We start from the raw sequence: 71,481 nt of genomic DNA on the forward strand, positions 1-71,481 counted from the left end.
AAACTCTGAGGGGATTAGGAGACACTGGAAGAGATCTCGGAGGTTGGCCGGGACTAATTTGTGGGATGTTAGGGTAGCTTGCAACATTCCCTTAAAGATCCCACTACCTCTGCCAAACTCCATTTGAGTCTTACAAATTTCCTTTTTGTTTTGGTAGGAGAAAGGCTGATAGGTTCTAATTCCATTTCTCTTACCAGTATATATGACAGGGGCAGCTGAGGGTATGGCTTCCTCTACCTGGCTTTGATTTCCAGGATACCACCCCCCGGAGTCCCTCCCCTGCCCCCACCACTGTTGGGACCAGGAAGGGGCCTACCCACCTCCCTGCCGGAATGGGGAGGTGGCTCCGCCCCCACCCCGTGGGAAAAGGGAGGCACCCAGCCTCCCCATGCCCCGTGGGAACCGGGAAGTGGGGCACTGCATTCCCCGCCCTTGCCCCTGCGGCAACTGGGATGTGGCTCACCTCCTCCTGCACTGGGATTGGGAAAGGGTCCACCCCACTGTCCACTGGGACAGATGGCACACCACCTCCCTCCTGCACGGGAGACGGGAGGCAGACCCCCCACCCCCTCGCCATGGGGACCAAGAGGTAAAGCATCTCTTCCCCCCTCCCGCTCTCCCACCCCCCATGGGAACCGGGAGGGGTCCCCCCCCCATCCTGGTGGCAATCGGGAGGAAGACCACTCCTCCCTCCACTCCGTGTGGGAACCAGTAAGTGGAGTGCCGCACCCCCGGCCCTCACTTCTGTGGCAACCAGGAGGCGGGGCATGGGAAACTAGAACATGAGAGGGGGTGGAGCCACCCGGGAGGGAGGGGCAACCATGGGAACCAGGATTACAAGACATGAGGGCAGGGTTGCAGGATGACGTCATGCAGGGCGGGAACATGGAGGAGGCTGAAACTTTCTCGTGGGGCCTCTAACCGTATGGGAAGCCCCACGTTTGGAGTTCCAGCTGAGGCAAATCCCTTTTTCCTCTCCGGTCCTCTGGCTAGCTCTGGACTAGAGAGGGGTGGGAAATCCTCATAGACAAAGGCAAAAAAAAACCAAAGAAGGCTTGTTTCTCCCATGGGAAGGTGATCCACAGTTTATTCTGTCCACATGGCAAAAGGAGAAAGAGTGAGGGAAGATGGCAGGCACTTTTTAACTCAGGGAAAGAGAAGGGGAGGAACAGATCCGTGACCAATGGAACACCGCCGACTGGGAGGAGCTAAGGAAGGACTGAACCAACTTCACAAGCCTCAGGGAGATACAAGGCAAACCATTTTCTCAGTGCAATTTATAAACATAACAGTGCAATATAAAACCATGAACAGTGCAACTTGTAAAACAAACAGTGCAATACAACATACCATGGCAGCATAGCACAACAAGCACAGTGCACCTGCAAACATTCACTTGGCAAGCATCCTCCTCGACCAGGCCAGAACTCCTCTCTGTCAAATCTAGTGGGGTCCTCGGGGTTGCAGTCTCTGTTCTTGTTACGGTCATGAGACAAATAAGGGAAACTCTGGGCCATCTCTTACAACAGTGACCACACAGGACAAGGTGATCGATTCAATGACCCTGTCAGCAGATGTGTCATCACAGAAGGCTGACCTGGTTGCACTGACAGGAGCCCTAGACTTGAGAGAGGGAAAAAAGGTAAATATATGGACTAACTCAAAACATGCATTTAGTGTTGTCCACGCGCATGGAGCCATCTGGAAGGAGACAGAATGCTCAAGGTAATCAGATCAAGCATGCTGAGCAAATACTCGCCCTCTTAGAGACCATTAAAAAGCCCGCAGAAGTAGCTATCATCCATTGTAGAGGTCAACAAAAGGGAAAATCCACTCCAGAACTGGGAAATTGCTTTGCTGATTATACAGCAAGAAGGATTGTGTGGAGGGAGTAGAAACCATTTCTGAAGCAGAAACCCTCTCTAAGTCCCTGGAAGGGGCCCCAAGGAAGACAATACCTTAAAGATAAGAAATTGCTTGCTTAGAGTGACTAATACCAAGAAGTATTTTGCCCCCCCCTTGTAGACCCCTGTGTTATCTTTCTGTAATATTAGTGGTTTATTTTCCTCTTAGATTATTGGTTAATTTCTCCCCTAAAGCCATTTGTAGATTGGTTAGTTATAGAATTCCCTTGGTAGATGGTGCAAAATGTAAAACCCTTAAACCCCATAAAGACCCCTTAGAAACCCCTCCCAGTGGATTTGCTAGACTGGACTCCCTTCATAGAAGAAATAAACTCTATGGAACTTTCCTCTCGTCACTTCTTGGTCTCTTATCTCTGCTGGCTCAAGAGGCACTTTGTGAACCCTAATTCTATCCAGTCAAGGCTTGCAAACGTGCCTTGTTGCTGAGAACTGCCTGAGCAGTTTCGGGGCCTCACGGAGGCTCTCCTCACCAGTAACAGGATTGCAGAAAAAGGTATTCTCACAGTGATTCTGCAGAAAGAGATTGATTTGTCTGCTTACACCCCAAGATATGACCAAGCGGACCACAAACTAATTAAATTCCTTAAAGCTGAAATCATGGAAAGTGGATGGGCTGTTACACCAGCAAACCAGGTGGTAGTCCCACCCCTGATCCTTCGGAAGTTAGTTCAAAGAGAACATGAAACCACACATTTCCAGGCTGAAAAACTTTTGAAACATCTAAAAAAAGTAGTAATAGGAAAGGGAATGACTAATATTATGCAATCAGTAATAAGTAAATGTGAAATTTGCTGTAAAAACAACTCTGACACAAGAGAGTTGTATTAGGAGTAACAAATGCAGGGGATCTTCCTGGGGATTACTGGCAAATTGTACTGGTTTGAAAGCAAAACCAGTGAGACACTCCAAGTCAGAAATACAATTTAATAGGAAAAAAGAGAAAAAATATAATACATGCAATAGTACAAAAGAAAACCACTGACAGAGTCAGAATACAACCTGACACCCTGTCAGACAGGGTGTTGGTAGCAGTCCGATTAAATGGTGGCTGCAGTCTTCCTGGAGTGACAGATGCTTCAGTTGAAGCAGTGGTCCTGTAGAAGGGTGCAGTTTTCCTCCGAAGGTCCAGTGATGATGTGGAAAGGTCATCTTTTCCTCTGGGATCCAGTGGAAAAAGGCTGCTTTGGTGTTCCAAATCTCAGTTTTTATCTACATAGGAAAGGCTTGGTTCTTCCCCCTGGCTGGAGCATCTCCCAATGGGATGATGGAATTTTATCAGTCATGCAGTGAGACTCAGTGGCCCATTAACAGAAGATATCCTCCTGGAGGAAGGATGGGTTGTGGAACAGATAAAGATGACCACTCCACCTGGTTTTTAACAGATGGCCCATCAGCAGAGGATATCTCCCACAGCTATAAGGATCACTGCCCCACCTGGTTTTAACAGATGGTAATAGAATATATACTTTTGGGCAGATCTTTACATTGTAACCTACGACACAGATTTTGCGGAGTTACCACACAAAGAAGGATCCGGTACATACTGGTATTAGTTGACACCTTCAGTGGATGGCTGGAAGCTTACCCCTGTGGCACTAACACAGCCAAGGAAGTGGTGAAAGTTTTGTTTAATCATATAATTCCAAGGTTCGGGGTTCCCTTGGGAATGTCATCAGATAGGGGACCACTCTTTGTTGCTACAGTGGTTAAAGAAGTTAGTCGGATTTTGGGAATTATTTGGGATCTGCATATCCCTTATAGACCCCAGGTGAGTGGTTAAGTTGAACGTATGAATGGGACTCTCAAAAGACAAATTAGTAAAATTTTTCAGGAAACATCCATGACATGGGTTCAGACCTTATCTAATAGCTTTGCTGAGAATTCATATGCAACTCAGATGGAGGGATAACATTAGTCCCTATGAAATATTATATGGTAGACCATATGAAATCCCACATATTCCAGGTGAAATTCATATGAAGGGGAAACATGATTTACAGTGTTACTTAATGGCTTTAAGTTCCACTTTGCAGAAGCTCCAGAGTTACATTGTGCTATGGAGACCCATAGGACTGGACACACTTGCACATCCGTTCCAGCCTGGAGACTGTGTCTATGTGAAGTGGTGGGACAGTGATCCTCTGCAAACCAAGTGGAAAGGACCATTTAAAGTCCTGCTAACCACCTTCACTGCAGTCAAAGTTGCTGGCAGAGGACCCTGGATTCACTACTCCAGAATTAAGAAAGCTTCTGCTCCTGAACAATTGTAACAACAAAGACTGATGAAAATGAGAATATATTTTAAGTGGTTCCTCTTCTGTGTCCAATGTGTCCAATTACTATTCTTTTTATATATATAATATTTGATTGCATAATATATTATTCTTATTAGATATTTTTTGTTATTAGCTTTATGTTTAAGTATGTATTTACTATTATATATTTATCTAATGTTAGATATTTATTATTATTAGACACATCTGTCATTAAATACTTGTCAGTAATATTTAAAATAGACACTCGACAAAGTAGAGGCCTTGTCGAGCCTCTAAAGGGGGGAAATTGATGCCTTAAGTTTTACATTTTTCTGTTCTGCTTGGGTGTGCTTTTCTGTTGTGCTTGGGTGGTGAAGACAAAACAGTCCTATTCCAGCTAAGGACTCAAGGACAATTTCTTCAAACTTCAGGCCCTAAGCATAAACAACGTGAAAAGTGGAGGGCAGGCAAGCAAGCAAGCAAGGAGGACGAAATTTCACAATTTGAGACTATTAATTAGGCAGTTGACTCCTGCATGCAAATGAACTAAAACCTATAAAGATGTAAGATCCCATGACGAAGCCCTCTTTTGCTTCCATTTCGGAGCCATCCAGGTAGGGGCCATGACTGTGGCACTGGTACTGCCAGGGTGTGGCCTTTGAAGGTTTCTCAATAAATTTCCATTTTATTCCCCTTAACTCTGTGTAGGCTCTGTTCCAGCTCCTCTAGGCATCATGGGAGGGGGGAGGAGGGAGTGGTCTGAAGATCTTATTCTGAATTTATTATTTCTTTATGTTGTTGATAAAGTTTTTTTTGTACCCTTTTAAGTTTTAGGCCTGCCTTGCTTTTGCTTCTAATTCTATCTCACAACAGAAAATGAGTACATTGAAATTAGCAAACCTAAACTATAACACAAGGTCAAGGACGAAGGAGGGGGAGGACGTGCTCCAGGCAATGGAGCTGAGATTCCCCTGCAGCTCATGGTGCAGACCATGGTGAAGCAGCTGTGCCCCTGCAGCCCCTGAAGGACAATGAGGATGCAGAGAACTACCTGCGGCCCATAGAGGAGACCCATGCTGGAGCAGGTAGATGCCTGAGAGGAGGCTGTGACCCTGTGGGAAGCTCATGCTGGACCAGGCTCCTGGGATGGACCTGCTGACTCATGGAGAGAGGAGCCCACACTGGAGCAGGCTTCCTGGTAGGACTTGTGATCCTGTGAGGGACTGTCCTGGTTTGAAAAGACCGGTGTGTGCTAGGGAAGAGCAGGGCCTTCCGTCGAAATGAAGCCAATAAATACCTCCCTCTGAATTAGTATAATTTTGGAATTAAGGGGCTCTCGGGTAAAGATATGGGGGTAGGAATAACAGGTCTTTACTAGTATATATATATATATATATATATATATATATAACAAAGCAAACTAAACAACTATGAAATTAACAACAAACAGAACAGGAACCCAGCAACAGTTCTTTTGGTTGTGGACACCTTTCCCCTCTGGAGCAGTTACTGTCCCAGTTGGCAGAGTGCCAGCTGGCTCCCAGTGGACAGGGGCAGATGCGGTGATCCTGCATGGCTGCAGGAGTGCTTGGGGGTGATGGCAGCTGTGTCCCAGATGGGAAGGGTGGAGGAGACACTCGGCTCATGGATCCTTGGAGTGTCGGTCCTGGTGCTCCAACAGGATGCTTGAAGATGGCAGGCTGAAGCAGGAGAGCATCCTAGCAGGGGTGTGGTGTGCAACACCAGAAGAGGCAGCCCCACGACGTTGGGATGACGGGGGTGGGGGTAGCAGCAGAGGCAAGTGCCTCTGCCCTCCTTTACCTGCTCCTGATCTCACGGTCTTCCCCCCCTTTCCCCCCCCCTCTCCTAAGAGAGAAACTCGGAAAAAAAAAAAAAAGAAAGTCTCCCCCTATCACTAGCCATCAGTTCTAGGGCCTAGCCATCAATACTTCTTAGCATGTCAATGGGAAAAAATTCCACAGAGAGGAAAGGAAAAAACCAACCCCCAACAGGAACCCAAGCTGGAGCACACTGTGACTGAAGGACTGCACCCTGTAGAAAGGGACCCACATTGCAGCAATTAATGGAGAATTGTTGCTCATGGGATGGACTCATGTTGGAGAAGTTCATGGAGGACTGTCTCCCATGGGCAGGACCCCATGCTGAAGCAGAGGAAGCACTCCCCTCCCTGACCAGCGGCAGAAACGTGTGATAAACTGACCGTGATCCCCATTCTCCATCTCCCTATGCCACTTGGGGGAAGGAGGTAAAGCCTGGGAAAGAGGGAGAGGTCAGGGGAAGGTGTTAAGAACTGTTTTAACTTCTCATTATCCTGCTCTGATTTTGTTGGCAATAAATTCAATTAATATCCCCAAATTCAGTCTGTTTTGCCTGTGATGGTATTCAGTGAGTGATCTCTCCCAGTCCTTAACTTATGAACCCTTAATTATTTTTTCTCTCCCCTGTCTACTTCTGGAGGGGAGTAATAGAGCGACTCTGTTAGGTGCCTGGCATCCAGCCAGGGTCAAACCACTACAACAGCTTTTGGGGACCAAGAGTATTTTTAACAGGGGACCAGACCTTAACAATGAACCATATTCTATCATATGCCAAATAGCTTATTGAGCAGGGAGCATAAATCCTCAAGAATGAAAAGAACCCACTGCTATCCCTATGCAATTATTAAATGAACTTTTTACTGCTGTTACAAAGGCAGCCTGCATTCAGGCTATAAACAATAAGGGTGAACATGGCAGCTACCCTGTCTCAGCTCCTGTAGAACCACAGTCCATGAAGCCACGAATATGGGGAGCCCTCACTGTTTTGAAACCATATCTCATTACAAAAAAGTTTATATAAGACAAAATACAGACCAAAATGTGCAGGTTGGATAACAACATATTTGACCTATTCCAACCTTTAGTAAGGTTCTAGTAAGGCCTTCTGATTTTTGCCCATTATTGGTTCTTCAAGTCAGTAATAAGAGAACAAATAGAAGTCCAAGGGCAATCAAAATAGATGTCAGGGCTTCGGGATGATTGGTTGAAGAATCAGGAGCACAGGGAGTATTCTTCTCAATCCTTTCAGTAGTAAGGAATAATATTGAAGGGAACAGGCAGATCCATCACATCAACGGGTGGCTCTGAGGCTGGTGTCATTGGAAAAACTTTGAGTTTTATTGATGCCAAAATGATTTTTGCTTAATATATTCTTCAAATATATTCATAGCTCCTTTGACTACTATTATATAGTTATATAGTTATATAGTTATATAGTTATATAGTTATATAGTTATATAGTTATATAGTTATATAGTTATATAGTTATATAGTTATATAGTTATATAGTTCCTAGCTAACTCCAGTACTTTTCCTATTAGACAAACAAATTCCTGAAGGCTTGTTCTAATCTTGCTTCTTCTGAGAACCAAGGCCAAGTCACCTTCCCAAGACACTTTGCCACGCATTAGACATAAGCAAGGTAGAGCAAGGAGGGGGCATTCAGAGGGGGTTGAACCAAGAGAGGGAATTACTTCATTAACTCTACTTCTTATTGGGGATTCTTGTCAATTATGCTAATTTGCCAAATTATAAGAGTGTAAAAGCCCTGTATCATATGTGTATTTGTGACACATTTTCGGCATGCATGTTGTGCACTTGGAGGGACCTTCATTAAATGGTAACTGCTTTTTATCACCTACCCTTGTTTGGCTTTTGATTTTAGGGACTCAAAGGCAACAGCTTTGTGCCGAGTCCTCCAGGACAGAGGGGACTTCTGAACAAAGCTTCTTGGACCAAAACATATCCAGCTACCCCCTCTCCTGCCACATTTTGAAGGGGGCTTTTCTTGGCCATCCAAGAAATGCCAGAGGTTCCAGAATTCAGAGCAAAAGCAAAGGTAACTCATAGGCAATAAAAGTGGTATTTTGTTGCTAGCATTTGTGGTCTTTGTATTTGGAGATCTCCTGTAGGTTTCTTTTTGTTGTGTTTAGTGCAGGGTAGGGGCCGGGGGGCCCAGGGCAAGGGGACTTTGATTAGTTTTCTTCATTCCTTCTCCCTCGCTTCCAGCAGGCAGTGGTTCTGTCTGTCTGTGACCAAAGTTGCCATCATTGTGGTTTCGGGAACAGGTACTGCCTTAAGAATGTAATTGCATAGCTTTACCTGTGGCCAGGTGATGCTGGTGCTGTTGGCATTTGGATCTCAGGTACCATATGTGCTCTTATGGGCCCTGTCTCGGTTTGAAAGACAGGTATGGTCTAAGGAAAGGCAGGAGCCCCTTTTCTGCGATGCAGAGTGCAATCCCCCTCCCTTTTAATTATTTTAGGTCCAATTCAGACACCTTCAGGCAGGAGATATGGGGATGAGAATAACAGTTCTTTACTGGTATTTAACAAAAGCAGAAAAAAACAACAACAGCTATAAAAATTGGCAACAGAAACAGTCTAGCTCCGCTCCAGTCCCTTCTGGCCGCAGGCCGTCTCCCTGTGCTGTTACCGGTGCTGTGGGGGCAGGGCAGGTCCCGCGCAGTTGAAGAGGGCTGGGTGATGGCGGCCGCGGCCCAGGGGAGAGAGAGGATGGGGAAAGTTACTCCCCCCTCACGGTGTCGGTCGTGGTGCTCAGCAGAGTGTCCGGAGGTAGTAGGGTGAGCTGGGAGAGCCGCGGAGCGATGTCCAAAGGCAGGGAGCGTGGATCTCAGCGCTGGGATGACAGGGGAAGATGCCAGAGCAGAGCCCAGGTTGTCTTCCCACTCCACGAGCCAAGCGAGAGCCAGTCCCCCCGCTCCAGACCCCCCTATCCCACCTTTCCTTTTCCGGTTCCCCCCCCACCTCCCCCTCCAGCCACCCCCCTACGAGAGAACATTATCTGTCGTTTTAAGGTGTAGCCACAATTACTTAGCATAACAATGGGAGAAATTCCACAGAAAGAAAAGCGAAGCATTCAACCCCCAACATTATCCACCCCTGAATTTCTCCCATACTAATATGCTATATCAAATTAAACTGTTACATTATATATACATACATGCAGTTAGAGACATAGGCACAGTACTATAGGTATTTCACCCTAAAACAAGGTCTCCTTGGGGTATGCATCTGGTCTCTCCATTCTTTTGCATCACCCACCAGGTGCAACCTGGTCCTTGAGCGAATACAACTCCATGGATGGGATTGTCTTTGCTGGAGGCAGGATTCACCCAAACAGTTTTTCCTAGCATACCTCTCATGTGTACCACTGGAACCTTATCTCCATTCGATATTCCCAAGGGCTCAGATTGGGCAGGGCCTGCTCGGTTAGTGGAACCTCGGGTGTTCACTAACCAGGTGGCCTTTGGTAGATTAATCTCCCAGTTCTTGTAAGTTCCCCCACCCAGTGCCTTCAAGGTGGTTTTAAGCAGGCCATTGCACCGTTCAACTTTCCCTGCAGCTGGTGCATGGTAGGGGATATGGTACACCCACTCAATGCCGTGTTCTCTAGCCCAGGTGTTTATAAGGCTGTTCTTGAAATGAGTCCCATTGTCTGACTCAATTCTCTCAGGGGTACCATGCCTCCAAAGAACTTGTTTTTCCAGGCCCAGGATGGTGTTCCGAGCAGTGGCATGAGGCACAGGGTAGGTCTCCAACCATCCAGTGGTGGCTTCCACCATGGTCAGTACATAGCGCTTGCCCTGGCGGGTTTGAGGCAGTGTGATGTAGTCAATCTGCCAGGCCTCTCCATACTTATATTTGGACCATCGCCCCCCATACCAGAGGGGCTTCACCCGCTTGGCTTGCTTGATGGCAGCGCATGTCTCACAGTCATGGATAACTTGGGAAATACTGTCCATGGTTAGATCCACCCCTCGGTCTCGTGCCCACTTATATGTGGCATCTCTGCCCTGATGACCTGAGGCATCATGGGCCCATCGAGCCAGGAACAACTCTCCCTTGTGCTGCCAGTCTAAATCTATCTGCGACACCTCTATCTGTGCAGCCTGATCTACCTGCTCATTGTGTCGGTGTTCCTCATTAGCCCGACTCTTGGGGACATGGGCATCTACGTGACGGACTTTCACAGGCAACTTCTCTACCCGGGTGGCAATGTCTTTCCATTCATTGGCAGCCCAGATTGGTTTTCCCCTACGTTGCCAGTTAGCCTTTTTCCACCTTTCCAGCCATCCCCACAGAGCATTGGCTACCATCCATGAATCAGTGTAAAGGTAGAGTTTTGGCCACTTCTCTCTTTCAGCAATGTCCAGGGCCAGCTGAACAGCTTTGAGTTCAGCAAGTTGACTCGATCCACCTTCTCCTTCGGTAGCTTGTGCAACCTGTCGTGTGGGGCTCCATACGGCTGCTTTCCACTTCCGGTTCATCCCCACGATGCGGCAGGAACCATCAGTGAAAAGAGCATAGCATGTTTCATCTGCTGGCAGTTGGTTATACGGTGGGGCTTCTTCGGCCCGGGTCACCTGTTCCTGTTCCTCTTCGTCGGCAAGGCCAAAGTCTTCCCCTTCCGGCCAGTTGGTAATAATCTCCAAAATCCCAGGGCGATTCGGGTTTCCAATACGGGCACGTTGTGTGATGAGGGCAATCCATTTACTCCATGTGGCGTCAGTGGCATGGTGGGTTGAGGGAACCTTTCCTTTAAACATCCAGCTCAGCACTGGCAGTCGGGGTGCCAGGAGGAGTTGTGTTTCTGTGCCAACCACCTCTGAGGCTGCTTGGACCCCTTCATAGGCGGCCAAGATCTCCCTCTCCGTTGGAGTGTAGTTGGCCTCGGACCCTCTGTAGCTTCGGCTCCAGAACCCCAGTGGTCGGCCTCGCGTCTCACCAGGCACCTTCTGCCAAAGGCTCCAGGACAGACCATGGTTCCCGGCTGCAGAGTAGAGCACGTTCTTCACATCTGGTCCCGTCCTGACTGGGCCAAGGGCTACAGCATGAGCAATCTCCTGCTTGATCTGGGCAAAGGCTTGCTGCTGCTCAGGGCCCCAGTGGAAATCGTTCTTCTTGCGGGTGACCAGGTAAAGAGGGCTCACAATCTGGCTGTACTCAGGAATGTGCATTCTCCAAAAGCCTATGGCACCTAGGAAGGCTTGTGTTTCCTTCTTGCTGGTTGGTGGAGACATTGCAGTGATCTTATTGATGACCTCACTGGGGATCTGGCGCCGTCCATCTTGCCACTTTACTCCCAGGAACTGGATCTCTTGGGCAGGCCCTTTGACTTTGCTCTTTTTAATGGCGAAGCCGGCTCCCAGCAGAATCTCAATGATCTTTTCTCCTTTCTGAAATACTTCCATTGCCGTATCCCCCCACACAATGATGTCATCAATGTACTGCAGATGTTCTGGAGCTCCACCCTTCTCCAGTGTAGCCTGGATCAGCCCATGACAGATGGTGGGGCTGTGTTTCCACCCCTGGGGCAGTCGGTTCCACGTGTATTGCACACCCCTCCAGGTGAAAGCGAACTGAGGCCTGCACTCTGCTGCCAGAGGAATGGAGAAGAATGCATTGGCGATGTCAATGGTGGCGTACCACTTTGCTGCCTTGGACTCCAGCTCGTACTGCAGTTCCAGCATGTCCGGCACGGCAGCGCTCAGCGGTGGAGTCACCTCATTCAGTGCACGATAGTCCACTGTCAATCTCCATTCTCCTTCCGATTTACGCACAGGCCAGATGGGGCTGTTGAAGGGTGAGTGGGTTTTGCTGACCACCCCTTGGCTCTCCAGCTCACGGATCATCTTGTGGATGGGGATCACGGCATCTCGATTCGTCCGGTACTGCCGGCGGTGCACTGTTGAGGTAGCAATTGGCACCTGTTGCTCTTTCACCCTGAGGAGTCCCACTGCAGATGGGTTTTCTGATAGCCCAGGCAGGGTGTTCAACTGCTTAATGCCCTCTGCTGCCACAGCAGCTATTCCAAAAGCCCACCTGAGTCCCTTTGGGTCTTTGTAATAGCCATTCCTGAGGAAGTCTATGCCTAGGATACATGGTGCCTCTGGGCCAGTCACAATTGGATGTTTCTGCCACTCTTTCCCAGTCAGGCTCACCTCAGCCTCCAGCAGAGTCAATTCCTGAGATCCCCCTGTAACCCCAGCAATTGAAACAGGTTCCTTTCCGACATGTCCTGATGGTATTAATGTACATTGTGAACCAGTGTCAACCAATGCTCTGTGTTCCTGTGGCTCTGATGTGCCAGGCCATCGGATCCACACCGTCCAAAAGATCCGGTTTTCCCGTGCCTCTCCCTGGCTAGAGGCAGGGCCCCTCTAGCCCTGGTTATTATTTCTCTCCTGGGCATACATACTGGAGGTTCCTTCAAGGGGATCTGACAGATCATCCTCCCTTCTGTAATACCCTGCACCTCCATGGGAGGCTGAGGCTACCCTCACTTTAGTGGAGTTCCCTCTGTTGGTGTTCCCCTCCCTGATTTGGCGCACCCGTGCTGCCAGGACGGAAGTGGGTTTCCCATCCCACCTTCTCATGTCTTCCCCGTGGTCACGTAGAAAAAACCACAGGTCAGCACGTGGGGTGTACCCTCTCTCCCTAGCTGGGGGGCGTTGGGCTCTACTTTTGGGGTCCATGACTCTCACTGGTGCTGCACTGATCTTCCTCACCTCTTCCCTTATCTCCTTCATCTCCTCCTTAAACTCCTCTCTGAGGTCCTTAGCCACAGCAGAGACATGAGCCTGCACTGGGCCAGCCATCATACTCTGATAATTCCTGAGCCTGTTGGCAACAGAACCCACTGTCACTTGGTTGGTATCAGCATCAATCATTGCAATAAAGGGGGTATATTGAGATGGGCCCAGGTTTGCCAGATTCCACAACATCTGCCCTGTGCACCTGACCTTGTCAGGGTCATTGTCATGCTGTCCATCCCTCCCAAAGAGCACCTCCAGTACTGCCACTTCTCTCAGCTTTTGGATCCCTTCCTCAAGGGTATTCCAACGTGTTCTCTGGTGGTACTCCTGCATTCTTTCCCTGTGGACAAATCTCTCTCTCACACTCATTAAAAGTCGCTCCCAGAGGGAAAGGAGACCTGTCTCCCTTACAAATACCTGGTCCACACCTGAGTCCTGGGTCAAGGCTCCCAAATTCCTTGCCTCAGTACCATCCAGTTGCACACCTGTACCCATAAGGTCCCAGACCCGCAGTAACCAGGTTGTAAAAGCCTCACGGCCCCGCCGTACAATGTCTTTTCGCAGGTTACGGAGACTCTCGTATGACAGGGACTCGGTGATGATCTCAACTTCTGGCTCCCCTGCTGGTTGTGAGGGGCCCCCTTCCTGACCCTTATTATCTAGGTGCCTTGTTTTCATCTTAGACTTCCTAGTTTCCACAGGGGCAACTGCTGCTGGCTGTGAGTGCCCTTGCAGTTCAGCTGGAACCTGGACAGATGTAACATCTGTGGGTCCCACTGCTGCACCACCAGAGTCTCCCTCTTTAAGGCAGGGGGAGGGTTTCTCACCAGCTGGGGAGAGGTACTCCTTCAGCATCTGGCCCATCTCACGTATCTCCTTTGCTAGCACCCCCACCCATTCTGGGTGGTTCCTTTCCGAGGTGGGCTGTGGAGCAGGGTCAAACTCTGGGGTAATATCCCTAGTCTCTGGGATAGGATCAGGCTCTGGGGTAACATCACTATTTCCTCGGGTAGGTATCAGGGTTGTTATCCAAGTCAATCTCCCCTTATCTCTGAATGTTAGATAGAACAGGTTTAACAGGGATATAAGCAACACTAGCCACAATATAATGTCATTAGCATTTAAAGTGGATTGGAACCCCTTGAAGACTGGTGGGGTGAACTTCAAAAACCCTGTGATGGGTTGAGAAAAAATTTCACCTGCTGCCACTTCCTCACAGTAAGTACCATTATTGAAGTAGCCCCAGAAACACACACTTAGAGTGTGATAGCTCTGAATCCATGTGGCCATCTTCCAGAGAAAATTAAAAATCCATGAATTCCTCAACTGATCAACCCACATAATAAACTGGATAATAGCCACAGTAACCTTGGTTATGAAACTCATGTTTAAAAAAGGGCTTGCAAATGGGAGAGATATAGCAGTGACCACATGGAGGCCAATCCAGGGTAAGCTGGACAGCATGGTGTCACCTACCACAAGCTTGGGTAATTTAAGAACTGTTATCCCCTTTTCTACCCCTCTCTCAATGCCCTCAGGCAATGCCCCACGTTCCGGGCGCCAAAATCTGTCTCGGTTTGAAAGACAGGTATGGTCTAAGGAAAGGCAGGAGCCCCTTTTCTGCGATGCAGAGTGCAATCCCCCTCCCTTTTAATTATTTTAGGTCCAATTCAGACACCTTCAGGCAGGAGATATGGGGATGAGAATAACAGTTCTTTACTGGTATTTAACAAAAGCAGAAAAAAACAACAACAGCTATAAAAATTGGCAACAGAAACAGTCTAGCTCCGCTCCAGTCCCTTCTGGCCGCAGGCCGTCTCCCTGTGCTGTTACCGGTGCTGTGGGGGCAGGGCAGGTCCCGCGCAGTTGAAGAGGGCTGGGTGATGGCGGCCGCGGCCCAGGGGAGAGAGAGGATGGGGAAAGTTACTCCCCCCTCACGGTGTCGGTCGTGGTGCTCAGCAGAGTGTCCGGAGGTAGTAGGGTGAGCTGGGAGAGCCGCGGAGCGATGTCCAAAGGCAGGGAGCGTGGATCTCAGCGCTGGGATGACAGGGGAAGATGCCAGAGCAGAGCCCAGGTTGTCTTCCCACTCCACGAGCCAAGCGAGAGCCAGTCCCCCCGCTCCAGACCCCCCTATCCCACCTTTCCTTTTCCGGTTCCCCCCCCCCCCTCCCCCTCCAGCCACCCCCCTACGAGAGAACATTATCTGTCGTTTTAAGGTGTAGCCACAATTACTTAGCATAACAATGGGAGAAATTCCACAGAAAGAAAAGCGAAGCATTCAACCCCCAACAGGCCCAAAAACATCTCTCTTGAGAGTTGAGAATTAGTCCATTTATGTATGCAAATGTGGCCTATAATGGTTTAGGGGGAAGACGGACATGACCTCCATTTGGAAGTCTAGAAATCGATGTAACATAAAAATTATCATGTCATCTCTGTGCAGAACAACGATGGCAAGAGATTTTATACGCGGAGTTGTTCTTACTCCTTGTATACCGACCGAATTTACAAAAGAGTCGTAAATCTAAAGAGCAGTTTGTCATGGTTTTAAAGGAAAAGACAGGAAAAGAGAGAGAAAACCTTCCTGTTAGCCCAATCTATGTTACAGATGTAAGTACAGTAGAGGTAGACATGGTGGCCCCAGCTATAATGGGGAGTCGGCAATGGGTGCACGGGGGCTTTCCCCTGAAGCCACCACCTGCATCTCCTCTACCATTGCTGCCACCTTCCCCGTCCCTGGGACTGGGGGGGAGAGGGGGATGTGCAGCCCCTGCGGCCAGAGCTGGGGGGTGGGGAGACACTACCCGGAGGGGGCAGAAAGCAGAAAGGTTATTTCCTAATGTGCTGCCCCCGGAGAGCAGTGGCCTTCTATGATGGAGTGACTATATCAGTGGACAAGGGAAAGGTTACAGATGTCATTTATCTGGACTTCTTTAAGGCTTTTGACATGGTCCCCAACAACATCCTTCTCTTTAAACTGGAGAGATGGATTTGGTGGTGGATAAAGAATTGGCTGGATGGTCACATCCAGAGAGTAGTAGTTAATGGCTTAATGTCTGAATGGAGATCGGTGACAAGTGGTGTCCCTCAGGGGTCTGTATTGGGACCAGTATTGTTTAATATCTTCATTAATGACAGTGGTATCAAGTACACCCTCAGCAACTTTGCAGAGGACACCAAGCTGAGTGGTGTGGATGCATAGCCTGGGAAAGCATCTGCTTTATCAGAGATTAGCCTGGAGGCAAAGGCTTTCCCAGGAAGAAATAATATGCACCTGCTATTGTTTACAGAATGTGTATCTTGAGAACTGTTGCTTACAGTAAAAACATCTGTGCAAGAGGTGTTGCTCGCTCTAACCAATGAGCTGTATTCTCTTCTTGGTTCAGTGATCTAGTGTTTATAAGGAATGCAGTGTTACAATAAAGTTGTCCCTTTCATATCTTGAAGGGAGACCGTGTAGCTTTGTTTCACTCTCGCCTTCCATTGCTAATCATATAGCTAACAGTGACAGAGTGGTACAGTTGACACACTTTAGGGACTGGGTGCCATCCAGAGGGACCTGGACAAGCTCAGGAAGTGGATCCATTAGGTTCAACAAAGCACCTAGGTCAGGGCAACACCTGGTATCAATACAGGCTGGGGGATGAATGGATCAAGAGCAGCACTGAGGAGAAGGACTTGGAGTACTGGTTGATGACAGTCTAGATGAGCCAGCAATGTGTGCTCACAGCTCAGAAAGCCAATTGTATCCAAGGCTGTATCAAAAGCAGCATGGCAAGCAGATTGAGAGAGGTGATTCTGTATCTACTCCACTCTCATGAGACCCACCTGGAGTGCTACATCCAGCTTTGAGGTCCTCAGCACAGAAAAGACATGGATATATTGGAGTGGATTCAGTGGAGGGTCACAAAAATAATCAGAGGGATGGAACACTTGTTCTATAAAGAAAGGCTAAGAGAGTTGGGGTTGTTTAGCCTCTAGAGAAGGATCCAGGGAGAACTTATTGTGTCCTCTCAATATTTGAATGGAACTTATAAGAAATATGGGGACACTTTTTAGCAGGGTCTGTAGTGCTAGGACAAGGGGAAATGATTTTAAAACTAGAAAAGCATAGATTCAGACTGGACATAAGGAATAATTTTTTATGATGGTGGTAAAACACTGGCACAAATTGCCCAGAGAGTTAAATGCCCCATCGCAGGCAACATTCAAGATCAGGTTGGACAGGGCTCTGAGCAACTTGATCTAGTTGATGTCCCTGCCCATTGCAGGGGGATTGAAATAGATGACCTTTAAAGGTCCCTTACAACCCAAACAATTTTATGATTCTGATATCTCTGCATTGTGGCTGTCAGGGCCAGAAAAACCTCTTGTGAGGATTTTTCCAGTCCAACTTTCTCAGGTTCATCTAGGGTTTTTTCCCAAGCTAGCCACTTTTCTCTAATGTGAACATAAGAGAAGAATTGAAAACAAAGATAAACACCTGCTGGATACATGACAAAACCTGGGAAAGAGATGTTACTTTGTCTGGACCAATAAGCTAGTGCTTTGTCTCTGTCCTACGAAGTCTATTATAAAAAGTAGGACCAGATTTGAAATAAAGGGCTATCTTCCTTCTCTTCTCCTGCATGGAGGAAGTATGTTACTGTGTTCTTCCCGCCACTCCTAAGCCCCGCACTGTAACACTGCATGATGTTAATTTTTCTTTATACTACTACTAGATGTATTTTAATAAGAATACTTTTACAAACAATTCTGACTTACTCGAGTGACTGGATTGTTGTGTTGTTTAATGTTAATTTTCCTTCTGTGTTGATGGTTCATCCCAGTTTCTTTCCCCTAAGTTAAATACATAATGGTTTTTCCCTTTCCCGCCTTTGTCCTAGTCAGTCATCCTAAACCCCTCCCCTTTATCTGGAACCTTCCCTGTCCCTCACCCTAAACCCTGCCCCACTGGATGTCAATCCTTTGTAGCCCCTCCCTTTGTTCTAGAAGTTTCCGTGTCAAGCATTCCCTTTTGTATTCATGACTGGTTATATTGTATGTATCCCCACCCTCGGTTTGCCTTATTGGCTCAATGTACCCCTTTCCCCGCCTTCTGTACCTCCCCCCGTTAACCGTTATTGGCCAGAGTTTTGTGCCTTCCCCTTGCTCCTCCCCCGTACTTAAGCCTGTGTAGAACCCCCTCAAACTGCCTTTTGCGGTTCCCTCTCCCAACCTCCGGACCTGTTACCTCTTCCTTCAATAAATCCCTTCCCCCAGAACCGTAAAAGGTCTCTCCTGCGCCTCTTTGTCCCTCCCTGACGACTCGCCCAGGCGTAGCTGTTGCTACACCCCTTCTGCGGCTCCCAGAGTGGTGCCGGGGAGGGGCCACTCACCGACGCAGGCTTCCCGGAGCTAGCTGTTAGCCCAGGTGAGGTGGGCAGTGGGTGGAAGAAACGTCACTGGGTGATGTGATGTTTTCAACAATGACTGAGCTCATAGTTGGAGCAACTCCCATCATCACTAAACTATGACAAATTCTGGCTTTTTGTTCTGTATCAAAACACTTCAGGCTTGGGGAGGGGCAGCTGGGAAGCTGTCCAGTGGAAAAGGACCCAGAGGTAGGGATCAACAACTGTCTGAACATGAGACAGCAGTGTGCCCAGGTGGCCAAGAAGGCCAATGGCATCCTGGCTTGTATCAGAAATAGTGTGGCCAGCAGGACCAGGGCAGTGATTGCCTCCCTGTACTCAGCACTGATGAGGCCACACCTTGAGTACTGTGTCCAGTTCTAGGCCCCTCACTACAAGAAAGGCATTGAGGTATTAGAGCATGTTCAGAGAAGGGCAACAAAGCTGGTGAAGGGTCTAGAGCATAAGTCCTATGAGGAGTGGCTGAGGGAGCTGGGGTTTTTTAGCCTGGAGAAAATGAGGCTCAGGGGAGACCGTATCACTCTCTACAACTACCTGAAAGGAGGTTGTAGTCAGGTGGGGATCAGCCTCTTCTCCCAGGCAACTAGGGGACAAGGGGAAGTTCGGGTTGGATATTAGGTAACATTTCTTCAGTGAAAGAGTAATTAAGCATTGGAATGAGCTCCCCAGGGAAGAGCCTCCATCCCTGGAAGTGTTCAAAAAACAAGTTGTCTATTTTTTGTGGGAAAGGTTGGACTTGATGATCTTAGAGGTCTTGTCCAATCTTAATGATTCTGTTTCTATGATTTGTACAAGAAATATAAGAAGGTGTAAGAAGAAAAATGTAACTGTGTTTAAAAAAAAAGCTTGTGAAGTATTTAAAATGTGAATAGTGAGTAAATTGACAAATGAGACATTTGCAGTATTGTGAAAAAGAATGGGAAGATAAATTGTATGTGAAAGAAATTATATAGACAAAATGAACATGAACTGAATTGAAGGGAATAAAAGTGTTTATATGTGGAGGGAGCAGAAAGCATTCATAAAGAAGAAAGTTTCTCTGTGTCCCCAGAACAGGCCCCTTGGAAAACCATAGCTTAAAAGATAAGAAACTGCTTGCTAAATGACGAATACTAAAAAGAATTCAAACCCCATTAGTGGACCCCCTGTTATCTATCTATAATATTAGTGGTTCATTTTCCTTTACTATCTATAGGCTAGCTTTTAATGTAAAATCCTTCGGGGATCGGTTAGAATGTAGAATTCCCTTGGTAATTGGTGCAAAATGTAAAACCCTCAAAATATATAAAAAACCCTGAAAAACCCCAACCGCTGAATATGCAAGACTGGATGCCTTCATAGAATAGTCTATGGATTTGTGCCTTTCTTGATATTCCAATCTCTTCACCCTGCTGGCTGAGAGCACGCCGCAAGCCACATCTTATCCGGGCAAGGCTTGAGAACGTGCTCTGTCGTCGAGGATTGCTGAGGCAGTCCTAAAGGGACCCCAAAAACCACCGGCGACAAGTGGCGCTCGAACTCTGTGGACACTGGCTGCATTTGATAAACGGCGTCTCTAGTACTGAATCCGTTTTCAAGTGTCACAGAAATTCGGCAATTAAGTCTTTGTTTTAAAAGACTTAACTTTGCTGGATCAGCTTCAACACCCCTGAGACCCCCCCCCCCCCCCCTCGGGACTGGAGTTGCCAGCACTGAATGAACTGCAAATGACCCAAACCAGCTGACGATTGTAAGTATTGTCAAGCTTCTCCCCCTCTCTACTGGGTCCTGGGTTGTTTTTTTCTGTTTTTCTGTTTTGTTTTCTCTTTTTTCTGCTCGTTTGGCAAAGGGTCTGTTATGGGAAATCCTTTCTCTAAAATTATTCTTTCCCATAACGAAAGGAATCTATATAATATAATAAAACAAATTTTATCCGCTAACAACTTCTCTTTTTCAAAACAGTTTCATTCTAAGACTGTTTTAAAAAGTTTTATAAAATGGATTTCTACTCACTTTTCCAACTTTAATAACCAAATTAGCCTTTTAGATTCCTTTAAGGACAATGTAGGCACAAAAATTTATGAATGCCAAGCAAATGCTTATTTTTCCTTAACCTCCTGTATTCCTCTATTTCAATATATCATAAGAGCGAGACAAAAACTCCAAAAAACGGTTTCCCCTGTCTCCTCCCCACACCACTCGCCCCATATCGCTTTACACAATACACAAACCCTTCCCCCTCCCCCGCTTCCTGCCACCACAAGCGCTGTCTCCATAGACACTGACATTCCTACCCATTCCCCAGCCCAAACACACATAGCCACCCCAGGTTCCCACTCTGATCTACTCCAAAATAGCGCCCTGCCTTCCCAAAGCACGCTTACCGTCCTAACCACCTCCTGCCCTCCCCAGCCTACAGCTCCCCCCAATTCCAACCCCATAAAACATTCAGTGCCCCCCCACACCGAGTCTCCTACACCCTCACAAGCCAGGCACCCCTTTGTTAACACAACCCCGAATTCCCCTGAACTTGAAAATTCTTCCCCTCTCCATCTCGGCATTCCACCTCCCCACGGGCCTCGTGCTATCTCTGTCTCCCCACCACCAGCCCTTCCCCCTCCCACTGATAACGTTCCCATAGAAACCAACTTCGCTACAGTTTGCAAACTCCACCCTTTACATAGTAGAGTTCTCCACACCCCCAAGCTGTCACTCACCCGTCCGCCACCATAGCCCAGCCCCGCTCAGCCCACACAGCTCGAAACCCCCCTCCCACCTCGATTTTACCTGCCCCACAACCCGTTCCCTTGGTAACCGCCTCTCACCCCTCTCTACCCCATTCCCCATGCAATGCAGGGTCTCCTTTCTTCGGCTCCGGTACTCCCCAAGTTACACAAACAAGTCTCAACACCTCCTCACATAACCCTGCGTTTTCCCATACCGGATTGCCCCTTAACGCTGCCCCAGGATGCTCTCTCCAACCCCCAGCCCCCAGGGTGTCCCCTGTCCCCGTTTCTGTCCCCGAAAATGTTTTATCGCCTTCCCTTCACGCTTCCTCGGTCCCCGCGGGTCCCTCTGTTCATTCTCCTGTCCCAGTACCATACACGAATCCAGTTGTGCCCCCAACAAACATCCTCGCTGTCCCCAAAACCTCTCTCCCGCCCGATGGCGCTGTTCAAATGTATGCTCATCCCCCGCAACCCATCTCGCGCCCTCCTAACTACTCACCCTGCTCGGCAGCCCCACACCCACCCATTTCGGAGCACGTCTCGAGTTTCAAAGGCCTGCGCCTGTGCGGCGGCCTTGGTGCAGCAAAGGCTTGCACAACTGCGATCGCTGCTGCGCCAGCGCCACCCTGTGGCCAAACCATACAGTGTACCCACGCACACCCTTCTGCACTTTCAGACCCCTTCCCCCCCAAGCCCCCCTCTTCCAACTTCCCCCCTCGTGTTCTAAAAAGCGTCGCGCCCTAAGAAGACGCCACTCTTCCTCTGAATACAGTGGCAGTGATTCACATGCCTCTGATTCAGAAGAACCAGCTCTATGGGCCAATGCAAAATTACAAGCAACTCCAGATGGTAACTGGCAATTAGCCCAAAAAATCTCTGCCTTTCCTGTGATTTATAAACGAGGCTGCAGAGGAGGATCCACAAACAGATCAGAATGGCAATCAATTGACACGAAACAAGTAACAGAATTGGCAAAAATTGCAAAAGAATACGGCAGATCAGCACACATTTTTAGAAATTTTTTAGAGGCTCTTTTTGCTGCTTTTGTGATGGTTCCACATGATCTCAGAAATTTGGCCAATTGCCTTCTATCAATGGCCGAATATATGTTATGGGAAAGGCATTGGAAAAAACAATTAAAAATACTCTGAGAAATATTTTAAAGATCCTAATCGACAGAATTTTACTGTTGAACAATTAGCTGGAGAAGGTATTTTCTAAACCTTCAGAACAAGCTAAATCTATACCTGAAGAAACACTGCAAGACATTGCTAATGCAGCCAAAACCTCATTCCTTCTTACCCCTGATGACTCTATTTCTAGCTTGCATATCTCTAATATCAATCAAGGGATAGATGAGACTTTTATAAAATTTGTAGACAGGCTCAAGGATACCCTTGAAAAACAAATTGAGAGCACAGAAGTGCAAAAGGAACTTTTAAGAAAACTTGCTTTAAGCAATGCAAATGAACAATGCAAAACCGTTTTAAGAGCTTTACCTATAGACACTGATTCCACCACTGAGCAGATGGTGGAAAGCTGCACACGCCACATGTCCACTGAAAACACAGTGGCCAAAGCAGTTGCCAAGGGCATTGCTGATGGAGTTTCTGGAGCCTTTGCAGTGATGGTCTCCAAAGACAATGCTTGTTGTTTTTATTGTCGGGAACTTGGACATTTTATAAAAAACTGCCCTGACAAACCACCCACCCAAAACCCCCACAACAACCACCACAAACCCCAAAAACAGCAAAAACAACAACGGCAGCCAAAAAACTGCCAACCCAGCCTGGTTTCAGCTCCGAGCGCAGACAACAAACCAAAAGCTGCCTTCCACCCCGCCCCAATGACAACAAACTAGGAACATCAAACCCCATCGTCCTAGAAAATTCCAGACTACATCAGGCAGACCCAACATTTGGCGAGATTTCGATGGGAACCAGGAGCCAATTGGTGACTGTTTTGTCCTTAAATATTACAGATGAAAAATTTTATCGTATCCCCACAGGAAAGTATGGACCACAAGATGGTCCTTGGGACATTTTAATCCTCAGTGACAGTTTCCATGGTCCACCACAAATTTCCGTTTTACCTGAAATACAAACTGTAACACCTGGAAAAGAAATCTTTGTCCAATTGTGTTGCATGGACGCTCCCTTTTTTCTTCCACAGAAAACACCTATTGCACAAGCCTTCCTGCTTCCAAAAAATCACATGAAACGGATCCCTCTCAACCCTACAATAATGTGGACACAAATTATGGGTCCAAACAAACCCATCCTCGAGTGCAACCTTTTCTGCAACGGGGAAAAAATTCAGAAACCAGGAATGATAGACACTGGCGCTGACGGCACCATCATTGCCCGCTCGGAATGGCCACCACACTGGGAACTTCAACCTGTAGCAGGCATGCTGGCTGGAATTGGGGGAGTTGCCCTTTCCATGAGGAGCCGAAGCAATGTCATCATTGAAGGGCCTGAAGGACAACTGGCAACCATCTGACCATTCGTGGTAAGAGTCCCCATCACCCTATGGGGCAGAGTTGCCCTGACCCAATGGGGGCTTCTCTCCGAGTTCAAAGTCGGGATTTCTGATGGGGGCCATTGAAGCACGCACTGTCCCACCCACACCTCGACTCACCTAGAAGAGTGATGACCCTTTATGGCAGGACCAATGGCCCCTTTCAAAGGTCAAACTGCGCATTGCAAGCCCTTGTTGAAGAACAGCTAGCAAACGGCCACATTGTTGAATCCAATACCCCGTGGAATTTTCCAGTTTTCCTCCTGAAAAGACCTGGAACAGACAGGTGGAGAGTTCTCCACGACCTTCGCAAAATCAGTGACATCACTGAAGACATCCTCCCTTTCCAGCCTGGCCTGCCCTCCCCATCCATGCTGCCTCGAGACTGGACACTTGTGGTCATTGACATCAAAGATTGCTTTTTCAGCATTCCATTGCATCCCCAAGATGCACCACGGTTCGCCTTCTCCATCCCCTCTTTCAACAGAGAAGCTCCTCTCAAAAGATATCATTGGCTCTTCCTTCCCCAAGGACTAAAAAAGTCTCCAACCATTTGCCAATGGTCCACATCCTTTCTCCTGATTGAGAAGAATTCCCAGAAGCAATCATTCATCACTACATGGACGACATCCTAGTTTGTGCATCAGAAAAGACCTACTTAGAAAAAGCTGTCAAAACAACCATTCAGACCATAGAAAAAGCAGGATTTGATATTCATGAAGACAAAGTACAGTACACAAGCCCCTGGAAGTATCTAGGACTTCTAATCTGAGAAAGGACCATTGTACCCCAGCCGCTCTCCATCTGAGACGACCCAAAAACTCTAAGACACCTACACAGCCTGTGTGGATCCATCAACTGGATTCGCCCCCTACTGGGGCTCACAACAGAGGACCTCACCCCTCTGTTCAACCTCCTCCATGGCAACGAAGACCTGGACTCCCCACGCACACTCACCCCAGAAGCCCGACAATCCATCATCAAAGTTCAGGAAGCCCTGTCTGCACGTCGAGCACACAGATTTGAGCCGAATTTGCCTTCCAGTTTGTCATTTTAGGAAAGGCCCCTCGCTTCTATGGACTGATTTTTCAATGGGACCCTCAACTCACAGATCCCTTGTGTCTTGGGGTGACTATATGATGCCTATATCCCCAAATCGTCTGTTCTGTTGGTGTTGAATATTAAATTCTGCAACTTTAAGACTGGTTCCAGGAGTGAAAGGGCGGGGGGGAAGAAGAAGTGCAGAGTTTGTTATCAGAGACTGCACGGGCTCCCCTGCATTCCTGCTCTCGGACTGTGTTGTCTGTGGTGGACAGCGAGAGAGAGCTCTCCTTTGCTCTTGGTTAGTTTTTTGGCTAGCTGAGGCAGAGAAGCCCCCTGGATTGTTTTTTTCCCATTTTTTTTTCTGTTTTCCTGGAACTGTTTGAACCTGCTTTGGACTGAAAACCCAGAAGAGCACCGGGAGCTCACACCTGTGGCCCACCAGGCCTGGCCTGGGCTGCGGCATTTCCCAGCACCAGAGGGACTGAGAGCAGACTGAGTGAGCCGGGCAGCCACGGAAAGAACTCTTCTAAATCTGCCATCTCCTTGGAACAGCGAGAGGTTTTGCTGTTTGATATTGTTCATTGTTGCGCTGGGAGGTGTGTTGCCTGTTGAATAAACAGTTGGTTTTTTTTTCCACTTCTCTCCAATTTTTTTTCCCCCTTTTTCCCGAGGGACCTCATTCAGAGGTTTCCTCCCAAATTTGCCCTAAACCAGGACAAATACTTTTGGCGCCCAACGTGGGGCTCAAGAAAGTGGAAAAAAAACTGTTCTGATTGCATTTTGATTATATTTACTCTGTATTGGGGTAAAGCAGTCAGTAACCATGTTGTTTGAAGTCATAATGTCTGCTGTGTCTGTCGGGGTAGAGGCCTTTATGGGTCTCGGGTCCCTAGGCTTTTTTGAGGTTTTAATACCTTTCTGGTCTCTAGGCTTATTTTCTTATCCAGAGATAGCTCCATTAGTGTCCCTAACATGCAGTTTTTTCAGTAGAGGAGCACAAATTAGAATAGCTATTGTGCTGGGCTCAGTGATAATGATTTCTAGAAAGTTCATAAAGCTACTGGAGTTTGTTCTAGGTATCTATGGTTTATGGTTTCTTCATCCTACCCTGCATCCCAGTTCTAATAGCATGTTTTGGGGGTTCATTAGTAATTGCACCCAGTTTGTTAGAGGAGGAGCAGGGGATGAGGCTTTTCAGCCTTTGCTTTCTTTTTTCTCCCTTGAATCTGTTAAGTCAATTTTTGAGGATGTTCAGTTTCCCCTGAATGTCAAGGAAACTGCCGTCCTGGTATTTAGTCTAGTAAGCTTCCTCTACACAGTCTGCAGCCTCTCTAGAGTGAGGGCTGAGGTGTCCAGAGGAGTTGATGGGACCCCTGACCCAGGAGTAGGCCCAGGTGTGGAAAATTCTGAGTGGTGTGGGGAATGGGAGAGAATGGGCAGAACCCTGAAGAAATTTTCTGATCCCCCAGCCTGGGAATTTTCACATGAACAAATTCAGAACCCAGACACGGTGGGGAAATACCTGGAAGAGAAGTGTCATGATGATTCTAATGAGAAAAGGATCATTGCAATAAGCTGGGCCCTAGCATATGCTTATCGCACACTGCTAAATACTGTAGGGCAGCAGAGAGAGGCAGGGGGGCAGGGAGATAAACCAGCCAATACCCCAGTCACTCAGGCTGTAGCTAAACCAGATAGTAAACCTAAGCCACTGGCAGTTGCTGCAGGAAGAAAATGCACCAGCAAAACTGATCGGCCAGTGGACGATGATGATGAGGGGGAAGGACCCTCAAGGCAGGCTTCCGATACAAAATCAGAAGTCAGGACAACTGGCACAGGATCAGAAGCCAATATTGAGTCCCTATCTCTGAAAGACCTTCGTGGCCTGAGAAAGGATTACACCCGACGACCTGATGAATCTATAATTAGTTGGCTAGTCCGTCTCTGGGATGCTGCAGGCGAGGCTACAATTCTGGATGGCACTGAAGCCAGGCATTTGGGATCTGTGTCACATGATCCAGTTCTTGACCAAGGAATGATGAGGGGGACTAGTCCTCAGAGTCTCTGGGCACGGGTCCTGGACAGTGTAGCACAAAGATACCTGTGTGCAGACGATCTCTATATGCAGCAAACCCAATGGAAGACCATAGAGCAAGGGATTCAACGCTTGAGAGAAATGGCAGTGGCAGAGATTGTCTTTTCAGATGACCTAACAACTAGGAATCCAGACTTGGTACCATGTACACCTGTGATGTGGCAAAAACTTGTACGGCTTGGGCCACAAGAATACTCTTCTGCTTTAGCAATAATGAAGGGGGATGACAGGGAGGAGACCGTGCTTGATATGGCGAAGAAGCTCGGAGCATATGCAGATGATGTGCATGGCCCAACACATGCCAGAATTGCAGCTGTGGAAACACATCTGCAGAAATTAGAAGATAGGATGGAGGAGAATCATAAGAGACTCAGGGAGGAGATTAAAGAGGACATTCTCCAAATCTCGGCTATACGGATCAAAGGTTCTGGCCCCAAACGTAAACGTTCCCCAGATGGGGAGAGAAGACTCTTCCCACGAGCTGAATTGTGGTCTTTCCTGTGTGATTCTGGAGAAAACATGAAGAAGTGGGATGGAAAATCTACTACTGCTCTGGTAAAACGGGTGCTTGAATTGCAGGACAGCGAGATGCAGAGAGGGAGTTCCACTAAAAGGGAAGCAGCTCCAGTTGCCCGTAGCCAAACTGCCAAGTACGATGATGATGATGATGATGATATGTCCGATCCCCTTGAAGGAACCTCCAAGACATATGCTCAAGGAAAGAAGAATAACCAGGCTTAGAGGGGCCCTGCCTCTAGCCAGGTAGAGGCTAGGGAAAACCGTGTTTTTTGGACTGTGTGGATTCGTTGGCCTGGCACATCTGAACCACAAAAATATAAGGCCTTGGTTGACACTGGTTCGCAGTGCACACTAATCCCATCAAGACATGTGGGGACAGAATCTGTTTCTATTGCTGGTATAACAGGGGGATCACAGGATTTTACTTTGGTGGAAGCAGAGGTGAGCCTGACTAGAAATGAATGGAAGAAACACCCTATTGTGACTGGCCCAGGGGCCCCACGCATTTTGGGCATAGACTTCCTCCAAAATGGGTATTTCAGAGATCCAAAGGGACTCAGGTGGGCTTTTGGAATAGCTGCTGTAGAGGCAGAGGGCATTAAATGATTGAACACCTTGCCAGGACTATCAGAAAACCCATCTGCAGTAGGACTCCTGAAGGTGAAGGAGCAACAAGTGCCAATTGCCACCTCAACAGTGCACCGCCGGCAGTACCGGACGAATCGAGATGCCGTGGTCCCCATCCACAAAATCATCTGTGAGCTGGAGAGCCAAGGGGTGGTCAGAAAAACCCACTCACCCTTCAACAGCCCCATCTGGCCTGTGCGTAAATCTGAAGGAGAATGGAGATTGACTGTGGACTATCGTGCATTGAATGAGGTGACTCCACCACTGAGCGCTGCTGTGCCAGACATGCTGGAACTGCAGTACGAGCTGGAGTCCAAGGCAGCCAAGTGGTACGCCACCATTGACATCGCCAATGCATTTTTCTCCATTCCTCTGGCAGTAGAGTGCAGGCCTCAGTTTGCTTTCACCTGGAGGGGAGTGCAATACACGTGGAAATCACTGCCCCAGGGGTGGAAACACAGCCCCACCATTTGCCATGGGCTGATCCAGGCTGCATTAGAAAAGGGTGATGCTCCAGAACATCTGCAGTACATCGATGATATCATCCTGTGGGGGAGCACAGCAGCAGAAGTATTTGAGAAAGGAAAGAAAATCATCCAGATTCTCCTGAGCGCTGGTTTTGCCATCAAGAAAAGCAAAGTCAAAGGACCTGCCCGAGAGATCCAGTTCCTGGGAGTGAAGTGGCAAGATGGACGGAGCCAGATTCCCACTGAGATCATCAATAAGATCACTGCAATGTCTCCACCAACCAGCAAGAAGGAAACACAAGCCTTCCTAGGTGCCATAGGCTTTTGGAGAATGCACATTCCTGAGTACAGCCAGACTGTGAGCCCTCTCTACCTGGTCACCCGCAAGAAGAACGATTTCCACTGGGGCCCTGAGCAGCAGCAAGCCTTTGCCCAGATCAAGCAGGAGATCGCTCATGCAGTAGCCCTTGGCCCAGTCAGGACGGGACCAGATGTGAAGAACGTGCTCTACTCTGCAGCCGGGAACCATGGTCTGTCCTGGAGCCTGTGGCAGAAGGTGCCTGGTGAGACACGAGGCCGACCACTGGGGTTCTGGAGTCGAAGCTACAGAGGGTCCGAGGCCAACTACACTCCAACAGAGAAGGAAATCTTGGCCGCCTATGAAGGGGTTCAAGCTGCCTCAGAGGTGATTGGCACAGAAACACAACTCCTTCTGGCACCCCGACTGCCAGTGCTGGGCTGGATGTTCAAAGCAAAGGTTCCTCCTACCCACCATGCCACTGACGCCACATGGAGCAAATGGATTGCCCTCATCACACAACGCGCCCGTATTGGAAACCCGAATCGCCCTGGGATTTTGGAGATAATTACCAACTGGCCGGAAGGTGAAAACTTCGGTCTTGCCGACGAAGAGGAACAGGAACAAGTGACCCGGGCTGAAGAAGCCCCACCGTATAACCAACTGCCAGCAAATGAAACACGCTATGCTCTTTTCACTGATGGTTCCTGCCGCATCGTGGGGATGAACCGGAAGTGGAAAGCAGCCGTATGGAGCCCCACACGACAGGTTGCACAAGCTACTGAAGGAGAAGGTGGATCAAGTCAACTTGCTGAACTCAAAGCTGTTCAGCTGGCCCTGGACATTGCTGAAAGAGAGAAGTGGCCAAAACTCTACCTTTACACTGATTCATGGATGGTAGCCAATGCTGTGTGGGGTTGGCTGGAAAGGTGGAAAAAGGCTAACTGGCAATGTAGGGGAAAACCAATTTGGGCTGCTGACGAGTGGAAAGACATTGCCACTCGTGTAGAAAGGCTACCTGTGAAAGTCCATCATGTAGATGCCCATGTCCCCAAAAGTAGAGCTAATGAGGAGCATCAAAACAACAAACAGGTAGATCAGGCGGCACAGATAGAGGTGTCAAAGATAGACCTAGACTGGCAGCACAAGGGAGAGTTGTTCCTGGCTCGATGGGCCCATGATGCCTCAGGCCACCAGTGTAGAGATGCCACGAGTGGGCACGAGACTGAGGGGTGGATCTAACCATGGACAGTATTTCTCAAGTTATCCATGACTGTGAGACGTGTGCTGCCATCAAGCAGGCCAAGCGGGTGAAGCCCCTCTGGTATGGGGGGCGGTGGTCCAAATATAAGTATGGGGAGGCCTGGCAGATTGACTACATCACACTGCCCCAGACACACCAAGGTAAGCGCTATGTACTGACCATGGTGGAAGCCACCACTGGATGGTTGGAGACCTACTCTGTGCCTCACGCCACTGCTCGGAACACCGTCTTGGGCCTTGAGAAACAAGTTTTGTGGAGGCATGGTACCCCTGAGAGAATTGAGTCAGACAATGGGACTCATTTCAAGAATAACCTTATCAACACCTGGGCCAAAGAACATGGTATTGAGTGGGTGTAGCATATCCCCTACCATGCACCAGCTGCAGGGAAGGTGGAGTGGTACAATGGACTGTTAAAAACCACTTTGAAAGCACTGGGTGGGGTATCTTTTAAGAATTGGGAGCAGCATTTAGCAAAGGCCACTTGGTTAGTTAACACCCGAGATTCCACAAATCGAGCATGCCCTGCCCAGTCTGAGTCCTTGCATACAGTAGATGGAGATAAAGTCCCAGTGGTGCATGCCAGGGGTTTGTTAGGGAAGAGAGTTTGGATCAATTCTGCCTCAAATACAGACAAACCCATTCATGGGATTGTTTTTGCTCAAGGACCAGGTTGCACATGGTGAATAATGCAGAAGGATGGGACAACACGATGTGTACCTCAGGGAAATCTAATTGTTGGGTGAGAACCACATGTAAATATTACTATTGAATATCCTTGTCATTGTCTGTCTATAGCTGTATCTTGTATATATATGTGTGTATGATGTATGTGTTTATAGAATTACAGTGTGTATCAGATATGGTAGTAAGCTGATGATATGGGGATAAGGGGTGGAATGTCTTGGGGTGACTGTATGATGCCTATATCCCCAAATCATCTGTTCTGTTGGTGTTGAATATTAAATTCTGCAACTTTAAGACTGGTTCCAGGAGTGAAAGGGCAGGGGGGGGAAAAGAAGTGCAGAGTTTGTTATCAGAGACTGCACGGGCATTCCTGCTCTCGGACTGTGTTGTCTGTGGTGGACAGCGAGAGAGAGCTCTCCTTTGCTCTTGGTTAGTTTTTTGGCTAGCTGAGGCAGAGAAGCCCCCTGGATTGTTTTTTTCCCATTTTTTTTTCTGTTTTCCTGGAACTGTTTGAACCTGCTTTGGACTGAAAACCCAGAAGAGCACCGGGAGCTCACACCTGTGGCCCACCAGGCCTGGCCTGGGCTGCGGCATTTCCCAGCACCAGAGGGACTGAGAGCAGACTGAGTGAGCCAGGCAGCCACGGAAAGAACTCTTCTAAATCTCCCATCTCCTCGGAACAGCAAGAGGTTTTGCTGTTTGATATTGTTCATTGTTGCGCTGGGAGGTGTGTTGCCTGTTGAATAAACAGTTGGGTTTTTTTTCCACTTCTCTCCAATTTTTTTTCCCCCTTTTTCCCGAGGGACCTCATTCAGAGGTTTCCTCCCAAATTTGCCCTAAACCAGGATACCTTGTTAATCCTTGAATGGATTTTCACAAGCAATCAGCCCACAAAGACAATTACCACGTTTCAAGAAATCATGGCACATTTGATAAAAAAGGCCAGAACCTGCCTGCGCTCGCTTTCAGGGTGTGAGTTCGCATGCATTTACCTGCCCCTGACCATGGGAGATTTGGAAAATCTGCTCCAAAGCAATGAAAACCTCCAATTTGCTCTAGATAGCTATACAGGTCAAATTTCTATTCACATACCAAAACACAAACTTTTTAACCAAAATGCAACCTTCAATCTGGTCCCAAAACTTGTTCAAAGTAGATCACCTCTCAATGCTCTAACTGTCTTTACAGACGGCTCAGGTTCCTCACACAAGTCTGTCATGACTTGGAAAAACCCCAAAACTGACAAATGGGAATCTGATGTCCAAATTGTGGAGGGATCTCCACAAATTGCAGAATTGGCAGCCGTTGTTAGAGCCTTTGAGAAATTCAAAGACAAACCCTTTAACCTGGTCACAGATTCAGCTTTAGTAGCTGGTATAGCTGAGAGCATAGCATGCTTTCCTCAAGGAAGTCTCCAATCCAAAATTACAACAGTTGATTTCTACATTAATAACCCTCATTTCCAACAGAAAATTACCCTACCATATCATGCATGTTAGGTTACACACTGACCTCCCAGGTTTTATTACGGAGGGAAACAGGAAAGCGGATGCCCTGGCCATGCCAGTTGAGACTGCAGACATCTCCAACATTTTTGCTCAAGCGAAGCTTTCACATTCATTTTTTGACCAAAATGTACCTGCCCTCATGAGAATGTTTAAAATTTCTAAGTGCCTAGCAAAAGTCATTGTGGCAACATGCCCAAACTGTCAAAACTATCAAGTGCCCTCTATGGCCACGGGAGTCAATCCCAGAGGCCTGAACAGCTGCCATCTGTGGCAGTCTGATGTGACCCATTTCCCACCTTTTGGAAAGTCTAAGTTTGTACACGCGTACATTGACATGTTTTCTGGAGCGGTTTTTGCATCGACTCATGCAGGAGAAACAGCAACTCACGTTATCAAGCATTTTCTCCTAGCATTTGCCACTCTGGGATTTCCAAAAAAGATCATAATTGATAATGGACCCACCTATGTCTCTCACAAATTTGAAGTGTTCCTCAGCGAATGGGGAATTGAACACATTCAAGCCATTCCTGGAAATTCCTCAGGACAGTCCATCATACAGACAACTCATCAAACCATCAAAAGAGTCCTTCACCAGCAGCGAAGAGACACAGAAATTTTATCTCCGGTGGAAAGACTGCAAAGCTCTCTACGTCATCAATTTCCTAAATGGCACCGAGTCAGAACCAGACCCTCCAATAGTCCGACACTTTGCAAACTCAACCCAGGCAAAGCTCACTGAAAAACCACCAGTGCTGGTGAAAGATCCAGAAACGCATCAGGTCTCTGGACCTTTCCAGTTAATTACCTGGAGAAGGGGGTACACTTGCGTCTCCCTGCCATCTGGACCAAGATGGTTCTCAGGAAAAAACATAAAACCATACCTAGGCACGGCGAAACCTACTCCAACAGACAAATACAAAAATTCTCCAGAGTCAAATACAAGACCTCCTCAAAATCAAACCAGTGCTGCTTGGAAAAGAAGACGCCGCCGAACATCTGCACATCAAAGAAAAAATCATCCTGTCACAAGACAGCAGACGAAACAAAAAACTAGGCAGCAGTCTGCTGCATCAGGCAAATCATAAGCCAGACATAGTCTGGCCACAAAGTAACCTTTAGTTAGATGTTACTATCTCTACTAAAACACCCTAGTATTAGTCCCCTCCCCAATGATTTTACTGTAACCCTTAATCCTGTATTCACTTCCCTACCTCTAGGAAAAAAAAAAGGGGGGGGGGGGAGAAGGGACAAAGGAAAGAGATGAAGGTGAAAACCCTAATCCTCTCTCCCTTGCCTCATAAAAACAACTGATTTTACTTATATTCCCTATCAGAAGCCCCATCCTTGTCCAAAGATGAAAATTATCTTTGTTGATGCTGTCCTCACTGCTGTCTGGACCCGCTTCACCATGTTGCATGCCTTCAGTTGGATCAGTCCACAACCCAAATATAATGTCTGGGTGACTTTAGCAACTTTAGCAAAGACATTAAAACAAGATAACATGTGCCTGTCTATGGGCAACCTTGATAACCCACTTTCCACATGTTTAGTAGGAATTCCCTTTGTAGCAGATGAGTGGCCTGTCCACAACTTGGAGCTTCTCTGCACCACTGGTAAGAGACCAAATCCAGCTGTCACTTGGGTCCATTGGACAAAAATACTGCCAAATGCTCCCGAGGAACCCCAAGAATTAGATTTGCTGGGGTCCTCCAAAGCAACATACTGTGACAAATTGTACTACAAAAGTCCAAAGCAAAATTGGCCTGGATTGAGTCAAATAAGAAACATACAGAAAAGACGTGTCATCCATCAACAAAGCCTATAATTATCCAGACTGGTGCAATTACACCACTCATGCTCTCTCTGAATCCTCTATCCACCCCAAAATGTTACCCTGTGGAAGGTTTCTTATCTGTGGTGATGGGGTTTGGGCTGGAATCCCCTCTCGCCTTCAGGGGGGACCCTGTAGCCTTGGCAAGCTTTCTACCTTCACCCCCAACATTACCTTATTACATAATTGGAAAAAGGAGAGTGAATCAAAACACGACAGATCTTACACTGATTTTGATGAAAGTTGTAACCCTAAATTGTACATTTGGAACAAACCCACAAGGGCTGCTGTCTCACTGTTCTTACCATGGGTAGCTGCAGCAAAGGCCCTTGGCAAAATTACTCATTTGGGGTGTTGGCTCAGTAAGCAAGCCAATGTTACATCTGCTGCCTTGAGTGATCTTGTAACGGATGAAGAAACCACAAGACACACATTCCTGCAAAATTGAGCTACAATCGACTTCCTGCTGCTCGCCCACCGACATGGCTGCAAAGACTTGGAGGGGATGTGCTGCTTCAATCTCTCCTCACATTCAACATCCATCCAGGCAAACATCCAGATACTGAGGGACCTCGCGAAGGATTTGAAAGTAGAAACCACCCCAGACTGGCTCAACAACCTTTTTGGACAATGGGGACTGACGGGGTGGGCCGCATCTTTGGTCAAGGGACTTTTATGGATTTTAATTGTAGTTGTTATTGTATTAGTTATGTTTGCTGCTTTGTTCAATGTTTTAAGAAAGTTGCTGGAAGCGCCTTTTTAGTAAATACAGAGAGAGGAGTTGTGGATGGCGCAGAAAACATTCATAAAGAAGAAAGTTTCTCTGTGTCCCCAGAACAGGCCTGCAGACACACACATTTAGAAGAACTAGGGAATTACAGCTTGGAAATTCTTTTCAGGCCTGGATTTCTCCTGACTCTCAGGTCCATTCCCAGGCTGACAAGCTGACTACAGCTTCAGTTAGGGAGGAAGACTCCCAGGGTGATAACATGGTGAAAAACAGAGTGGAATTCATAATAAAGATTAACACCTGGTGTCTATCCCATGGGATACCTCCTGAGGTACTGTCCCAAGGATGTTTTTTCCCAGTTGTCCAATGAACTAATGTCCTGTCCTAGCTGCACATAACACACTTTAAATACGGGTTGTCCGTACAATAAAGTAGGCCTTTTTCCCCGAAAAGGTCAGTGTGTGTTGCTGTCCTTTCTCTCTCTTTTCAACGCAGTAACCAAACAGGTCCCTTGGAAAACCATAGCTTAAAGATAAGAAATGGCTTGTTAAATGACGAATACTAAAAAGAATTCAAACCCCATTAGTGGACCCCCTGTTATCTATATATATTAGTGGTTCATTTTCCTTTAGTATTGTCCTAGGGTGACGTTATGGTGCTTGTATCCCCAATCGTGTGTTCTGTTTATGCTTGTTATTATGTTCTGTGCTTTCAGGACTGACTCTGAAAGTGAAAGTTTGTTTTGTCTTGTTATCAACTGGTTCACCTTCCCCATGGTCTGTGTTTAGGAGAGGCTAGGCTTGCCTTGCTTGCTTGCTTGCTTGCTTTCGCTCCTACTTTTTGCTTTTGCCCTTGCTTTTGCTTATTAGTTAGTTTAGCCAAGCAGACGAATTTTTTCCCTGGACTTTTTTTTTTTTTTTCTTTCTTTCCCTTTCCTGAATACCATCTGAACCTGTTCCAGACGGGGACCTGGGAAACACCAAGAAACACTGGGAGTCTGCATATTGTGATCTGCAGCAGTCAACCCCAGCACTGGAGACTGATAACTGAAAGGCCACTGGCAGGAGAGACTTTCTGAGTTTGTCACCCTTTCAGAGGGGTGAAAGAGTTTTTGTTATCTGGTGTTGTTTTCTTTTTTTTTCTTTTTTTTTTTTTTTTGTTAAATAAACAGGACTTTTTCTACTTCTCTCTGAGGAAATTCTTCCCGAACCTGGTGGTGGGGGGATGAGTCATGGGGGTTTGCTTTCTGGGGGCTCCTTCTGGAGTTTTTCCCCCAAATTTGCCCTAAACCAGGACAAATATTTTGGCGCCCAACTTGGGGCTCCAGAAAGTGGAAATAACCCTGTTCTAATAATATTTTGGTTCCAATTACTTTGTGTTGGTATAGAGCAGTTACTGTCTATGTTGTTTGAATTCATAATGTCTCTTGGGGTGGAGGCCTGCATGTGTTTCTGGTCCCTAGGGTTTTTTGTGGTCTTAATACCTCTATGGTCCCTAGGTTTATTTTCTTATCCAGAAATAGATCCGGTATTGTCCCTAATATATAGTTTCTGCAGCAGAGGGGCACTGACCAGAATATCCATCGGGCTGGTTGTCTCGGTTTGAAAGACAGGTATCTTCTAAGGAAAGGTGAGAACCCTTTTCCTGAGATGCAGAGTGCAACCCCTTCCCTTTTAATTATTTTAGTTTCAAATCAGAGGCTGTCAGGCAGGAGATATGGGGATAGGAATAACAGTTCTTTACTGATATCTAACAAGGCAAAATAGCAGAAACAACAACAGCTATAAAAATTGACAACAAAGCAGAACAGTATAGCTCAGTTCCAGTCCCTTTTGGCCAAGGCTCCCTCTTTCCCTGCGCTCAGTTACCGGTGCTGTGGGCAGGGCAGGTCCGGTGCAGTCGAAGATGACTGGAGTGATGGCAGCAGTGGACCAGGGGTGAGAGGGATGGAGGAGCTACTCACCCTCACGGTGTCGGTCGTGGTGCTCAGCAAAGTGTCTGGAGGTAGTAGGATGAGGTGGGAGAGCAGCAGAGAGATGTCCAACGGCAGGGAGCATGGATCTCGGCTCTGGGATGGCAGGGGAGATGCCAGATTGGAGCACGGGCCGTCTTCCCACTCCACGAGCCAAGCGAGAGAGCCAGGGAGCGTGCTCCAGACCCCTCTCCCCTCTTTCCCTTTCCAGTCTCCCCCCCCACCTCCACCCACCCCCCTGCAAGAGAACATTATCTTATCGTTTCTAAGGTGTAGCCACAACTACTTAGCATAAGAATGGGAGAAATTCCACAGAAAGAAAAGGGAACAATTCAACCCCCAACACTGGGCTTGGTTGTAATGGCTTGCAGGAGGTTTATAAAGATGCTGGAGTCTGTTTCGCGAATGTATGGTTCATGGTTATGGTTGTGCACCCAGTTTGTTAGAGGAGAAGCAGGGGATGAGGCTTTTCAGCCTTTGTTTTCCTTCTTCTCCTCTGAATTTGTTACATCCTTATTAGAGAATGTTCAGTTTCCCCTGAATGTTAGAGACCATCTTTCTGGTGTTTAATCTGGTAAGCTTTCTCTATACAGTCTGCACTTTCTCTAGAATGAGAGCTGAGATTTCTAGAGGGGCTGATGAGACCCCTGACCTGGGAGTAGAGCCAGGCATGAGAAATCCTGAGTGGTGTGGGAAATGGGAGGATATGGGCCAAATAATAAATGAATTTTCTGACCCTATAGCCCGGGACTTTCCATGTGAACAAATTCAGAACCCAGCTGAGGTGGCAAAGTACCTGAAAGACAAGTGCCATGATAATTCTAAGGAGAAAAAGATCATTGCAGTGAGCTGGGCCCTGGCATATGCTTATCATACCCTGCTAGATACTGTAGGGCAGCAGACAGAGGAAGGGGGACAGGGAGATAAATCAGCCACTATCCCAGTCACTCAGGCTGCAGCCAACACCCCAGGCTCGAGGCCAGCAACTACACCTGACAGTGAGCCTAAGCCAGCAGCTAAAGCAGTCTGTAAACCTCAACCAATGGCTGTTGCTACTAGCACGAGAAGTGGAAAGTGCACAGACAAGACCGATAGACCAGCGGATGACGATGATGATGATGATGCAGGAGAAGGACCCTCAAAGCCTCCTGACATAAAACCAGGAGTCAAAGCAACTGGTACAAGATCAGAGGCCAATATTGAGTCCTTTTCCCTAAAGGACCTCCATGGCCTAAGAAAGGATTACACTCGACAACCTGATGAGTATAATTAGTTGGTTAGTCCGTGTCTGGGATGCTGCAGGCGAGGCTACAATTCTGGATGGCACTGAAGCCAGGCATTTGGGATCCCTGTCACATGATCCTGTCATCGACCAAGGAATGATGAGGGGGGCTAACCCTCGCAGCCTCTGAACACGCGTCCTAGACAGTGTAGCACAAAGATACCTGTGTGCAGATGATCTTTATATGCAGCAGACCCACTGGAAGACGATAGAACAAGGGATCCAACACCTGAGAGAAATGGCAGTGGCAGAGATTATATTCTCAGATGACATAACAACTAGGAATCCGGACTTGGTACTGTGTATATCCGTGATGTGGCGAAAACTTGTACGGCTTGGGCCCCATGAATATGCTTCTGCTTTAGCAAAAATGAAGCAGGATGAGAGGGATGAGACCGTGCTCGATATGGTGAAGAAGCTCGGAGCATATGCAGATGCTGTGCATGGCCCAACACATGCCAGGATAGCAGCAGTGGAAACACGTCTGCAGAAATTAGAAGACAAGATAGAGGAGAATCATAAAAGACTCAGGGAGGAGATTAAAGAGGACCTTCTCCAAATCTCAGCAGTACAAATTAGAGGCCCTGGTATCCAACGCAGACGTTCCCCCAATGGGGAAAGAACCTACACCCCACGAGCTGAGCTGTGATTCTTCCTATGTGATTGCAGAGAAAACATGAGGAGATGGGATAGAAAATCTGCTGCTCTGGCACAACGGGTGAGTGAATTGAAGGAAGGCAAGACTCCAAGAGGAAGTTCCACCAAAAGGAGAGCAGCTCCCGTCGCCTGTAGCCAAACTGCCAAGTATGATGATGATGATGATATGTCTGATCCCCTTGAAGGAACCTCTAAGACATATGCCCAAGGAAAGAAGGATAAACAGGCTAACAGGGGCCCTGCCTCTAGCCAGGGAGAGGAGAGGGAAAATCGTGTTTTCTGGACTATGTGGATTCGTTGGCCTGGCACACCTGAAACACAAAAGTATAAAGCTTGGGTTGATACTGGTGCACAATGCACATTAGTCCCATCAAGATATGTGGGGGCAGAATCTGTTTCTATTGCTGGTGTGACAGGTGAATCACAGGACTTTACCTTGGTGGAAGCTGATGAGAGCCTGACTGGAAATGAATGGAAAAAACATCCTATTGTGACTGGCCCAGAGGCCCCATGCATTTTGGGCATAGATTACCTCTGAAGGGGGTATTTTAAAGACCCAAAAGGATTCAGGTGGGCATTTGGGATAGCAGCTGTGGTGGCAGAGGGCATTCAGCAATCGAACACCTTGCCTGGACTGTCCGAGAATCCAACTACAGTAGGACTTGTGAATGGAGAAGAGCAAAAGGTACCAATTGCCACTTCAACAGTGCATCGCCGACAATACAGAACAACTCGAGATGCTGTGGTTCCCATCCACAAGATGATCCTTGAGCTGGCGAGCCAAGCGGTGGTCAGCAAAACCCACTCACCCTTCAACAGACCCATCTGGCCTGTACGTAAATCTGAAGGAGAATGGAGACTGACAGTGGACTACCGTGCATTGAATGAAGTGACTCCACCACTGAGCGTTGCTGTGCCGGGCATGCTGGAACTCCAGTACGAGCTGGAGTCCAAGGCAGCAAAGTGGTACACCACTATCGATATCGCCAATGCATTTTTCTCCATTCCTCTGGCAGCAGAATGCAGGCCTCAGTTTGCCTTTACATGGAGGGGAGTGCAGTATACCTGGAACCGACTGCCCCAGGGGTGGAAGCACAGTCCTACCAACTGCCATGGACTGATCCAGACTAAACTAGAAAAGGGTGAGGCTCCAGAACATTTACAATATATTGATGATATCGTTGTGTGGGGGAGCACAGCAGGAGAGGTGTTTGAGAAAGGAGAGAAAATCATCCAGAATCCTCCTGGAAGTCGGATTCGCCATCAAGAAGAGTAAAGTTAAGGGACCTGCTCGAGAGATCCAGTTCCTGGGAGTGAAGTGGCAAGATGGACGGCGTCAGATTCCTACTGATGTCATCAACAAAATCACAGCTATGTCCCCACCAACCAACAAGAAGGAGACACAAGCTTTCTTAGGCGCCATAGGTTTTTGGAGGATGCACATTCCTGAGTACAGTCAGATCGTGAGCCCTCTTTACCTGGTCACCCGCAAGAAGAACGATTTCCATTGGGGCCCTGAGCAGCAGCAAGCTTTTGCCCAGATAAAGCAGGAAATTGCTCATGCAGTAGCCCTTGGCCCAGTCAGGACGGGACCAGATGTGAAGAACGTGCTCTACTCTGCAGCCGGGAACCATGGTCTGTCCTGGAGCCTGTGGCAGAAGGTGCCTGGTGAGACTCGAGGCCGACCATTAGGATTTTGGAGTCGGAGCTACAGAGGGTCTGAAGCTAACTACACCCCAACAGAGAAGGAGATCTTGGCTGCCTACGAAGGGGTCCAAGCAGCCTCAGAGGTGGTTGGCACAGAAGCACAACTCCTCCTGGCACCCCGACTGCCAGTGCTGGGGTGGATGTTCAGAGGAAAGGTTCCCTCAACCCACCATGCCACCAGTGCTACATGGAGCAAGTGGATTGCCCTCATTACACAGCGCACCCAGATTGGAAAACTGAATCGCCCTGGGATTTTGGAAGTAATTACAAATTGGCCTGAAGGTGAAAGTTTTGGTGTCACAGATGAGGAACAAGAACCAGTGACACGGGCTGAAGAAGCTCCACCATATAACCAACTGCCAGCAGAGGAAACACGCTATGCTCTATTCACCGACGGTTCCTGTCGCATTGTGGGGATGAATCGGAGGTGGAAAGCAGCCGTATGGAGCCCCACGCGACGGGTAGCAGAGGCCACTGAAGGAGAGGGTGGATCCAGTCAACTTGCTGAACTCAAAGCGGTTCAACTGGCCTTAGACATTGCTGAAAGAGAGAAGTGGCCAAAGCTTTACCTTTATACCGATTCATGGATGGTAGCCAATGCTCTGTGGGGATGGTTGGAGAGATGGAAAGAGGCTAACTGGCAGCGTAGAGGAAAACCAATTTGGGCTGCCGAAGAGTGGAAAGATATCGCTACCCGGTTAGAGAAATTACCTGTGAAGGTTCGCCATGTAGATGCCCATGTTCCCAGAAGTAGGGCTAATGAAGAGCAGAAAAACAATCAGCAGGTAGATCAGGCTGCACAGATAGGGGTGTCGAAGATAGACCTTGATTGGGAACACAAGGGAGAGTTGTTCCTGGCTCGATGGGCCCATGATGCCTCAGGTCATCAGGGCAGAGATGCCACATATAAGTGGGCACGAGACCGAGGGGTGGATCTAACCATGGACAGTATTTCTCAAGTTATCCATGACTGTGAGACGTGCGCTGCCATCAAGCAAGCCAAGCGGGTGAAGCCCCTCTGGTATGGGGGGCGGTGGTCCAAGTACAAGTATGGAGAGGCCTGGCAGATTGACTACATCACACTGCCTCAAACCCGCCAGGGCAAGCGCTATGTACTGACCATGGTGGAAGCCACCACTGGATGGTTGGAGACCTACCCTGTGCCTCATGCCACTGCTCGGAACACCATCCTGGGCCTGGAAAAGCAGGTCCTTTGGAGGCATGGCACCCCTGAGAGGATTGAGTCAGACAATGGGACTCATTTCAAGAATAGCCTTATCAACACTTGGGCTAGGGAACATGGCATTGAGTGGGTGTACCATATCCCCTACCATGCACCAGCTGCAGGGAAGGTGGAAAGGTACAATGGACTGTTAAAAACCACCTTGAGAGCATTGGGTGGGGGATCATTCAAAAACTGGGAGCAGCATTTAGCAAAGGCCACTTGGTTAGTTAACACCCGGGGTTCCACCAACCGAGCGGGCCCTGCCCAGTCTAAGTCCCTGAATATAGTAGATGGAGACAAAGTCCCAGTGGCACATATCAGAGGTTTGTTAGGGAAGGCAGTTTGGATCAATTCTGCCCCGAGTACAGACAAACCCATTCGTGGGATTGTCTTTGCTCAAGGACCAGGTTGTACATGGTGGGTAATGCAGAGAGATGGAACAACACGATGTGTGCCTCAGGGAGATCTGATTGTGGGGTGAGGCAGCATGAGACAGAAGGAAATATGTAAGTGTCAAAGGTCTGAGCAAGTGAGATAGAAGGAAATGTGTAAATGTCGAAGGTTTGAGCAAGTGAGATGGAAGAAAATGTGTCCGAATAAGTGAAAGATGGAAATTTCTACTTGCTGAAGTTTTTACATGCTGTTTAGTATGTTCACGATATGGAGATAAGGGGTGGAATGTCCTAGGGTGATGTTATGGTGTTTCTATCTCCAATCGTGTGTCCTGATTATGTTTGGTATTATGTCCTGTGCTTCCAGGACTGAGTCTGAGAGTGAAGCTTTGTTTTGTCTTATTATCAGCCGGCTCACCTCCCCCATGGTCTATGTTTAGGAGAGGTTTTAGCTCGGCTTGCTTGCTTGCCTGCTTGCTTGCTTGCTTGCTTGCTTGCTTGCCTGCTTGCTTGCTTGCTTGCTCGCTTCTGCCTTTTTCTTTCCTTCGCTTTGCCCTTGCTTTCTGCTTATTAGTTAGTTCAGCTAGGCAGTCCAACTTTTTCCCTGGACTGTTTTCTCTTCCACCCCGTCCCCTCCCTCTCCTGGATACCATCTGAACCTGTTCCGGACGGGGACCTGGGAAACCCCAAGAAACACCGGGAGGCTACACTTTGTCACCTGCAGCAGTCATCCCCAGCGCCAGAGACTGATAACTGAGCGACCACTCGCCAGAGAGACTGAGTTTGTCATCCCTTCAGAACGGTGAAAGAGTTTTTTTTGTCAGCTGGTGTTGTCTTTTTTCCCTGTGCTGGGGAGTGTCTTGCTTGTTAAATAAACAGGTTTTTTCTCCCACTCTTCTCCGAGGAAATTCTTCCCGAACCCGGTGGGGTGGGGGGGGAGGAGTCGTGGGGTTTGCTGTCTGGGGGCTCCTTCTGGAGGTTTTCCCCCAAATTTGCCCAAAACCAGGACAGTACCTCAGGGAGATCTGATTGTGGGGTGAGACTCATATGCAAATATCATTGTTTGCTGGATGTTACTACCATTGTCTGTACATTAGATCACACAGACATGAGACAGAAGGAAATGTCTAAGTGTCGAAAGTCTGAGCAAGTGAGATGGAAGGAAATGTGTTTGAGTAAGTGAAAGATGGAAGTTTTTACTTGATGACGTTTTTACATGGTGTTTAGTAGTATGTTCACGATATGGAGATAAGGGGTGGAATGTCCTAGGGTGACGTTATGGTGCTTGTATCCCCAATCGTGTGTTCTGTTTATGCTTGTTATTATGTTCTGTGCTTTCAGGACTGACTCTGAAAGTGAAAGTTTGTTTTGTCTTGTTATCAACTGGTTCACCTTCCCCATGGTCTGTGTTTAGGAGAGGCTAGGCTTGCCTTGCCTGCTTGCTTGCTTGCTTTCGCTCCTACTTTTTGCTTTTGCCCTTGCTTTTGCTTATTAGTTAGTTTAGCCAAGCAGACGAATTTTTTCCCTGGACTTTTTTTTTTTTTTTTTTCTTTCTTTCCCTTTCCTGAATACCATCTGAACCTGTTCCAGACGGGGACCTGGGAAACACCAAGAAACACTGGGAGTCTGCATATTGTGATCTGCAGCAGTCAACCCCAGCACTGGAGACTGATAACTGAAAGGCCACTGGCAGGAGAGACTTTCTGAGTTTGTCACCCTTTCAGAGGGGTGAAAGAGTTTTTGTTATCTGGTGTTGTTTTCTTTTTTTTTCTTTTTTTTTTTTTTTTGTTAAATAAACAGGACTTTTTCTACTTCTCTCTGAGGAAATTCTTCCCGAACCTGGTGGTGGGGGGATGAGTCATGGGGGTTTGCTTTCTGGGGGCTCCTTCTGGAGTTTTTCCCCCAAATTTGCCCTAAACCAGGACAAGTATCTATAGGCTAGCTTTGAATGTAAAATCCTTTGGGGATTGGTTAGAATGTAGAATTCCCTTGGTAATTGGTGCAAAATGTAAAACCCTCAAAAGATATAAAAAACCCTGAAAAACCCCAACCGTTGAATATGCAAGACTGGATGCCTTCATAGAATAAACTATGGATTTGCGCCTTTCTTCGTATTCCGATCTCTTCACCCTGCTGGCTGAGAGTGCGCCACAAGCCACATCTTATCCAGGCAAGGCTTGAGAACATGCTCTATCGTTGAGGACTGCTGAGGCAGTCTCAGGGATCCCAAAGGGACCCCAAAAACCACTGGCAACATTTATTGGCATTTTTTCAGCCTTAAATGAAAGCAGAAGGACGAAAGGGGGGAAGATAAAGGTATGTGTCTGTAGATAAGAGACATTTATGGCAGAACATCAAATGCTTTGTCATTAAGGGGAAGCCAGACAATCAGTGACAGGGTAGAATATAAGCTTGTATTTGTATACTTTACAATTAATTGATTAATCCTCAAAGTCAGAGGCTACTGTACTGGAAATCCCACAAGAATAACTGGGTTTTAACTATTAATTTTTCGAATCTGTAAGCTACCACTTAACATTTTCTTTTTTCAAGGAAACTAGCAGCACAGGGTAAAATAAACAATGCCTAGCAGTCACCAACCATCTCTGATTATCTTTACAAGAAGACTGAGACAGGGATTGAAGGCTGAGGTGGCAGATATAAACAAATGTGATGTATATAAAGATACTCCCAATTTAAAGCATAATATGCTGGCTTTTGAGCTGCCAATCTTCACTCAGGGACAAGATCTTCAATTTATTACAGATTTTATAAGAATGTCAGTTTGGTGCTTAACAGTTCCTATCCGCCTCTCTTTAAAAAAAAAGGTAGTCAAACTGGGAAAAAATCAAAGAAAGGCAGAAAGCATGATCTAAAGTGTGAAGTGGCTTCAATAGGAAGAATAATTAAGCCAACCAGATTTCTTCAGTCAAGAGAAAAGATTATTCTGTCTTGGCTACTGCTGAGCAGTGCTCCCATAGCATCAACACTGTCTCTCCAACATTCCACTCCCCCCACCCGTAGGCTGGACAAGGTCTTGGGAGGGGATATAACCAGGACAGCTGATCCAAACTGACCAAAGAGATAGTCCATATCATATGATGTTTGCTCAGATATAAAAGCTAAGAGAAAGAAGAAGGAAGTGGGGTATTCGTTACTTACATTTGTTTTCCAGAGCAAGTGTTACATGTACTCAAGCCCTGCTTCCGGAGAAGTAGATGGACATCACTTCCTAATGGGAAGTAGATAATAAAATCTTTTGGTTTTCTTTGCTTGCATTCAATTGAAGGCAAACAGCTTATATTCAATTGCAAATCTATATTAGTATGAAGACAATAATCTAGAACAACTTTAAACATAAAATTTTTCTACCATCAAGCTCATGCTAACTAAAGCCTATTGTGATACTGCCATGTGAGAATTTCTTTTTTCAGTACAAGGAAACATATCACCCATCTGTTAGCAAGCATTAAAATTGTCTCCGTTTTCTTTTCCATTACATAATTATTCAGTACTTGAAGTTATGGTGAAAAAAGGTTTTTTCATCAGTCTATCTGTAAGAAACATAGCACATCGAGGATCTTTGACAAAGTGTGAATAGTCATCAGTGAGTAAAAGATTGTAGTAGAAAACAGAACTTTAAAGAATGCTTCAATGGATGAGCTTTTGTGTTGAGTAACTCTTCTTGTGTTGAAATGGAGAAATTAGTTTCAGTAATGTGTCTGACCAGTACAGTATTGGTGTGTGTCAGTGCTTATCTCTTTTTGGGATATAAGTTGACTTTGATGGACGGTGGTTAGGGCAGAAAAGGAAAAATGGAGAAGGAAATGCAGTAGACGACTAGCAAACCTTAAAAATTGTAACTGTTTTAGTCTGGACAAATACAAAAGCCAAAGCAAAAGCAACCAAACAATCTCTCCCTTAAAATAATAAAAAAGAGAAAAGGGAGATGATCCATGTCAATTTAAAAGACATAATTATTTGGAATGAGATTCCATTGGCCTAAATTTAGTTATACAATTCAGACATAGATCTGAGTTAAAAGTTGAAACTGTCCCATCAGAGGAGAGAAACATGCATGTTCAAAGTGTGATTTATTTGATCCTAAAGCAGAAATCTAAAACTTTAAAACTTTTGTCTATAGATACAATAAAAATATCAAATAAGGTTCTTTGTTTGATATCAGTTAACTTATAGTAGTCCTTGAGGAATTCAAAGGAGAATCCTTCTAAAACTAGGAGCTTGATTAAGAAACATAATTTGGGAATGAAAGGTCATAGTTCATTCATTATGACTTGAATAAAAGGGAAAGAGTTACTGATGGTAATTAATAATGCACCAAGAACATTTCCTGTGAGACCATATGCAAAATACTACATTCTGGAATTCTATGATTGTCTTGGGGTGACTGTATGATGCCTATATCCCCAAATAGTCTGTTCTGTTGGTGTTGAGTATTAAATTCTGCAACTTTAAGACTGGTTCCAGGAGTGAAGGGGGGGAAGAAGAAGTACAGAGTTTGTTATCAGAGACTGCACGGGCTCCCCCGCATTCCTGCACTCGGACTGTGTTGTCTGCGGTGGATAGCGAGAGAGATCTCTCCTTTACTCTTGGTTAGTTTTCTGGCTTAGCTGAGGCAGAGAAGCCCCCTGGACTGTTTTTTTTTTCCTTTTTCTGTTTTCCTGGAACTGTTTAAACCTGCTCTGGACTGAAAACCCAGAAGAGCACCGGGAACTCACACCTGTGGCCCACCGGGCCTGGCCTGGGCCGCAGCATTCCCCAGCACAGGTGGGAATGAGAGCAGACTGAGTGAGCCAGGCAGCCCATGGAAAAAACTCTTCTAAATCTGTCATCTCTTCAGAACAGCGAGAGGTTTTGCTGTTTGATATTGTTCATTGTTGTGCTGGGAGGTATGTTGCCTGTTGAATAAACAGTTTTCTTTTTTTTCCACTTCTCTCCAATTTTTTTTCTTTTTTTTTCCCGAGGGACCTCATTCAGAGGTTTCCTCCCAAATTTGTCCTAAACCAAGACAATGATAAACAGATTCTTCAAGGACAGTCTTGATTAAAACATTGGAAATAAAAAAAAAAAACTGACCAATAGTTGGAATAAATTTGCTTTAGTTAGATGCCATTGTTTTGTTTCAACTTCAAGATGTAACAGTATTTCTAACCATTTCAAGAGTTTGTAACAATTTTAAATTGAATTAAAGCTTTAAATATCCCCAAATAAGAAATCATGTGTGAATAAATTTTGACCTTACAGAACTTTGTGAAAAAGCCACAGTTATGTGTACAGTAACCCAAGACTGTGATCTATGTTGAGACATTTAACACCAAGAAAATAAGATGTTGTCTTAGCAATAGTTGTGAAGCATACTTGTGAAATTATTAAATAGTTAAGTTTCAGTAATCAGGACTTGTTATTTGCAAGACTACATCTGCATCTTAATTTTCTTCTTCATGTTGACTCATGCTGCAGTTTTATTATTTCAGTTTTAACTACTGAAAAGATGCTGATATGTCTTGAGAATAACATTTTTCTTCACTTCTAAGGGGAGCAATTGAAATGTGATGCAGTGTATGAATGTGAGACAAGCTGAGAGCAAATGAATCTGATTATTGCAGAGTGAAGACAGTACTTATACTCTTAGTGTGAGAATCTGTGTTCAGTTCTTTGTGCGCAACCCACTTGCAGGTCTGTAATAAATCCGTCGGCCTGACAGTTTGTTATTTTTCTCAAGGTTTGTAGGCTTCAAAGAAACAGGACACCTTTTCTGTTTTCAGATCATGTGTAATCTGCTTTCTTTTGTGCTTCTTAGGGTTTTTCTGCAGCGCCAGGATCCCTGTTCCCTCACAATGTGATATTAAGCAGATTGCATAAAGACTCTAATTCTGTTGGTCCATTGCCAAACAACTTTCTTCCTAGTCCATTCCTGCTGTTTTGGCATTTGCCAGGTAGTGCCTCACTGTGAGGTGACAGTTCAGTGGGGAGGAGATTTTGTGTCGGCACCAATCTTGCCAATGACTAAACATTTTTGATGTAATCCCATTTATTTCTGATCATGGAACACTGACTTCCACAAGACCATTCCACATTTGTTTCCTCATCACATATGAGGTAACTGTTTTTGGTTTTGCTGGCTTATTTTCATTCACCACCTGCACAGTTGGTTCTGAAATTGCAACCCAAATTTCCCTTCATGTATTTGCAAGGGCACCTATATCAGCAGTAGCATTCATGACTGCTGCTATAATCAAGAGGTTCAGTGAAACAGACACCCCTCTCAAAAGCTGTATTATGATACTTTCTGTTACTGCTGCCCCATCTGGATTAGATCCTGCAATTAGTGCATGAGTCATCCCCATCTGCTGCAGGAAACTAATACCTTCTTCCATTGTACACCAATTTCCAAGGGATGACATTAACTTGGCAGTATCTGCATATGCTGTTAAAACTACAGCACACAACAACTGATATAGCATAGGTGCAGCAACATCCTGTCTGTCAGGACCCTTGATATTTTGTAACTAAGCATATCTCTGTTGTATCAGATTGTCACTGACTGTAGGACTTAACAGTTGTTTTTCAGCTATTGACAAGTGGATACATGCAGCATCACTATCTCAAGCTCTCAAAATACACACTAAGATGCTTTCCCCACACTTTTGCTCATAGATCTCTAAAAGTTCCCTTAACTCCTTTGGGGTATAGGTGTGTGTGATCTGTACCTCACCATCTGGCAGATCCTGCTGCCCCTCCATTTGTATGAGGGGTAGCAGTTCTACCACCTCCTCATCTGTTAAATATGTCTCGAACTCAATGTGCTGGTTTCACCTGGGAAGAAGAAACTCAGAGAGTTCTCTCTATGAGAACTTCCTCTGTGAGTGGATTGGACCAATTGAAGGCTGGTTTGGTTACTGACAGCCTGAAAATCCAATTAGAGAAAGTTAGTTCGCTCCGTGAACACACATTTTGAAGGAAGTAACTCGGGAAAAAGGACTCTTTTATTTCCGGTGGCTGACCAGGTAACACCGGCAGGCCCGAGCTCCCTCCCATGGGGGGGGGGGGGGGCCGGGAGGCCGCTTGGGCCCTGTCTGCAAACCAGGGGACCCGATGGAAAAGCTTGTAAGTAAGACCTTAGTTCAGCTTCCTCCCCCATGGGCCCGTGGCTCAAGGGAGGCCCGGCTCCTGCTGCTGGCTTGGAGAAGCTTCGGAGGGGCAGAGCCCGCTCAGCCCCCCGCGCGGCCTTGGGGGGAAGGCAGCCGGGCCCCTGTCTGGGAAGCAGGGGTGACCATGGGCGGTGTGGCTGCTGCAGCTAAACCCCAAAAAGGCTGATGGACATCTCAGCCGCCCCCCTCCCACCCAGCGGGGCCTGGGCCTGGCCCTGGCCCAACTCTTGCAGCTGTGTGAAACTTTAACTCTTTCGTGCTCAGATAAGATTTCCAAAACCTCCAGCTTTCCTTTGAATATGAAAGGGGGAAAAGGAGATACTCCGAAGTCAGTGAATCAAGATCTAAGCTTTTAAATAGGAGAATGAGAAGATGCTGTAAAATTAGCTGAAAAATCCTTTTGTAAAGTTGTAGGGATGGACTGATATCGCACTGAAAATTCCTATAAACCGTGGAGAAAAAGACATGGGGGGTTGGAGTGTTCCATTTAATAGATTATTTGACTAAAAGTACCTGTGTTGAGAATCTTTGCCCCGAGGAAAGAAGGGGATCTCGGTTTTTTGAGGATGAAACATGAACAGAGAGAAAAGAGATGAAGAGAGCTTTTGCTTTGGAACAATTAATTCTTAAAAGTAATACCCCATGAGTTTAACATGGCCCATAAGCACAGCTATGGGAAAGCTGTGAAGATGGGAGGAGCTTCATGACTTTGCAAGCTTTTTCCCGTGTGGATGCAAATCGTGAAAGTAAAACCACGAGAGGACTGTTTTCTTCCTTGTGGAGAAATCCCTATAGCCTGGCAAGAAAAACTTCTGTCTCCAAAGTGAATTGAAAAAGGACTATTTAAGTTGGGAACTGACTGAAGTAGTTTTTTGTATTTTTGTTTTGTTGTTATAAAGGTTGGGAGAGGAAAGGAAGAAGTGGTCTGAAGATCTTATTCTGAATTTGGTTGTTTTCCCCTTTCTTTGTGTAGTTAATAAATTTCTTTTTATACCCTTTTAAGTTTTAGGCCTGCCTTGCTTCTGCTCCTGGTTCTGTCTCACAACAAAAAATGAGTATATTTAAATTGGCAAATCAAAACTATGACATTATTTGGTGCATTGGCCGGGAAATTCAAATTAAACCAAGACACTCAGTCTTGGAATTCGAGGACTCACTCCAAATATTTCCATCCCATTGAAGATTTCATGTTGAGAGCATGAACTTGGGAAACCAAAACCTTACTTTTCCCATGTTTGTGCCTTAATTTGTGTCCCAGTTACAGAGAAAAGAGAGTGGAGTTTTTAGCACTGTTCATTTGATACCACCCACTTCATTGCTGGGGGTGCATGGTTTTGGCAGGAAAAACCTGGGGCCAGAAACTGGAAACTCTTTGTTGTAGTCTTGGTCTCTGAAGTGCAGTGGACTGTCCCCTTAAGCTGCAATGACTTGATCCCTTCTGCTACTCGATGGCTTTTTGTCCTCTTCCCATTTATCTTCCAGAGTGCTACTATGGAGTTGTGGTCTTGAAGTGGATGGCTCCAAGTGGCAGAGTTGGAGGCGGCAGTTCAAGAAACTGTGGAGGACAGAGCTCAGCCAGCATCTGCACAACCTTTATTCAGACAAACTAGCTTCTGGGTTTTGAGTACTTTTGCTATTGATTCTGCTGTGGCTATTGTGATTTTAGCAAATTGGTATTTTCAATTTATAATCTCTCCTTATTGTCTCTTCATTAATGGAAGGGGCAGGGGTAAGGGAGTGGTTTATTTAGAGTTGAATTCTGTGGTCGTTGTGACACACACAGAAAGAGAGGGAGACAGACACACACCTGACTCCAAGTTGGATGAGCAGGAAAAGCGCTTTATTTATATGACATGACTATTTATGGAAATCTAACAATGATCGTGGTTTGGACAGTGATGAAGAGACCTCTGACTCTACTGGCTCATCACAATGTCAGTCAATCCTCTCTTCCTCCAAAGAGGAATGCAAACAATACACTGTTTATCAGAAAGAGTGTGAGAAGGTGTAACATGAATATGTCAACATCAGAAGGCCAAAACTCCAGGGCAACAGAATTCACTGACGATTGTTAAAACCAGCACATCCAATTGGCACACAATGTGAGGCTTGAGAGAGAAAGTGAAATAGCAATTTTCATTGAAGCATTTGTGTATTGGGTACAGAACTGCCTGGTTACAATGTTGCTTAATCTGCTCATGTGGGTGCAGTACCTAGGCCTGTATATATTCTCATATGTGGTCCTTGTGATAATATTTGTTAAAGTAGGGAGAGGGATAAGGATTGGTCTGTTGGTGTACAGTGTGACATTTGTTTATGATATAATAACATCACAGGCAATGAGGGTTATCTGGAATGTGTATTTGTTGTTGTTTGCCTGTCCTAGCCTGGACTGCTTCCTCTGGGGATTCATTAATAATCATGCTTTGTTGGTTTGAAAGACAGGTGTCTGCTAAGGCAGGCAGGAGCCTCCCTTGGAATGGAAAATGTAAACCCCCTCCCTCTGAATTGTTATAATTTTGAAATTAAGGAGCTCTCAGTCAAAGATATGAGAATAGGAATAACAGTTCTTTACTAGTATGTGTAATAAAGCAAACAAACAACAACAACAACGGCATTAACAACAAACAGAACCACAAACCCAGCAAGAGTCGTCTTGGCTGCTCCCAGCAGGGCAGGGAGAGGTGAGGTCAGGATGCCAGGCACCTGAGCAGATGTTGAAAGGTCCCTCTTTTAGTGAGGTAGGTGTTCATAAGGTCCCAGTTCAGTGGCTGCTCTCACAAGCAGAGGCTCACCCCAGAGCAGAAGAAGCAGCTCTGAGCTGGGCTCCAGTGGCAGCAGCGAATTCCTTTCCCCAAGCCACTTGGAAGCAGGGGCCCCTCTCTCTCCATGGGTCTCCTACCGGATCACAATCTCCTCCAGGCATCCACCTGCTACAGCGTGAGCATCTCCTCCATGGGCTGTGGGTGGATCTCTGCATCCCCAGTTGTCCTGGGGTACAATGCAAAAATGTGTATTCTATCACCATCTGTTGAAATGTGGGAGGGGTGGTGATCCTTATCTCTGTGGGAGATATCCTCTGCTGATGTGCCATCTGATAAAATCAGGGGATGATCATCGTTATAATTTCCCAACCCATCCTTCCTCCAGAAGATATATTCTGTTAATGGGCCATTAAGTCCTATTGCGTGACTGATAAGAATACAGCATCCCATTGGGAGATGCTCCAGCCAGGGGGAGGAGACAAACATTTCCTACCTAGATAAAAACTGAGATTTGGAACACCAGGGCAGTCCTTTCCACTGGATCCCAGAGGAAAGTCGGACCTTTTTTTTTCCACATCATCGCTGGACCTTCGGAGGAACACCTTCTACAGGAGCACTGCTTCAACTGAATCATATCTGTCATCCAGGAGGACTGCAGCCACCATTTATAAAGACTGCTACCAAGACCCTGACTGACAGGGTGTCAGGTTGTATTTAGGATTTTGTCGGTGGTTTTTTCTTTTATATTATTGCATGTATTTTATTTTTTCTCTTTTCTCCTATTAAATTGTATTACTGACTTGGAGTCTCGCACTGGTTTTACTTTCAAACCAACACATTTATTGGCGCCCAACGTGGGGCACGAAGGGTACTGAGAAAAGTCAGTATTAGAATTTTGTATTCACCATGATTCTCAACATGCTTACATGGGTTTTATATCTTGCTCTCTATATTTTTCCGCACATGGGGAACTATCTGCCAGCTGTAATGCTCCTGTGTAGACGAGGATATGGTATAAAAATTGCTTTATTGGCCTATTATGTCTACTGCATGATAACCTCTGAGGCAATGAACATAATCCGGAATATATACTCGACTTTGTTTGCTTGTCCTAGTCTAGGTTGCTACATCCGGGGTTTTAAGAATCACACCCAGCCCTTGGGGGGAGGGGTAAAGAATTATTTTTTCCAATCTTTCCGGCCTGATACAGTAGTTTTTGGAAATGTTGAGTTCCCGCTGGATGCTAAGGAGAGCATAATATTGTTGTTAGTTCTGCTTTGTCTCCTCTGCACAGCCTTTACAGCCTACAACATGCTTAGAAACAAAACACTACATGGTGTAGTGCAGTGTATTCTTGAGGAAGAGGAAAAAAGAAATAAAGCAACTGCTTCCATGTCTGCACAGAATGTCACAAAGGAGAAAAGGACCAAACACAAAGCAAGAGCGTCCCTGTCTATGCAGACTGCCACAGAGGAGAAAGGAACCAAAAGCACCATCAGCATGTCCATTCAAACCATCACTGAACCAGAACAGCCTAAACCAGTAGCAGTTGCCCCCGTTCAGAAGAAGAAATCAAAGAGCAAATCAGTTCGCATAGTGACTGACAAGGACGTGACAGGACCTTGGCACCCAGCCGAAGAGACAGAGCCAGAAATCATCACTCGCTCTCTATCCCTGGGTGAGCTGTGTGACATGTGGAGGGAATTCACCCGCCAGATGAATGAGTCCATCCTGACCTGGCTGCTCCGCATCTGGGACTCTGCAGCCAATGACACCATTCTGGATGAAAGTGAGGCCAGGCAACTGGGATCTCTGTCCCGGGATGTGGTCATTGACCAGGGGATTGGGAGAACCCAAGATACTCTCAGCCTCCAGCGGCGACTGCTGACAAGTGTGAAGGACAGATACCTTTGTAAAGATCTCCAGGTGCACCAAGGAAAATGGAGTACAATAGAACAAGGTATCCGATGCCTGAGAGAATTGGCTGTGCTGGAGATCATTTTCTCAGAAGATGAAACATTTCCTAACAGCCCAGACTGTGTCCAGTGCACGTCACAAATGTGGTTAAAATTCGCACGGCTTAGACCAGAGATGTATTCCCGTTACCTGGCAACGCTGCAGTGGAGGGAAGGTGAGGACACTGTAGGCGTCTTGGCCAATAAACTAAGAATTTATGAGGACACTGTCACAGCCCCATTTCGTACCCATGTCTCATCCGTGGAAATAAGGCTGGTTGAGCAAGTCCAGAGCTTAATTGAAGAGGGCCATCAGAAACTAAAAAAAGAACTTAAGGAAAACACGTACCAGATCTCCCCAAAAACAACAAGAGTTTCTGCCATTAGGAGCCGGCATTCCTGAAACAGGGAAAGAGGACACACTCCACGAGGTAACCTCTGGTTTTTCCTTCAGGAGCATGGAGAAGACATGAGGAAGTGGGATGGAAAACCCACCTCCTCCTTAGCAGCCCAGGTACGTGAGATGAAAAGAGGGGCACCTACCACAAGAAGCTCATCTAGAGTCAATGCTGCTCCAGTCTCTCGTGTACAGAACTCCAGACACTATCAGAATGATGATATGACTGATCCTCTTGAAGGGAGCTCAAGAACCTATTTACAGGAAGAGAGTAACGTGTACCAAGACCAGGAATAGAGGAGCCCTGCCTCTAGCCAGGTAGAGGAAAGGGACAACCGGATCTATTGGACTGTGTGGATCCAATGGCCTGGCACATCTGACCCACAAAAACATAAGGCTTTGGTTGACACCAGCGCCCAATGTACTCTGATGCCATCAAAGTATGTAGGAGAAGAATCCATCTCTATTTCTGGGGTAACAGGAGGATCCCAGCCGCTGACTGTAGTGGAGGCCGAAGTGAGTTTAACTGGGAACAGGTGGCAGAAATGATACCGAAATAATGAGAAAAAGGACTAATGTAGATATAGTAGTAGTCATGCTAAGGCTTAGAAAACTGCAGTTCTCGGACAGGCCCTGGGAACCAGCCCTGGGAATGAGCTGGGGACTGTGGAAACAATAATTAAAGATAATTAAAGAATTTAGTGGAGCATATAAGAACATCTAGAAACTTTCAGGATAAGGCTAAAGTATAATAATAAATAAAGGGTTCTGGTGATGGGAAAACATGCAAGGGGGAATTAAAGGGGGGTAGCCTATAGTTTTGAATAGACAAGCATGCAAAATTTATAACTTTTAGGAATGATATCTACAAGATTTATGTATCTGTATTGTCTTGAAGAATGTGTACCTCTGCACGTGGACTACTTTGTAAAAAGGTATAAAAAACTTGACGAAAAAGGGAACTGTGGGACCCTGACTTTGGACGCTAGTCCGCAGGTTCCCCGGGCCCTGAATAAAGCACCGCATAAACTGACACTCTGTTAGTTTGTGTTCTGTTTGGGGCATCGGGCAGCAGAAACACCCCATCGTGACTGGCCCAGAGGCCCCATGCATCCTTGGCATAGACTGTCTTAGAAATGGATATTTCAAAGACCCAAAAGGATATCGCTGGGCTTTCGGGATAGCTGCTGTAGAGACAGACGACATTAGAAAACTGAACACCTTGCCTGGTCTTGCAGATGACCCCTCTGCTGTGGGACTACTGAGAGTTGAAGAGCAACAGCAACAAATCACCAGAACAACAGTACACCGTTGGCAATACCGTACTGACAGAGACTCAGTGATTCCCATCCATGAAATGATCCGTAAACAGGAGAGCGAACGGGTGGTCAGCAAAACCCACTCACCCTTCAACAGCCCCATCTGGCCTGTGCGTAAATCTGAAGGAGAATGGAGATTGACTGTAGACTATCGTGCATTGAATGAGGTGACTCCACCGCTGAGCGCTGCCGTGCCGAACATGCTAGAACTCCAGTATGAGCTGGAGTCCAAGGCAGCAAAGTGGTACGCCACTATCGATATTGCCCATGCATTTTTCTCCATTCCTCTGGCAGCAGAATGCAGGACTCAGTTTGCTGTCACCTGGAGGGGCGTGCAGTACACCTGGAATCGTCTGCCCCAGGGGTGGAAGCACAGTCCCACCATCTGTCATGGACTAATCCAGGCTGCACTGGAAAAGGGTGAAGCCCCCGAACATCTACAGTATATCGATGACATGATTGTATGGGGGAGCACAGCAGGGGAAGTCTTCGAGAAAGGAGAGAAGATTATCCAGATTCTGCTGAAAGCTGGTTTTGCCATTAAGCGAAGTAAAGTTAAGGGACTGGCTCAGGAAATTCAGTTTCTAGGAGTGAAGCAGCAAGATGGACCTCGTCAAATTCCAACAGAGGTAATTAATAAAGAAACACAAGCTTTCCTAGGTGCCATAGGCTTTTGGAGAATGCACATTCCTGAGTACAGTCAGATTGTGAGCCCTCTCTACCTGGTTACCCGCAAGAAGAACGATTTCCACTGGGGCCCTGAGCAGCAGCAAGCCTTTGCCCAGATCAAGCAGGAGATTGCTCATGCAGTAGCCCTTGGCCCAGTCAGGACGGGACCAGATGTGAAGAACGTGCTCTACTCTGCAGCCGGGAACCATGGTCTGTCCTGGAGCCTGTGGCAGAAGGTGCCTGGTGAGACGCGAGGCCGACCACTGGGGTTCTGGAGTCGAAGCTACAGAGGGTCCGAGGCCAACTACACTCCAACAGAGAAGGAAATCTTGGCTGCCTATGAAGGGGTTCAAGCTGCCTCAGAGGTGATTGGCACAGAAACACAACTCCTCCTGGTACCCCGACTACCAGTGCTGGGCTGGATGTTCAAGAGAAAGGTGCCTTCCACACATCATGCCACTGACACCACATGGAGCAAGTGGATTGCCCTCATCACTCAGCATGCCGGTATTGGGAATCCAGATCGCCCTGGGATTCTGGAAAGAATTACAAACTGGCCTGAAGGTGAGACTTTTGGATTGTCTTCTGAAGAAGAAGAGGAGCAAGTGGCACGTGCTGAGGAAGCCCCACCATATAATGAGCTACCGGAGACTGAAAGACTATATGCCATCTTCACTGATGGTTCCTGCCGAATTGTAGGCACTAAACGGAAATGGAAAGCTGCAGTATGGAGCCCCACACGACAAGTTGCACAAGCTACCTGAGGCTTTTACTTGGCCCCAAAAATGGGGTTTTTCACCCTTCCTCCAGTCTAGCTCAGGTGTTAGGGTGAAGTTTCCCTGGGCCCTTGCCTCATGAGCGTAAATAAGATATCAAAAGAGGCTCTTTCCCCTGATTAAGTTACAGAATTTTTTTCTCGTGGGTAGCGAGGGAAAGAGGGACGGGGAAAAGGAAGGGAAAAACAGGGGAAAAGAGAGAGAGGCCAGGGGGTACTGACCTTTTCTAGGGTCTGGAAAGGGGGGGTGGGGAGAAATTTGATCCCGGCCAGCCCTGTATGGCCAGGAGGGGAGAGGGACCAAGATAAAGGGCACAGCAGGGGTCACGGAATGTACCATTTACAATGTATCTAGGAAACGCAACATCTCCCCATTTTTTGTTTAACAAAGTTGAAAGAAGGATATTAGTTTCATTCAAATTATGATTTTGCCCACACCTTTTAGTTGGTGGGAGGGTTAGATTCTTCTAAATTTTTCATTTCTATGTGATTGACTACTGAGGTAGAGGGAATGAGACCTTTAATGGCCTTGAAGACTAAGTGACGTAGGAACCCGAACGCCGTTATGACAAGAAAAAGAATAACAAAAATTAACATAATTGTTTTGACTATTGATGTCCACCACCCTGTGAGTCCCCAGCCTTTGAACAGTCCATTGAACCAATCTTCAGATTCTTGCTTCACTTCTCCGATCAAGTTGTTCATGTTTTGGAGGGCAGCATGGATGTTAGGAGCTTTCGAGGTCAGGTCCATACAGCTCAGTCCTTCAAATTCCTGGCACTCATGTCCGTGCAGTAGCAAGAGAAAATCTATAGCAGCACGATTTTGGAGTGTGGCCTGCCTGGTAATTTCCTCGTCTTCCAGGAGGGAGCTGATTGCGGTGGATGTTAAGTTTGCCTGTTTGACTACCCAACACTCTAGGTGGCCCAATTCGCCTAGAGCTTTACCTGCTGCAGCCCACGGAAGAAACAGGGACACAGCAATTCTTTTGGACTTGGCCCAATGGAAAATTTCAGAATCACAGTTTGGGTCCATATTGTCTGCACTTCGTTTTTGGATTTTATTACCTGATTTGTTTTTGTGAGTCCAATCGCTAATCAAGGTTTCGTTGGGTGCCAACAGGGACAACCGACCGAAGGTGCATGGCCCTCCTAAGAGCCGAGAAGGAATCACTGCCCACGCCCGGTCTCCACAAATTAAGAACAACACTTTTGGGAGGCTTTTGGGGCTTGAATAAGTTGGGGTATCAGCTGCAATATGGCTTAGAGTATTGCACCACCTTTTGGCAGTGAATTCTCCACGATGTTGCATTATGTTGTGGAATTCCTTTATGCTAGAAGGTTTTGGGAAGATCCTAAAGTGAATGCAATATTGTGCTGGGTAGGAACCTAACAGTTCTAATTCTTGGGGTTCTTGAGCTGTTTTGGGCAAACTTGGCAGCAACTCTTCTATGGGGTTCTTATTTACTCCAGCTTGCTGCTTATGATTTTTGTGTGATGAAATGGTGTCTGACTCAGGAATTTCATTGGACAAGTGTCTTTCAAAACTGGCTGAATATTTTCCAGCCTTCAATGGGATTCCTACCAGGCAGGTGGACATAGGGTTTGCTGTTGCTGCTGTGGACAGACATATGTTTTTTTGTTGGAGCGTCTGTGCCAGGGTCACCCAGATGTTCTGACGTGGCTGAGGGAGGATCCATGCAGCTGCCAGACTGTTCAGTGTTAACAGGAAGACAGCTTGGATGGGGTTCATCACAGGACTGAGAGAAGAGAAGCTTTTCTCTAAAAGGAAAGGCAAACATTATAAAACCTATTAAAAATCTCTATCTGCCGGAATGCCACCCTCTATGAGGATTTCTTTTCCTTATTTCTGGCAGCGTCTTCTTTTTGAAGCCACAGCCACCTGCTCCTCGTTTCCTTCAGTTGGAGCAGGATGTTTGGGGACATACGGTTTCACCCACTTTTGGGGAATCCACTGAGGGCCTGAGGGAGTGGATACACACGCATAGCCACGCCCCCAGGTAACAAGCTCATAGGGAACTTTGATTTCCCAGGTTTCTGGGTCCCTAATCAAAACTGGAGGATGTTGGGATAACTTGAATTATTTACCACTGTTAAAGTGACGTACCACAGGTGGACTCATGTTCTCAAATGAACAATTCAGGAAATTGATAGTAAACATGGCTTTGCAGAGCTTCTGCTGTGGAGACATCCACGCAGTTGAACTGCTCTGTTTAGCCAAAACCGGCTTGAGCGTCTGATTAGCTCGCTCAACTACACCTTGGCCTGTGGGGGAGTGGGAGGTGCCAGTTTTATGTTCCACTCCCCACTGCTGGATGAATTCCAGGAACTCCTTGGACTTATACGCTGTGCCCTTATCAGTTTTGATTTCCCTAGGGATCCCCAACACTGAAAAGACTTGCACTAGGTGTTGTTTGGCGTGCACTGCCCTTTCTCCTGCATGGGCAGAGGCATAGACTGCGCCTGAATATGTGTCAATGCTTACATGAACATATTTGAGGTGACCAAAACTAGGAATGTGTGTGATGTCTGTCTGCCATACCTCACAACTGCCAAGACCTCGGGGGTTAACCCCCATGCCTATTGAGGGCATGGTGTGCAGCTGACAATTGGGACAGGTGGCCACAATGGCTCGAGCCTGACTCCGTGTTAGCTGGAACTGACGCATTAGACCTGGTGTATTCTGGTGATACTGCTGGTGGCTCAGCTTTGCCTGTTGGAAGATGTCAGTAAGGCGTGCTTGTTCTGCTGGGGTTGCTTGTTCTGCTGGGGTTGCAAGGGAGTCTGCCTGACGGTTCCCTTCTGCAATTTCGCCTGGCAAATCTGTGTGTGATCTCACATGCATCACATAGAATGGGTGTTCTCTATGAGAAATCAAATAAATTAGTTTGGAAAGCAACCTGAAAAGCTGCTCATTTTCGATGTCTCTGAGCACTGCCTGCTCTGCCCTGGACACTATCCCCGCTACATAGGCTGAGTATGTTACCAAGTTTATTGGCTCTGAGAACTTCTCAAAGGCTCTCACGACTGCTGCCAGTTCAGCTACCTGGGGTGATCCTTTCACAAACTCAACAAGCTTCCCAATGCTGAGTCTGAGGATCTCTCCAAGTCATCACTGACTTGTGGGACACCCCAGATGCATCCGTGAACACTGGGAGAGCATTGAGTGGTCTCCTACTCCTCACGAGGAATGAGGTGGAATTCCTCATTAAACAGCTTGTGAGACAGGGCATGGACTGATATTTGTCCTCTGTAGCTGTCCAGGGCTAATTGGAGACTGGCATTGCTCTGGAGCAAGTGCTCAAACAGCTCTTTAGTCAATCTTTCAGGAGAGTTCCTTCCCTCCTCAGACAGTTTAACAGGGAGGTGAATACATGTGAAGTTACAACCAGCTAGTTCATACACTCTCATCCTTGCTTTCCGAATCAGCTGAGCTCTTAACTCTTGTGGCTTAGTGATAGTTTTGGATCTTTGGTGGGAGAGGAAGACCCACTCTATGATTAAGAGTGACTCTCTCTGCTCCTTTATCCATTGGAATATTAACTCGTGTAAGTGTGGCAGTTTTCCTAGGACAATGAATGTGAAGGGCAGCTCAGGCTGGTAACGGTGAGCTTGCCTCTCTCCTAAGGTCTTTTGTACCTTTTCTATTGCAGTCTTTGCCTCTGGGGTCAGTTCCCTGGGAGAAAGCAGCTCTCTCTCCCCTTTCAATAAATTGAAGAGAGGTTCTAGGTCCTCATTAGTGAGGCCTAGCCAGGGCCTAACCCAATTCAATGACCCACACAGGGAATGGAGATCTGCTAAGGTTTTTGGGTTACAATTAATTTCCAATTTCTGAGGAACAATGGTCCGTGCAATAATTTCCAGGCCCAGGTACTTCCAAGGTGGCATCCTTTGGACTTTGTCCTCCTGCAATTCAAATCCAGCAGAGGTTAAAACTTTAACCACTAGGTCAAGTGTGTCTTGGAGTAGAGAGTTATCGGGGGCACACACTAGCACATCATCCATGAAATGAAGGATGATGGCCTCCCCTCTCTGGGCATGCACCTGGGACAGCAATGAGGCCACATGCCACTGGCAGATGGAGGGACTACATTTTAATCCCTGGGGCAAAACTTTCCAGTGGTAGTGCTTCATTGGGGCCTCTCGATTGATGGTAGGAACCGAGAAGGCGAACCGTGGGGCATCCTCTGGGTGTAGGGGAAAGTGAAAGAAACAGTCCTTGATGTCTAGAACAGCCAATTGCCAATCTTTGGGAAGCATTGTTGGAGAAGGCATTCCAGGTTGGAGAGACCCCATGTCCTCAATTACTTTGTTTATTTCCCGGAGGTCGTGGAGCAGCCTCCACTTGTTTTTCCTGGTTTCTTTATCACAAAACCCAGGAAATTCCATGCATATGTGGTCTCTTCTATGTGGCCTTTAGCCAATTGCTCCTCCACAAGCTCCTCAAGTGCCCTGAGCTTTTCCTTACTCATCGGCCACTGTGCTACCCACTTTGGGGTATCATCTAGCCATTTCAACTTTTGGGTAGGGCGCCCCACAGTGGCCGCTTCTAAAAATCCCGAGGAGTCTTAGGAATAATCAATTTTACCCCCCACTGGGACATGGTGTCTCTCCCCCATAGAGGGCATTTATAGTCTGTAACAAATGGACGGATGCTAGCCAATTTCCAATCCGGCCCCTCAATTTGTACGATGCTTTTTGATATTTTTGCCAATTTTACTCCTCCTACACCTTGGATTCTGCCTGCCACAGGCTGAAGTTCCCAATATGACGGCCACATCCTTTCGGCTATGATAGTCACATCAGCACCTGTGTCCAGTACCCCCTCCACATGGAAGTGATCTGATCCACGGGTTAGGTTGCATGCCAGAGAAGGTTTGTCCTCACCCACCACTTCTGCCCAGTAGACTTCAGGTGATTTTCCATCTACCGGGACCTCCGCTGGAACAGGAACGGCCTGGGCAAGGATTTGTCCCTCAACCAGGTAATATGATGGTAGAGGACATCGTGCCAGGAGAATGAGGCCAGTTATGCTTCCCTTGATGGTCATGGGAACCACCTCAGTCTCTAGGGGTGTGTGTGCTGTGTCCCCGAATACAAATTACTCACTATCCAGTTTCATGTGGTTTAACATCACATCTTGTGTACTGTTAGGTAAGTCCACTGTAATGACTGTCCAATCAGGTGACCTGAAATGAAAACCTTTGATAGTCACAAGCCTAAAACGGCCTAGTGGCTTCCAAACCTTGTTAATTGAACATTTAATATTTTCATTGCCATGCATCCCCACACCCTCTATCCCATCCTCCCCCTTTTTGTTTATTAAGAGAGAGTCCTTTGCGAGTGTGGAGCCCGCTGCATTTATAGCCGAGCGTGCTATTGTGTTAATGGTGGGTACGCCCTGTAAAGCTAGTTTTTTTGTTTGTTGGTCTTCTTCCGCTTTTGGTTGTGTGGACAGTCTCTGGCGAAGTGTCCTGGCTGCTTGCACTGGAAGTAGATGATGTGCTGCAGCTGCTCTGGTGACATTGGTTGCTTCTTGGCTTCTGGTGTTACAGCTGTCATGGTCTTTGGGCGTGCCAGTCCTGGATTTCTTTTGTGTCCACTGAGCAGTTCTGCTTTCCTGGCGCAGGCTTCTATCATATGTGCTAAGCTAGGCGCTGGTTCGAGGGGAAGGCCAAGGATAACCCTACGGCAGGTTTCATTAGCATTCCTCTGAGCCATTTCTTTAATTAATTCAGCTTGTACTACTGGATCAGACACTTGTCTTTCTACTTGCGTACGAAGGCGGTCCACAAACTGTAAGAAATTCTCAGAAGCAAACTGTTTAATGTTAATATAACTGCTTTTAGTATCTACTGTTGGTAATTGATTAAAGGCTTTTTCTGCAACATTACATATTTTATCTAGGACAGACTTGGATAGTACTCTGGTTTGTCTCTCGGGGCAATGTCAATCTTTTTCCCCACATAGGTGTTCATATGTTATATCATTATTATCAGCATCTTTTGCATTATCTGAGCTTTTTAAAAGCTCTTGTAAAAGCACTTTTAAAGATCTTTTCCACAGGCTTTCCCATAGATCATATTCTGAAGGAGTTAACAGACATCGGAAAAGCTCTTTGATATCATATGGAACCAGTTGGTTTGAGTTAAAGTTGGCTCTCATCATGCCTTTAAAGATTTCACTATTTCTACCAAACTCTGTTTGTACTTTACAAATTTCTTTTTTATCTTGATAGGACAAAGGTTGATAACTTCTTTTACTGTTTCTTTTGCCAAGATAAACTACAGAAGCAACTGATGGTATATACTCTTTTTCCTGGTGTTGACTTTCACGGTTGGGCACCCCCCCCCCCCCGACCCGGCCCGGGAGGCTGCCCACCCCCCCCCCCACCACGGGGGCACCATCCGTCCCGCAGGGGCTGTGAGCTGATCCCTCCCCACCCCCACCCTCACTGGCACTGAAACTAGCAGGGGCTCCATTGCCCTCCCCCACCCCACAGCAGCTTGGAGGGAAGGAATGTGAAACCGGTGCGGAGGAGGGGTGGTGGGATTCAGGGTTGCAACATCTGTGGGCGGGGTCGCCGGGTGCCGTGCAGGGCAGGGTCTTGGAAGGGGGAGGGCGCGGTGGAGCGGAGGGCAGGGATGGGTTATGGGAGGGGACAGGCTTATGGGCAGGGACCGGCGGGTGAAGGGGGTTGCGGGATGAAGGAGGACACATGTGGCTGCCACCATATGGGACCCCCCCCACTCCGTGAACAAGGAAGGAGAGCTGATAATTTACGAAAAATTGTCAGAACCGGGATACTGGGGAGGACTCAGGAACTTAGAACAGTCACAGCCATGCTGGGCGCCCTGCCCCTCCCAGAGAGACCCGCGGGTCCCCTCCAGGTCCGGGTTATAGGGTTTTGGGGAAAGGGAAGGTGAGTCTGAACCGTTTTCCTGCTGCTGTCTGTTGTTTTCTGTCTGAATTAAAAGTTTCCAAATTTGTAAGAATATCGGGAGCAATACAGAGGCAGTTTTATCTCCATTTTCGACTTTTAAAGTTAATAAATCCCCTATTTCATCCCAAAATGAAATCGAATTTATATTTTGCAATTCAAGGTCAGATTTTTCAACAGACAGCCAGCTGGGAAAACGGGTTAATTTTTTATTAGATATTAAAACATTTCCTGAACTTAATATTTCCCTGAGTTGGTTTTTTATACTCTTTTGTAAGGCAGATTGCTGTAAGCCCATGCTGTTTAGCAATTTGCACTATATCCACCCCACTACAGTTAAAACACAGGAAAGGAGTTAGTTGTTAAGATGTGCTAGGTACACTACGGTTTTTAGGCTTTACTGGATGTGGAGCCGATGTTAATTTCACCGTTTTTGGTCGGTAAAACCTACGTGGTGCCAGCGCCGCTGTAGGGACTGATCCCGCCTCAAAAACCCATAAAAACCGCAAATACTGCAAAAAAAAACCCCTGTGCCGCAGCTTTGAAACCGACCAAAGCTGTCTGCCTGCCGTGCCGTGCCTGGGGTGACTGCGTCCAGCCCTTCCCCAGCCCGCGCGCACGCACCACGTGGCCGCGGGCTGCTGAGCCGCGTGCACGCTGCAAACATGCCCGCGCCGCCTCTCCTCCAAGGAACGGCGCCGGGCTGGCAACATGCCACCGGTGAGACCCCCCCCGCGGAGCTCCGGGAACCACCCGCTGCGAAAGGACGATTTCACTCACCTTTTGTCTTGCTGGCAGAGGCGTCTGTGTAACTGTAGTGGGTCTACGTCCAGAACCGACCTCTCTGGGCTCCTGACAGGCTGCCGGTTCGTGCTGAAAAGTCTTTGAACTGCACAAAATGCAGCTGAAAGAAATTTAAGCTAGTTGATCAGCTCTAAGGCTTGTTGAATCCCGAAAATAGGAGTCACAGCCGAACGTGGGGTGCTCTGTAGAGACTAACCACGTTTGGGCGCCAACTGATGCTTTTACTTGGCCCCGAAAATGGGGTTTTTCACCCTTCCTCCGGTCTCGCTCAGGTGTTAGGGTGAAGTTTCCCTGGGCCCTTGCCTCATGGACGTAAATAAGATATCAAAAGAGGCTCTTTCCCCTGATTAAGTTACAGAATTTTTTTCTCGTGGGTAGCGAGGGAAAGAGGGAGGGGGAAAAGGAAGGGAAAAAAAGAGGGGAAAAGAGACAGAGGCCAGGGGGTACTGACCTTTTCTAGGGTCTGGAAAGGGGGGGGCGGGGAGAAATTGGATCCCCGCCAGCTCTGTATGGCCAGGAGGGGAGAAGGACCAAGATACAGGGCACAGCAGGGGTCAAGGAATGTACCATTTACAATGTATCTAGGAAACGCAACAGCTACCGAGGGACAAGGTGGATCGAGTCAGGTCACAGAGCTAAAAGCCGTCCAGTTGGCTTTGGATATTGCTGAACGAGAGAAGTGGCCGAGTCTCTATCTCTACACTGACTCATGGATGGTAGCTAATGCTTTGTGGGGATGGCTGAATTGCTGGAAAAAGGCCAATTTGCAGCGCAGAGAGAAACCCATATGGGCAGCTGAGATTTGGCAGGACATTGCTGCCCGAGTAGAAAAACTGACCATAAAGGTTCGACACATGAATGCACATGTACCCAAAAGCCGGGCTAATGAAGATCATCACAACAACGAGCAGGTGGACCGAGCTGCCAAAGTGAAAATATCACAGGTGGATATAGACTGGCAGCGCAAGGGAGAATCATTCCTAGCTCGTTGGGCCCATGATGCCTCTGGTCATCAGGGGAGAGATGCAACATACCGATGGGCCCGTGACCGAGGGGTGGGCCTTACCATGGACAGCATCTCACAGGTCATGCATGGCTGCGAGACCTGTGCCGCAATCATACAGGCCAAGCGGATGAAGCCTCTGTGGTATGGTGGACGATGGTCGAAGTACAGGTATGGGGAAGCCTGGCAAATTGACTACATCACCCTTCCCCAAATCCGCCAAGGCAAGCGCTACGTACTGACCATGGTGGAAGCAACTACAGGATGGTTAGAGACCTACCCTGTGCCTCATGCTACTGCCCGGAACACCATCTTGGGCCTAGAAAAACAAGTCCTTTGGAGGCATGGTACCCCGGAGAGAATTGAGTCAGAGAATGGAACCCATTTCAAGAACGACCTTATCAACACCTGGGCCAAAGAACATGGTATTGAATGGATATATCATATCCCTTACCACGCGCCAGCTGCCGGGAAAGTTGAACGGTGTAATGGACTCCTTAAGACTACTTTGAAAGCACTTGGTGGTGGAACCTTCAGAAATTGGGAAATGAACTTGGCCAAAGCCACCTGGATGGTTAACACCCGAGGGTCCATCAATCGAGCTGGTCCTGCCCACTCTGAACCCCTGCATACAGTGGATGGGGACAAGGTCCGTGTGGTACCCATGAAAGGTATTTTAGGAAAGACTGTTTGGATTAATCCCACCACAGGCAAAGGCAAACCAATCCGTGGGATTGTTTTTGCTCAAGGACCTGGTTGCACTTGGTGGGTAATGCAGAAAGATGGGGAAACCTGTTGTGTACCGCAAGGAGACCTAATTTTTAGTGAGAACTGTATGTAAGGTTTCATTTTGTATTATATATATATATCTGTAAGAGGGTATTGGTTTGGGTCTGATGTAGATGGTAATAGAATAAGGGGTGGATTATGTCCTGGGGTACAATGCAAAAATGTGTATTCTATCACCATCTGTTGAAATGTGGGAGGGGTGGTGATCCTTATCTCTGTGGGAGATATCCTCTGCTGATGTGCCATCTGATAAGATCGGGGATGATCATCGTTATCTTTTCACAACCCATCCTTCCTCCAGAAGATATATTCTGTTAATGGGCCATTAAGTCCTATTGTGTGACTGATAATAATACATCATCCCATTGGGAGATGCTCCAGCCAGGGGGAGGAGACACGCCTTTCCTACCTAGATAAAAAACTGGGGTTTGGGATGCAAAGGCAGTCCTTTCCACTGGATCCCAGAGGAAAGTCGGACCTTTTTTTTTCCACATCATCGCTGGATCTTCGGAGGAAAACTGCACCTTCTACAGGAGCACTGCTTCAACTGAACCACATCTGTCATCCAGGAGGACTGCAGCCACCATTTATACAGACTGCTACCTACACCCTGACTGACAGGGTGTCAGGTTGTATTTCTGACTTTGTCGGTGGTTTTTCTTTTATATTATTGCATGTATTTTATTTTTTCTCTTTTCTCCTATTAAATTGTATTACTGACTTGGAGTCTCACACTGGTTTTACTTTCAAACCAACACACCCGTGGAGCCCCATGGGCTGCTGGGGGAAAGCCTGCTTCACCATGGTCATCACCAAAGCCTGCTGAACAATCTTGGCTCCTGTGCCTGGAGCACTTCCTCCCCCTCCTTCTTCACTCACCTTGGTGTTGCTACATTGTTTCCCTCACATGTTTTCACCTTCTCCTTTTCCCTTACTAGGAAAAAAGAGTGCATGCCCCAGATTGTTTTGATTTTCTTCTTAAATATGTTACCAACCTCTCTAATTGGCTCAGCCTTTGCCAGCAGCATGTCCATTTTCAGAGCCATCAGGGATTGGCTCTGCCAGATATGGTGGAAGCTTCTAGCAGCTTCTCACAGAAGCCCCCTCTGTGGGCCTCCCCCGCTACCAAAAACCAGGCTGTGCAAAACCAACACACTTTGTTATTTGTTAACTAGTCTCTGTTCACCTGTACTTGACTGACTAGCTTACTTTCTAGAAAACTGTAGATTTTAAATAGAAGAAGCTAATAAGGAAGCTGAGTGACATTGTCATATAAGTAGTGTTTCTTTAACAAAATCCTAATCCTCTATTAGGCTGCAAAATAGCAAACATACCTGACATAAGGTTTTTAGGAAATTGGTCTTCACGGGGAGCATTGTGCAACCCTGGAAGAGATTTCACAGAAAGGTTGTGGAATCTCCATCCTTGGGGGTATTTGAAAGTCATAAGCAACCTGATCTAACTTGGAAGTTAGTTCTGCTTTGAGCAAGACATTAGATCCCAGAAGCCACTCTCAGTCTAGATTTGTCTCCATAACTTATTTAAATTAGAGAAACATAAATATGTGATTACTAGTTCTTGTCTGAGATAAAATGATTTTGTAATTAAATACTTTGGGGTGACAGTGGATTTAGAATGAACTCAGAAGACCTATAGAAAGCCTACAGGAGTTACATACCTGATTAATTTCTGTTGTTTCTGTTGTTGCTCTTAATTACAAATGGAGACTGTCCAGATCTGCTTTTGTTTGGTGGGAATACACTTCCAGTTGATAAAATAACCTTCCACTAATCTAGTGCTTTTGGTAAATTTAAAATATAAAACAGCTGTCAGAAAGGAATTTACACTTGTCCTTCTTGAATTTCATATTTCCTGTCAGCCCCTTCCAGACTACCTGGGTATCTGAATGACAGCCTTGCCCTTGAGTATATCAATGAGTCCTCTGGTTTGGTGTCACCTACAAACTTGCAAAGTGTCACATCATCCAGAACATCAATAAAGATGTTAAAGAGCATACATTCCATGACAGATCCCTGCAGTACTATATTTGTTATCAGCATTGAAGTAGAGTACAGAATCATAGAATATGCCAAGTTGGAAGGGATCCACAAGGATCATCTAGTCCAACTCCTGGCCCTGCACAGGATCATCCCCAAAAGTCACACCATGTGCCTGAGAGCATTTTCCAAACATTTCTTGAACTCTGTCAGGCTTGGTGCTGTGACCACTTCCCTGGGGACACTGTTCCAGTGCCAAACCACCCTCTGGGTGAAGAACCTTTTTCTAATATCCAACCTAAACCTCCTCTGACACAGCTTTAGGCCATTCCCTCAGGTCCTGTCATTGGTCACCACAGAGGAGAGATCAGTATCTGCCCCTCCTGTTCCCGTCACAAGGAAGTTGTAGACCTCTATGAGGTCTCTCATCAGTCTCCTCCAGGCTGAACAGAACAAATGACCTCAGTTGCTCCTCTTACAGCTTTCCCTCAAGGCCCTTCACCATCTTTGTTGTCCTCCTTTGGATGCTCTCTAATAGTTTAGTATCTTTCTTATATTGCAGTGCCCAAAACTGCACACAGCACTCCAGGTGAAGCCCCACCAGTGCAGAGCAGAATGGGATAATCACCTCCCTCAACTGGCTGGCAATGCTTTGCCTGAATCACCCGAGGATATGGTTGGCCCTCCTGGCTGCCTGGGCACACTACTGACTTCAACTTGCCATGGACCAGGACACCCAGGTCCCTTTCCCCAGCACTGCTTTCCAGCCTCTCAATCCCCAGTTTGTACATACATCCAGGGTTGCCCCATCCCAGGTAGAGAATCCAGCACTTTCTCTTGTTGAACTTACCCACCAGCTTTTGAGCCTGGTCACCTAAACTGTTTTTAACTTATCGAGTTGCACATCTATGTAGACCATAATGTTTTAACATGTATGTAAGAATATTTTGGGAGATAGTATCAAAAGCCTTGTTAAAGTCAAGGTAAAATAAATCTAGTGCTCTCATCTGTATTCACATAATTAATTTTTTAAATGGTAAAAAATGTTATTTTCCAGAAGTTAGTTATGAGATGTACCTACAAGATATCATAAGCCTTTTCCCAGTAGGGTAAACTTGCTTTCTTTAATTTTCTTTGCTTTAGATTTCGAAGAGCTACCTTAAAATATGGTGCAAGCTGCAATGTTGCAAAGCAAAATAATAAATTAAAGTATGAAATGGTGACACAACAGTTCAAGTGATGTGCTGGTTTTTCATTAAAGCCAATCCACAGAACTGATTTTTCTGAGAGCTTCCTCTATATCTGATATGTGATTGGTTTTGAGAACTGACAACCTGTTAAACCACTGAGAAACTTGAACATGCCTCTGTGAACATACATGTTGTGACAATTGATAAAAGATTCGTGTTAATCACAAAAGCATTGGGGTTTGCATAAACCAGAATGCTAAGCTCTGAAGTGAAGCATGGACACTAGATAAAGGAAATTATATAATTAAATAATTCTGTTTAAAATCACCTTGTTATGTTATATTATGTTGTATTATGTTACATTACATTATGTTATATTATGTTATGTTTTTCAAATAAGTTGTATCGGCTACCAGCTTGCAAAATCGAACTTCCCAAAAAGCCCTTCCTGCCTTTGTCTGATCAATGCTGCCTATCTCAAGGACCAGACTTCCAGAACTTCTCTGGTGGTTGTCTACAAGGGCCAGATGGCTATCTGTGACTGATTATCACCCAAAGGCTTTGTGAATTTGTGTAAGGATGTTTATTCGACCACCACTGCTTACCTAGCAAAATTATAACAAGAAAAAAAAAACCCCCCAAAAGTATTGATTACAATGAGAAACCACAGTATAAGAAGGGACTGCAAACCAAGGTTCAGTGGAGCGTGGAGTGGGCGGTGACCCCTCACGTTCCCCAGCGCGCTGCTTGCTCTTTCTATATCAAACAAAGCAATCCAAAATTTTACTGAATATCGAGACTTTTGTCTCTCATTTATAACACAGCCAATGACACCATTCTGGATGGCAGTGAGGCCAGGCAACTGGGATCTCTGTCCCGGGATGTGGTCATTGACCAGGGGATTGGGAGAATCCAAGAAACTCTCAGTCTCTGGCAGCAACTGCTGACAAGTGTGAAGGACAGATACCTTTGTAAAGAAGTCCTCCAGGTGCACCAAGGAAAATGGAGCACAATGGAACAAGGTATCCGATGCCTAAGGGAATTGGCTGTGCTGGAGATCATTTTCTCAAAAGATGAGAGATTTCCTAAGAGCCCAGACTGTGTCCGGTGCACATCACAGATGTGGCTAAGATTCACACGGCTTGGACCAGAGATGTACTCCCATTACCTGGCAACGCTGCAAAGGAGGGAAGGTGAGGACATTGTAGGTGTCTTGGCCAATAAACTAAGAATTTATGAGGACACTGTCACAGCCCCATTTCGTACCCATGTCTCATCCGTGGAAACAAGGCTGGTTGAGCAAGTCCAGAGCTTAATTGAAGAAGGCCATCAGAAACTAAAAAAAGAACTTAAGGAAAACACGTACCAGATCTCCCCAAAAACAACAAGAGTTTCTGCCATTAGGAGCCGGCATTCCTGAAACAGGGAAAGAGGACACACTCCACGAGGTAACCTCTGGTTTTTCCTTCAGGAGCATGGAGAAGACATGAGGAAGTGGGATGGAAAACCCACCTCCTCCTTAGCAGCCCAGGTACGTGAGATGAAAAGAGGGGCACCTACCACAAGAAGCTCATCTAGAGTCAATGCTGCTCCAGTCTCTCGTGTACAGAACTCCAGACACTATCAGAATGATGATATGACTGATCCTCTTGAAGGGAGCTCAAGAACCTATTTACAGGAAGAGAGTAACGTGTACCAAGACCAGGAATAGAGGAGCCCTGTCTCTAGCCAGGTAGAGGAAAGGGACAACCGGATCTATTGGACTGTGTGGATCCAATGGCCTGGCACATCTGACCCACAAAAACATAAGGCTTTGGTTGACACCAGTGCCCAATGTACTCTGATGCCATCAAAGTATGTAGGAGAAGAATCCATCTCTATTTCTGGGGTAACAGGAGGATCCCAGCCGCTGACTGTAGTGGAGGCCGAAGTGAGTTTAACTGG

The 71,481-nt window shown here is 46.7% G+C and overlaps 2 protein-coding genes and 1 pseudogene across 5 annotated transcripts; 2 read left to right on the forward strand and 1 right to left on the reverse strand.

The window, feature by feature from the left end:
- Positions 1-1,068: 1,068 nt before the first annotated feature.
- LOC148220166 (uncharacterized) lies at positions 1,069-21,498 on the reverse strand. 3 transcript variants are annotated; one of them, XR_015799024.1, is made up of 2 exons: positions 21,418-21,498; positions 1,069-1,618 (listed from the first exon to the last, which is right to left on the reverse strand). XR_015799024.1 is itself a non-coding variant. In XM_088155592.1 (2 exons), exon 2 carries the CDS (start codon positions 14,258-14,260, stop codon positions 12,422-12,424), a length of 1,839 nt encoding a protein of 612 aa, XP_088011718.1. In that variant the 5' UTR covers positions 14,261-14,833; positions 21,418-21,496; the 3' UTR covers positions 11,584-12,421. The 3 variants fall into 3 exon arrangements, 2 of the variants coding, with proteins under 2 accessions (XP_088011718.1, XP_088011717.1); XM_088155592.1 differs by lacking the exon at positions 1,069-1,618 and adding an exon at positions 11,584-14,833 and having other exon boundaries at positions 21,418-21,496; XM_088155591.1 differs by lacking the exon at positions 1,069-1,618 and adding an exon at positions 11,584-14,833 and having other exon boundaries at positions 17,561-21,493.
- Positions 21,499-33,284: 11,786 nt separating this feature from the next.
- LOC148220167 (uncharacterized) lies at positions 33,285-34,627 on the forward strand (annotated as a pseudogene).
- A 14,015-nt stretch (positions 34,628-48,642) lies between these two features.
- On the forward strand, positions 48,643-55,064 carry LOC148220168 (uncharacterized). Of its 2 annotated transcripts, none has more exons than XM_088155594.1 (2): positions 48,643-48,770; positions 50,397-55,064. In XM_088155594.1, the coding sequence occupies exon 2, from the start codon at positions 52,586-52,588 to the stop codon at positions 54,035-54,037; it is 1,452 nt and encodes a 483-aa protein (XP_088011720.1). In that variant the 5' UTR covers positions 48,643-48,770; positions 50,397-52,585; the 3' UTR covers positions 54,038-55,064. The 2 variants fall into 2 exon arrangements, with proteins under 2 accessions (XP_088011720.1, XP_088011719.1); XM_088155593.1 differs by having other exon boundaries at positions 48,763-48,870.
- The last annotated feature ends 16,417 nt before the right edge of the window (positions 55,065-71,481 follow it).

This window comes from Sturnus vulgaris, chromosome W (assembly GCF_052056855.1).
Source record: "Sturnus vulgaris isolate bStuVul1 chromosome W, bStuVul1.hap1, whole genome shotgun sequence".
Taxonomy (NCBI): domain Eukaryota; kingdom Metazoa; phylum Chordata; class Aves; order Passeriformes; family Sturnidae; genus Sturnus; species Sturnus vulgaris.

Bases quoted from the DNA above. Each gene is read 5' to 3' on its own strand.
- LOC148220166 (XM_088155592.1), bottom strand. From the start codon at position 14,260: ATGCTGTCCAGCTTACCCTGGATTGGCCTCCATGTGGTCACTGCTATA.
- LOC148220168 (XM_088155594.1), top strand. From the start codon at position 52,586: ATGATTCTCAACATGCTTACATGGGTTTTATATCTTGCTCTCTATATT.